This window comes from Jaculus jaculus, chromosome 19 (genome assembly GCF_020740685.1).
Source record: "Jaculus jaculus isolate mJacJac1 chromosome 19, mJacJac1.mat.Y.cur, whole genome shotgun sequence".
Lineage (NCBI taxonomy): Eukaryota > Metazoa > Chordata > Mammalia > Rodentia > Dipodidae > Jaculus > Jaculus jaculus.
The window spans coordinates 46,256,106-46,328,194 of NC_059120.1; the positions used below are offsets into that span (position 1 = coordinate 46,256,106).

The 72,089-nt window shown below is 39.8% G+C and overlaps 1 protein-coding gene across 1 annotated transcript; it reads right to left on the reverse strand.

Annotated features, from left to right (window-relative positions):
• Positions 1–23,986: 23,986 nt before the first annotated feature.
• Prmt6 (protein arginine methyltransferase 6) lies at positions 23,987–25,927 on the reverse strand. Its single transcript, XM_004659061.2, has one exon. The coding sequence runs from the start codon at positions 25,925–25,927 to the stop codon at positions 24,767–24,769; it is 1,161 nt and encodes a 386-aa protein (XP_004659118.2). The 3' UTR covers positions 23,987–24,766.
• Between the last annotated feature and the right edge of the window lie 46,162 nt (positions 25,928–72,089).

Genomic DNA, 72,089 nt, shown 5'->3' on the forward strand with positions numbered 1-72,089 from the left:
TGTCTAACGTTCAAAATATTTTGTTGTCAAATTATGTGTAATGGCCATTCTGAAAATGTAGGCTCCTTTTTGGTCAACCATGACTTGGTGCTGAGCCACATAACTATTTTCTTCATTTTATATTGATACTATAAACATTGCCACATCATGTGTCATGATTCAAATAAACAGAATTTTTTTTAATTTTCTTGCAGTGGTGAATGTTAGAAGTCCAAAATCAGTCAGAGTTTTAGTTCTAGTTTCTGTCTGTGACTCATCTTCATGTCCACTCGCTCTCATCTTATGCATAACACACATAGCAAACATATTAGGCATTGAGGTAAAATGAACAGTGCCTCAAGATGTTTGTCCTAATTTTTATAATGTGTAGACATGTAACCTTCCATTGCAATGCAGATGCCTGGCTAAACCAAAGAAATAGATCGTGAAACAGAACAGACATATCTCTCCTGAAACTCGGATTTTTGAAGGAAAGCAAAGAGTAATGAAATATTTCGTAGTAAGTGAAATGACACGAATTAAATATAACACAGTCACGGAACAACTGTTTCCTCTAATCAATCAGTTTGTGTCTGTGCACAAGTGACACTGGAGCTTAGAACGAACGAAAGCAGTCGTTGTGTCCTGAGTGAAGAGCACAGGTGGCGGTCCCAATATCTGCAAAGTGACCGGCAGGTCTCAGGCACTGCAGGAAGCCAACTGTGGGTTGGGAGTTCTAAGAAGGGTGGAGATATTGTAAGGTTGGTGGGAGAGGAAAGGAAAATGCGACAAGGCAGAAAGGACAAAGCTCTCATCCAACATAGTATGAAGGCTGGATTTTAATTTATCCTGGGATGCTATGGTGATGGACTCAGCCAGCCATTGTGGTGGTGTCTCAAGTGATGGCTCTGATGGGGAAGGCCTCAGGGGTGATTTCAAAAATCCAGTTTGGCAGTGAAAGCCCTCGGCTTTTGCCATGGATCAGCTGTGTAAGAAGAAGTGTTTGTGAGGAATTGGGACTGACATTTAGTTTCCTGGCTTGAGAAAAAGGCCCATGGGTGAGGGCCCTGTTGCCAGTTAGGAACCTTTGAGGGAAACCAGCCATGCATAAGAGAGAATGGGACAAGTGACAAAGCCGGGAAGGAAAGAAGGGAAGGAGGCTGGAAAGGGGACAGGTTTTCATACATGTACTCTACCATAAATTTTGATTTAAAAGAAAATGAGTTTTCACATCAAGAAATGAGTTTCCCAGGGATGGGAGATGGCTTAGTGGTTTAGGTGCTTGCACACAAAGCCAAAGGACCCAGGTTCAATTCCCCAAGACTCACGTAAGCCAAATGCACAAGGTGGCACAGGCGTCTGGAGTTCGTTTGCAGTGGCTGAAGGCCCTGGCGTACCCATTCCTTTCCTTTCTCTCTCACTCTCTTTGCATCTCTCATTCAAATAAATAAAATAAATTCAGAAACGTGTTTTCTAAAAATTGAGAAACACAGGAAAAGGCTTCGGCAAGTCTTCGGCTGGTTTTCTATTTGAAATAGCACATCTCTCACCCCAGTCCGTGCTGCTGAGATGACAGAGGCGGCGCCAGCAAATGCTATTACAACAGCATATTCGTTCCTCCAAAAGTTAAAGGTCTGTCAGGATTTCCATTATAAACTCCAATTTTCAGAGGTTTATAACTTGGATATTTTAAAATTACATCAGGCTAAAACTTGCAAGTCATAAAATATTTTTAAAAAATAAATTTAATGCATTTTTGTCAAGATTCAGTTAAAAATTGCCTATAATTTTTCTGGATAAAGTGACTTTTAGATAATATATTGTGATGCAAATATTTAATTAAAATTAGAAACACTTTATTTTAAGCTTTCTGCAAATAATTTCACTTGGAATAATGTCACATTTCTTGTGTATAGATTAGATGGAATGAGCCACACATGCTTTGCTGAAGAAATTTTAACACATTATACCAAAGGCTGGCAAATGTGTTGTAGTTGCAGATGAATTTTTTTCCCCATAAATCTGACTGTAAATTGGTTAAGAGATTCCTGAGAAACAATAACATGTTCAATTTCATTTTACAGATAGATATTATTTTACCAACCCAGAACTCAGGCTCAAAGTTATTTTTTTAATATTTTACTTTTATTTATTTAACAGAAAAAGAGGGAGAGAGAGAGAGAATGGGCACATTAGGGCCTCCAGCCACTGCCAACAAACTCCAGACGTGTATGCCATCTTGTGCATCTGGTTAAGGTGGGTCCTGGGGAACCGAACATGGGGACTTTCGCTTTGCAGCCAAATGCCTTAACCACTAAGCCATCCCTTCAGGTTATTTTTTTTTTTTTTCAGTTAAAAATAAACCATCTTGAACTGGGATAAAACACTTTGATTTCCTGTTAGTAACAGAACTTATAAATGTCTGGGCACCAAGTTCACCTTTTGGAATAATCAGTTAAGCCAGTGCCATGATTTGACTTTAAACTGTGCCTCAGAAGTCCATGTGATAAAGGCTTACACAGCATGGTGCTGTTGGGAAATAGGTAGTAGTGCTCTTGGGAGATGAAGCATAAGGAGAGGGGTTTAGGTCATTGTAGGCATGTTCTTCAGGGGGATACTGAGACTCCAGTTCCTCTCCCTTATTTTATTTTTTCTCATTTCTATGTCCTAGCCATGAAGTGAGCAGTTTCGCTCTGCTGCATACTGTTGTCCTGATGTACCATGGGAGCAAGTGGGCCAGCTGATCAGGGACTGAATGCTCCAGCGAGTCCAAGTCAAGCTTTCCTCTTTATAAATGGGTTATCTCAGTTATTTCTTAGACTGACCAAAGCTGACCAAAGTAGCTAGGAAATCTGATGAAAGTTATAAATAGCACTCCCACCCTTTGTGAGGAACACGGAGAAATGAAAAATGTTAGAGTGAAATCAACTTAATTCCTTCATTCAAGCCAGACAACACAATGTGGTGGTGGGGGGCGGGGGGGGGGAGGGTGGCTGCAAAGATGACCAAGAATTGCAGTCTTCCTTCAACCAACACTAAAAGAAAGTCAGGCACACTCAAGACTCAAGGCTGGAGTAGAGAAAACAGAATGTGAGACAGTGAGATGTGTCCTTTCCAGAGAGATGAAGATATCCTTTGCATGAAAGGTAGATTTAAACAAGATCTTAAATGGTGGTTTGATTCAGGTGTCCCCCATAAACTTAGGTGTTCTGAATGTTGCGTTCCCAGCTAATGGAGATTTGGGAATTAACGCCTCCTGGAGGGAGTGTATTGTTGGGGGCGGGCTTATGGGCATTATAGCCACTGTCCCCTTGCCAGTGTTTGTCACACTCTCCTGTTGTTATTGTCCACCTTATGTTGGCCAGGGAGTGATGTCCACCCTCTGCTCATGTCATTATTTCCCCTGCCATCGTGGAGCTTCCTCTTGAGCCTATAAGACAAAGTAAACTTCTTTTTCCCACCAAAAAAAAAAAAAAAAAAAAAAAAGATCTTGGGCTGGAGAAATGGCTTAGCGGGTAAGGCACTTGTCTGCAAAGGCAAAGGACCCAGGTTCAATTCCCCAGGATGCACGTAAGTCAGATGAACAAGGTAGTGCATGCATCTGGAGTTTGTTTGCAGCAGCTGGAAGCCCATTCTTTCTATCTGCCCCTCTCTCTTTCCCTCTCTCAAATAAATAAAAATGTATTTAAAAAGAAAAAAAGAAAAAAAAAAGATCTTAAATGGTTGAACATGGAGGGGAAGGAGAGCAGGCAGGCATTGCAGCTCGGCAAAGGATGGCGGCATGAACCAGGGAAAGGGGAAAGGGAAATGCATAGTGATGAGCTCATCCTATTTTTTCAGGAATTGAGTCATATTTGCTCTAGGGTAGTCAGTTTCTGAGTCTGCTTCAAGTGTTTCTTATCCATGTGTGGGGTGTGAAGCTGGAGAGTCAGTTCAGTGGTTAAAACCTCTTGCTTGCAAAGCTTGATGGCCTAGGTTCAGTTCCCCAATCCCCATGTAAAGCCAGATGCACAAAGGGGTGCATGAGTCTGGGGTTTGTTTGCAGTGGCCAGAAGCTCTGGCATCATACTCTCCCTTTCTTTGTCTCTGCCTCTTTGTTTCTCTGAAATAAATAAATAAATAATATTTTAATTAAAGAGTGTGAGTGTATTGGTGTGTGCATACATGTGCATATATATATATAATTTGTTTGTTTGTTTCTTTGTTTGAGGTAAAGTCTCACTCTAGCCCAGGCTGACCTGAAATTCACTGTGGAGTCTGAGGGTGGCCTCGAACTCATGGCAATCCTCTTACCTCTGCCTCCTGAGTGCTGGGATTAAAGACATGTACCACCACGCCCGGCTTGCATCTAGTTTTAAATAGCACTTGAAATAGAAGCTGAATGGCTTAGTGGATAAAATGCATCTTTCTGTTTAATTTGGAGGCATTGTTCTTGGTTACAATCTCATTGCAATGAATGTTACTGTATATCTATGAGCAGAAATAAAGTCTTAAAAATGCATTTATGCAGATGCCTCTACAGGGAAAATGTAAATTCAGGAATATTTTTATATTTAGTTTCTTGTGGTTAATACTGCATATTATTTGAATTATCTAAATATCTTAATTTGTCCATAGCTATATTGTTTACTTTCTTCCAGGACTATCTTCAAACTTAAGCATTTGTAAATTTAGCTGTAGGATAATATCAGTATTTGTAAAATTCATAATAAACATTTAATAAGAGATAATGAATAAAAATCTTCAGTAAGAAGAAAGATCAACCCTTTAAGAGAAGAGCAAACTTCCAATAATTTCAGAATTATTTGGTCTTCTTCATTAAGAAGACTGTTTTGGCATGTTAGGCAGAACTGATAGAGGCAACCCATTGTTTGAATCCGAAGTATTAATGATGACCAATTTTACCCAGGCTGTTGGTTTTCTTGTTAAATTTCCTCAGACATTTGGCTCCATCTCCAGCATTACCAATCTTCTGCACTCTGTGGATTCTGCCCTTGGAAGCTTTTGAGGGGACACTTCTTAGGTATGTCATAGCCAGTCTCCAATAATTATAGGCTTCTGTACACATTTTTACACTCGGGACTTTTTCTTCTCTCCCCTTTTTCTACTGAAAATGTTCCCATTGCTGTTCACCACCCACTTTGTTACAACTAGAATTCCATTTTCCTCCCATCTTACCTATTTTCAAGTCCATGTTTCTGAAATGCTGTGATATTTGTGTGAAAATGCTGATCCAACTCATACTGAATGTAAAGCTTTGTGGTAGTCATTTAGTGGGTTTTTATAGTTTCACAATGAAAACAAAAGATTCTTTATCTCACATTGTCAAACAAACAACAACATCAACAACAAAGCCAGGCAAGGAGGCACACTGACACACACTTTTAAACCCAGCACACGGGAGGCAGAGGCTATGAGTTCGAAGCCAGTCTGAGACCACAGAATGAGTTTCAGGTTAGCCTGGAGAGATCATGCCTTGAAAAGACAAAAAATAAAACAAAGAACCCCCCCAAACCCTAAAATTTTAAAAGAATTTAATATCTAAAATTAAAACTAAATTAAAAAAAAATATAAGAGAATTTGGGAGTATCTCTTTAATTGGATGAGGAAAAGTTTTCTTAATCAGAGAAGAAATTCAGGAAATAATCAATATGATATTTGTTTTAATTTAAAAGTATTAAATGTCTGAATGGGAAATGGCTTAGCAGTTAGCATTTGCCTGAGAAGCCTAAGGACCCCAGTTCGATTCCCCAGGACCCACATAAGCCAGAGGCACAAGGGGGCACATGCCTCTGGAGTTCATTTGCAGAGGCTGGAGGCCCTGGCACTCCCATTCTGTTTTCATGTCTGCCTCTTCCTCTCTCTTTCTCTTTCTCTGAAATGAATAAATATATAAAATATAAAAATAATAAAACTGAAGTTAAGTGAATATGAAATGTGAATTTAATGCATATGAAAGGCTCTTAATAAACTAAAAGTCCTATAGTAGGTGAAATCCAATAGGAACATGAACAGAGCAAGTGCTGACTTCCTAGACAAGGGGATGCAAGCAGACAGTGAATATAAGAAAAGATGCCCAATCTAGTAGGTCTGGATAATAAAAATCAAAGAAGAAGCCAGGTATGGTGACGCACGCCTTTAATCCCAGAACTTGGGAGGCAGAGATAGGAGGAGCACCATGACTTTTAGGCCATCCTGAGATTACATAGTGAATTCCAGGTCAGCCTGAGCTAGAGTGAAACCCTACCTCAAAAAACAAAAACAAAACAAAACAAAAAATCAAAGAAAAAATGTATAGTTTTTACTCACAAGATTACCAAAATGGTGATGAATGGGATCCAGGTAGTGATGTTATTGAGAGCCAAGGTCCTCACATCAGTGAGAAAATGGATTACTGTCAGCATATACTGTGAATATATGACTCAACCGCATAAATGGCACAGTTTGCAAAGTTATATGACTGGACAAGCTCATCTCGGTAGAGAAACGAAAGGCAGGTTAATTTGAGTTAGAAAAGAATTACAAACACTGTGTATCAACAGAAAATTGATTAACTGTGCATATCAATCGTCATATTGTTTTTAGCGTGAGAACATAGCTAGGAAAGCCTAGCCTGGAGATAGGAAGACATTAGTACATAAGAGTGTATCCAGCACGTATTCATTAACCTGTTAGAGCCTTGAATTCCAAAGAAGAGTCTGCTGTCTAGAAAATTCAGATTTTATTTGAAGAAAGTCGATATGAAGTAAGAAAGTGAAGTAATTCAAGGAGGTAGTAGGTGCCGGATGGCAAGGAGAACAGAGGACGGTGCGCGGGTGAGGAGTTACTGAAGACGGCGTCGCTTAGTTTGTATGAGATGACATGCTGCCTACTGTGCCAAGAGGTGACAGTATCACATCGTTTTTGGATTTTATAAAGTTCACACATGAAACAAAAATAAGCAGTCTAGAGGTCTACATGAACAAGGAAACATTTTATACATACTCAATTACATATCTGGATTTATACTTACATGCTACATAATTTATTCATTATAGATAGTTTGTATATGTCAACTTTGAAATAGATAGTATGTTAAAATTAAAATGACAAGCAACTGAATACAGAACAAAGGAGTAATGTCAAGATGACAATATGAATTCTAGACGCCAGAACATAAACTGTACAGTATTTGAAGCTATGTGAGTGGATAAGTTCATGCAGGGAGAGAAGGGCAGGTTAATTTGTGGTAGAAGAGAGTTACAAGCACTGTGTACCAATAGAAAGTTGGCTAACTATGCATATCAGCAATTGTCATATTGTTTTCAGCGAGAGTAAGTTATATTAAGTACGTGTCTTGACTAATGTTATTTAGTATATGTCTTAACCTTATGAAGCCAACATTAATAACATAAATATTATATCTAAGTAATGTTTTAACTTACGTAAATGCTTGGGTATGTATTATCTAATAGAAAGATATACTTGGAGCTGTGTAATAGGGGGTTATTAATATTTTCTTTCTAAACACTTTGTTATATTTGTATTTCAGTAATGTCACTTTTAAAAGCCTAAGGAAATCTAACAAAGCAAAGGTCACTATTTTGTGATGTGAGGGACTTTTGATAATAGGTCTGTGCTTGTACCCACATACCATCACGCTCTAATTATGCTTCTATGTCTCCTTTGGCCTTTTAATCTATCAATATCTGCCCTCTGCACTCCCTCACAGCCTCTCCAGTGCCTCCACTCTCGACCTTCCATACTTCACTGGCAATCCTCTGCTGGCGTCTCTCCCCGGGCTGTGGCACTTGCTGTGCTGCCTTCATAGACAGCCAGGAAAGGCAGGGCACTGAGGACTCTCCGGGGGCAGCAGGTAGCCACGAGTGACGGGTGTGGAAGCAGAAATATTCCCGATCCCTCGATCTGTAGTTCTGAGGTGCGATCTATGCCATCTCCAGGGCACCTCTCTGTGACTCCGCTTGCCTTGAGAAATTGCCAGGCACCACACTGCAGCCTGGTCCTTCCTTTTTAGTCCCACGTCCCAGCTGTCCTTCTGTAACGGAAATTTTAGGGTGATATCCTGCCTCCAGTAGCCCCCAGTGGCTAAGCTCACCGCCTGCTAGGGAGACAGGGAATGCTGAAAAGCAGAGAAAGGGGATATCATCAACATCTTGGAAAGAGAAATAAATAAAGGTGCCCAGTGATGCCAAATTCGCTTTTGGAATGCTGTTACCAGTATTATCTTTAAGTAGAGGTGGGCACAGGGTGAGAGGTAGACACAATGAAGGAGTCCGGCTTCATATGTGTTCCCATCTGTGCCCATCAGCGTCTCAGCTCCGCTCATGGAAGGTGGGTCCCATGATCTTTGAATCATGTCATCTCTTGGGGGCAGGTTGGTAATTTAGTTCCTACAAGATGGCCTGCTCCAGAATATGCCCTCCCCGTTCCACACAATAGTTCTCCTCTTGGGGGTGGTCTGTCCTACCTGTGAGGTCTTGCTGTTGCTAGAATCTAAGGAGACAGCGACTCTTAGGGCTTCAGGCTAAAAGTGGAAGGTGAGAAGTTGTGATCAAAGTGTTCTAGATAGACTGCTAGTGATCTGTGCATCCCAGAGCAAGAACACCAATGCGAAAGGAAGGAAAGAAGATAGCCTTTCTTAACCTCACTGACCCAAGTGAGGCCGTGAAGGACATGCTTCACGTAGGCCTTCATCTGAGAACCCTTTCTCAATAAACACTGGGTATCCTGACCCAAGACAACAAGCAGGCCATTGTAGGTATCCATAGATGTCACTTTTAATCCAGATCCCAGGGGCTATCGCTAGAGTGTATGGTTCTCCAAGGCTAGGTGCTCAGACTTTCAGAGGTGAGCCCTAGACCTTGACACTGATTCACAATGCAGCTGGGAAAATCACAAAATTCCTTCATGCTTTTCTTTTTTTTTTTTTTTGCCTTTAGAAAGTATTATATATATATATTTTTTAATTTAATTTATTAGTTTTCTTTTCAGTAAATACAGGCAGTTTGGTACCATTATTTAGGTTCATCTGTGATCTACCCCCTCCCATTAGACCCTCCTTGTTATTGAAAATGGGTCGTGCATTGTGGAGTTAGCCCCCAGTTATTAGTATGATAAATGTCTCTGAAAATCATGACCCAACATGTAACTCTGACATTCTTTCTGCCCCCTTTTCCGCAAGATTTCCCTGAGCCATGTTGGGTTCATTTTTGGTCTGCTTCAGTGCTGAGGTGTTGGGGGCCTCTGAGGCTCTGGCTCTCTGATTTGGTAGGAGTTGATTTTTCTCTGCATTGATCTCCTTCCCCTTTGTGCTGGTATCCAGTTCACAGGAAAACATCACCCTTGCTTATTTCGCCAGTTGTCCTTAGTTTCAGTTGGGCCCCTTCTGAGGTATGTTGGGGCAGCTGTCTTCTTAGGATCTGCATCTATCTGGAAAAGAGAAGCAGATTCTCCAACGGAGAGTAAGTTAGCACCCGGAAAATTGAGATAACACTTACTTTTTTGATAGACAGTTTGATAGGTGTAGGCCCTCTTATACCCCGTGATTGATGGTAGCTTGATATTGTAGAGTGGGCTTGTGTTTGGGTATGGTTCTGACTTGTTTCCCAGCTCCAGCTAAGGGTCTAGAACCACTGAGTGGATCAGTTAGCCAAATCAAGAGCAATTGATTCCTCACCATGGCTGTGTACCACTATTGCACCTGTGTGGGTATCACATCCGGTTAATTGTTGCTACTTAGGTTAAACAATGTGTTGCTTGGACAGATCTTGGTCACTTCCCCCAGTCGCCTATGTAGCGCTTTCTGGCACTAGACACGCTGACTGTCTGGGGACTGACTCTCTCCTGGCTTCCAGCCATGTCATTCCATTTTACGTGTCAGCTGCGTATGGAGTCTTCAGCAATAGGGTCTTACCACTGGCCTTTGGTGGGTCATCAATTACTCTGACAGAAGTCTGTCATTGTTTTGGGAAACCTTGTAGGTTTCTCTGATCAAAAGCTCATTGTGGATTGTAGGCCCAAGCTGGAAGTGGGGGTTACAGGTCAGTGTCCACTAAGAAATTGAGGAAAAAGATAACTAATATACAAGAGTTTGAGAGGAGAGAGATAGAGGGGAGAGGGGGAGAGGGAGGGAAGGAAGATGTAGGAGATTTAGGTCAGTCTTGATCCTACCCTCTCCAGTGTCTTGTGGTTCAGGTGTTTCCTGTAAGGGACTAGTGAAGGTTCAGTCATTTGTTCTGTCTTTTAGGAAGTGGGATTTTATGGTACCATTGCCGTTTGGGTCCAGATTACTGTTTTCCACCCTTTGATTCCCTCCCCGCCCTCCCATCCATCTTATTGTCTAGTCCATGAGGTACTTGCTGGGTATGTAAGGCATCTTGGGCAAATTCAGGTTAGGTGTTGCAGATGAGTGAGACTATGTGTCGATTTTTTTTCTGTGATTGGGTAAGTTTGCTGAGAATGATCTGTTCCAGGTTCAACCATTTTTCCTCAAATTTCTTTATGTCGTTTTTTCTTACTGCTGTATAGAATTCCATTGTGTAGATATACCACATCTTTGTTATCCATTCTTCTAATGATGGACATCTGGGTTGATTCCAGCTTTTAGCTATTACGAATTGAGCTGCTACAAACATGGTTGAGCAAATCTCTCTGGCTTTTGGTTTGAAGGTTTTAGGGTAGATGCCCAGTAATGGTATAACTGGGTCTGTTGGTATTTCTATAGTCAGCTTTTTCAGGAGTCTCCATATTGCTTTCCAAAGTGGTTGTACCATCCTACATTCCCACCAGCAGTGAATGAGTGTCCCTGCTTCTCCACATCCTCGCCAGCATTTATTTTCATTTGACCTTTTGATGTTGGCTATCCTTATTGGGGTAAGGTGGAATCTCATAGTTGTTTTAATTTGCATTTCTCTGATGATTAGGGATGATGAACATTTTCTCAGGTGTGTGTTTGCCATTTGTATCTCTTCCTCTGTGAATTGCCTGTTTAACTCTGTGCCCCATTTTGTGAGTGGGGTATTTGTCTTCTTATTGTTTAGACTTTTGAGTTCTTTGTAAATTCTAGAGATAAGGCCTCTATCAGTTGGACAACCTGCAAATATTTTCTCCCACTCTGTGGGTATTCTATTGGCTTTGTTTATTATATGCTTATCTGTAAAGAAACTCTTCAGCTTCATATGATCCCAATGGTTGCGTGACTGTTTTCTTTTTCCATCTTCAAAATAGGATTGAGAAGCCGGGCATGGTGGCACACACCTTGAATCCCCGTACTCAAGAGGCAGAGGTCACCCTGAGACTACATAGTGAATTCCAGATCAGCCTGGGCTAGAGCAAGACCTTACCTTGAAGCACAAAACAAACAAACAAACAAAAAATAGGATTGAGAGTAGAATTACTTAACAGAGCTATAAGAAGGAATGAACAAATTAAAGTGCATGTAACATGCTAGCCACTCAATAATGATCTTAAAGCTAACAAAGATGCTTTCAATCATGTGTCTTGACAGCTATCTCTCTAAACAGGTTGCAGCATGTCTGAGAAAATGAGGTTTTTCCTTAATTCTTATAAATGTTGAATTTTCCTTAAGATGAAAGCCACTCATTAGGATTTTACTATGTATAACCAATATGGAGTAATCTAAGTTAACACATCATTGATGTGATTGCAGCTGCCCAGTTTGATTAATGAGCCATTACTGAATCAAAGCATTGTTCATGGTAACTACTAGTGGGTGCATTAGAATACTGTTTGGTGTAAAGTTTCAATTTATGCTGTTTTCATAATACATCCCTATGATGCATTATCATTTTGTATCAAATGCATAAGGTATAATAGATGAAAATGAAAAATTATATCCCATTAATAACTATAACACATATCATTGAATGTATCATTTTAATGTCTTTAAAGTGCTGTTTACATGATTGTACAATGATCACATCCTTTATGAGGCTAATTTTATGTTGTTTAGAGAAACTTAGCTATTTTGTCTTCTATCTGCACAAACACCATTCTGAAGCATTAGCAATAATTTTTAAAATTTTTGTTTATTTATTTGAGAGAAAGAAGCAGACACAGAGAGAAAGAATGGGCTTACCAGGGCCTCTAGCCACTGCAAATGAACTCCAGACACAAGCACTACCTTGAGCATCTGGCTTACACGGGTACCGGGGAATCGAACCTGGGTCCTTAGGCTTCGCAGGCATGTGCCTTAACCACTAAGCCATCTCCTCAGCCCACAATATTATTTTCATTATTTATTTGTGTTTATGTGTTTGGGTGTATGCATGCCATGGCATACATGTGGAACCCTGTATGCTCTTCTTCCATTTTCTTTGAGATAGGATCTCTTGCCCCTGCAAATGACCTCTGGATTAGTAGGTAATGGATTCTTCTGCCTCCAACTCCCATGGTCTTGGGCAGGTTGGGATCACAGGCACCAGTCCGCATCCAGCTTTACATGGCTGCTGGAGAATCTACCGCTGGTGGGCAGACTTTGCATGCAAGCACCTTTAATGGTTGAGCTCTGCCCAGCCCCTACCTTCACATTTTTCTTCGAGCCAAGATATTTGTGCACATATTTTGTAAGAATGTGTGGACTCTATCACATAACTTTGCTGATGTTCAGACAAATGTAACTGGTATTTAATTCTACTATAAACAGCACATTTCCTGATGGTTTATAGTTTCATTTTATATTAATATCCCTTTGTTGTAATTAATGTCATTCTTACCTTTTTTTCCTTTAATTCTTTTGATTATAGGAAAATCTCAATTATACAGGAACTGTATATTTAATGTTGAGATTTTCCAAATCCTCTCATTGATTTACTGTACATTTATAACCATTTAAATGTTTCCTATTTTTAAAAACATTTTAGTTTTATTCGAGAGAGAAGAAAAGAGAGAGAAAGAGCCAGATAGAAAATAAGCACATCAGGGCCTCCAGCCACTGTAAACAAACCCTAGACACATGCTCCCCCTTGTGTATTTGGCTTATGTGGGTCCTGGGAGGTGAAAATGAGACCTTTGGCTGTACAGGCAAATACTTTAGTCACTAAGCTGTCTCTCCAGCCTGAAACATTTGCTATTTTTGACTTGATGATAAAAAATGGTAAACACAGGTTATCAGGATGGATCAAAAAACTGGAGCCTTCTATCTGCTGTCTTCAAGAAACCCACCTCCCCACTAAAGATAGACACATCCTCAGGGTGAAAGGTTGGAAAATGATCTTCCAAGCAAATGGAAATAAAAAACAAGTGGGTGTTGCTATATTAATATCTGATAAAATGGACTTTAAACCAAAAGTAATCAAACGGGACTCAGCAAGCCACTTCCTACCCATCAAGGGAATGATCCAACATGAGCATATCACAATCACAAATACATATGTGACAAACACAGAGGCACCACAGTTTATAAAACAAAATCTACTCAATAATAAACCTGAAGTAAACACCAACACCATCATAGTCAGAGATTTCAATACTCCACTATCACCAATAGACAGATCATCCAAGCAGAAAATAAACAGGGAAATAATAGAGCTCAACAACATCATAGATCAACAAGACCTAATGGATATCTACAGAACTTTCCACCACAAGTGTACAGAATACACATTTTTCTCAGTAGCCCATGGAACCTTCTCCAAAATTGAAGATATATTGGTTTATAAACCATGCCTTCATAAAGTGAGGAAAATTGAAGTAACTTTCTGCACCATGCCAGGATCACAATGCTTAAAAGCTAGAAATTAACAACAAGAGACACATCAAGAACTCAATTAGCTCCTGGAGACTAAACAACACACTTTAGAAAAATATTTATTTATTTATTTATTTGACAGAGAAAGAGAGAAAGAGAGAGAGAGGGAGAGAGAGAGAGGGAGAGAATGTGCGCCCTTGGGTCTCCAGCCACTGCAAATGAACTCCAGATGTGTATGTCCCCTTGTGTATCTGGCTAACATGGGTCCTGGGGGTTTGAATCTGGGTCCTTTGGCTTTGCAGGCAAATGCCTTAACCACTAAGCCAGCCATCTAGCCCTAAACAACACACTTTTAATCAATGAATGTGTCATGGAAGAAATTAAAAAAAAAGAAAAGAAATTGTAATCTTTCTCAAATTAAATGACAATGAAAACACAACCTATCAAAACTTATGGACACAATGAAGGCAGTCATAAGGAGAAAATTTATAGCCCTGAATGTCTTCGTTACAAAGACAGAGAGATCACAAATAAATAACCTGACTGTCCACCTAAAAATGCTGAAAAAACAGGAATCCAACCTAAAGAGCTCCAGATGGAAAGAAATAAATAAGATTAGAGCAGAAATTAATGAATTGGTAACTAAGAAAACAATTTCAAAAAAATATCAATGAAACAAAGATCTGGTTCTTTGAAAAAATAAGCAAGATTGACAAACCCCTGACCAAATCGATCAAGCAAAAAAAAAAAAAAAAAAAAGAGAAGAGAAGTCTCAAATTAACAAAATCAGAAATGAAAAAAGGAGAGATCACAACAGACATCAATGAAATTGGAAGAATGATCAGGGCATAATTCCAAAATCTCTACCTGCCAAAACTAAACTCAAAGCAGATTAATCTCCTAAAGAAACCTATTATATTCATGGAGATTGAAAAGGTAATCAAACCCTCCCCACAAAAGAAACGTCCAAGACCAGAAGTCTTCTCAGCTGAATTTTATCAAACCTTCATAGAAGAACTGAAATCAATTTTTATCAAACTCTTCTGCATAATTGGAGACCAGGGAATCCTCCCTGACTCCTTTTATAAAGCTAGCATCAGCCTAATACCAAAACCAGACAGAAATGCAGCAAGGAAAGAAAATTACAGGCCTATATCCCTAATGCAAAGATCCTGAACAAAATCCCTGCAAACCAAATTTAACAACACATAAAAAGTATTATCCACCTTGGTCAAGTAGGCTACATCCCAGGGATGGTTTAACATAGGGAAGTCAGTCAACTTAGTACACCAAGAACTACATGATCATCTCAATTGATGCAGAGAAGTTCTTTGACAAAATACAACACCCCTTCATGATCAAAACACTGGAAAGAATGGGCATGGAGGGTTTATAGCTCAACACCATAAAGACCAAATATAAAGCTCCTGAAGCCCAAATATTCAGTGCAGAAATACTCAATGAGTTCCCACTGAGATTGGGAACAAGACAGGGGTGTCCACTCTCATCGCTGCTCTTCAACATAGCACTAGAAGTCCTCGCCTGAGCAATAAGACAGGAGAAGGAAATAAAAGGGATTCCAATAAGACAGGAAGAAATCAAGATAGCTCTATTTGCAGATGATACAATCATATATATAAGTGACCTGAAAATTTCCATCTCAAAACTTCTAAAGGTTATAAATTCCTTCAGCAAGGTGGCAGGATACAAAATCAATGCACAAAAACCAGGAGCTTTTCTATATGCAGTGGACAAATATACAGAGAATGAAATCAGTGATGCTGTCTCATTTTCAATAGCAACAACAAAAAACATTAAATACTTTGGAATAACACTAGCCAAGGATGTGAAAGACATATATAATGAAAGCATAAAAACACTCAAGAAAGAAATAGAGGAGGACTTGAGAAGGAAAGACCTCCCATGCTCCTGGATAGGTAGAATTAATATTGTGAAAATGGCAATATACAGATTTTATGCAATACCAATAAAAATACCAGCATCATTTTTCACAGAGATTGAAAAAAATTATCTCAAAATTCATATGGAATGTCAGAGGCCTCAGATAACACAACATATCCTCGGGGTTGTGGGGGGACACCTCTAGTGGTATCACCATACCTGCCCTAAAGCTATGTTACAAAGCCATAGTGACAAAAACAGCATGGTACTAGAATAAAAACAGAAACATAGACCAATGGAGCATAATTGAAGACCCACACCTTATGGCAAGCAACTATAGCTGCTTGATCTTTGAGAAAAGTGCCAATAATGTAGAGTGGAGAAAAAACAGCATCTTCCACAAATAATGTTGAACAAATTGGATGACCATATGTAGCATTTCACCATAAACAAATAGCAAGTCCAAATGGACTAAAGACCTCAATATAAGACCTAAAACTCTTTAACTACTGGAAGAAAAAAGTAGGAGGCACTTTCCATGATATAGGACTGGGAAAGATTTCTTGAACAAAAACCCCAGTTTTCCCAGAAATTAAACAAGCACTCAACCAATGGGATCTCATGAAGCGAAAAAGCTTTTGCACAGACAAAGATATCATAAATAGAGCCAATAGATTACCCACTGTATGGGAGAATATCTTGGCCAGCTATACCACTGACAGAAGCCTAATATCTCAAATCTACAAAGATTAAAAAAAAAAATTAACAATAAAAAAATCAAACAGCCCACTGCAAAAGTGGGGCAGGGAACTAAACAGAGAGTTCTCAGAGGGAGAATTACAAATGGCTAACACACACTTAAGAAAATGTTCAACGTCCCTAACTATTAGGGAAATGCAAATTAAAACAACAACTATGAGATTCCATCTCACCCCAGTAAGAAAAGCGAACATTAAAAAATCAAATGAAAACAAATGTTGGCAAGGCTGTGGAGAAATAGGAACACTCATTCACTGATGTTGGGAATGTAAGCTGGTACCACACCGTGGGAGTCAATATGAAGACTCCTGAAAAGAATGAATATAAGCCGGGCGTGGTGGAGCATGCCTTTAATCCCAGCACTTGGGAGGCAGAGGTAGGAGGATCACCGTGAGTTTGAGGCCACCCTGAGACTACATAGTGAATTCCAGGTCAGCCTGGGCTAGAGTGAGACCCTACCTCGAAAAACCAAAAAAAAAAAAAAAAAAAAAAAGAATGAATATAGACTTACCAACAGACCCTGTTAATTCCCTTACTGGGCATTTACCCTAAAAGCTCCACATCTCAGTTCAGAGATATTTGATCAACTATGTTTATAGCTGCTCAATTCATAATAGCTAAAAACTGGAACCAACCCAGGTGCCATCACTGGATGAATGGAGAACCAAGATGTGTATGGCTATGTGATGGAATTCTACTCAGCAGTAAGAAAAAAAAGACACATTAAAATATTAAATGGTTGAACTTGGAACAGGTCATTCTAGATGAACTCACACAATCACAGAAAGACAATCATTGCATGATCTCACTCATCTGCAGTTCCTAACCTGGATCAACCCAAGTTGCTGACATAACTAAATAGCATCTTAAGGCTTGGACAATAGGCAGGGTAGGGCTTGGGGGAAGGGAAAGGGTGTGGAGGACACAAAACTGAACCCACAGAATCCTGGAAGTCAGAATGAAAGGTGGAACCCTCAAGAGACCCTTAGGGTGAGCGCCTGAATCAAAAGGCCCTGGAGAGGGTGAGAGGAAACCAAACCTCAAATTTCTCCTGTTTCTCTTTCTTCTCTGTCTTTTTCTTTTCCCTTGGCGCAGGCCTGACCCAGGTTCAACTCCCCGGCACCCACATAAGCCAGATGCGCAACGGGTCACATGCATCTGGTGTTCGTTTGCAGTGGCTGGGGATCTTGGTGCACACATTCTCTCTCTCTATCCCCTTCTATCTGCCTCTCTCTTTCTCTCTATATCTGCCTCTTTCTCTCAAATAAATTAATAAAATTTAAAGAAATTAACCATTTATGAACCTTAATAATTCTCTGTCAAAACACATAACCTAAATTCAAACTCTATACTTTGTTCATGCAATGCTTTTATAATTGATATAATATATCTAATTTAATGTAATGAATAAATGATACATTTATATAAATAATATATATATAAATCAAAATCCATAACATATAACAGGTTCTGGCATTTTTTTGTTTTCGTTTTTCAAGGTAGGGTGTTGCTAGAGCCCAGGCTGGCCTCGAACTCAAACTCACAGCAATCCTCCTACCTCTGCCTCTCAAATGCTGGCATTAAAGGTGTGCACCACCATGCCCAGCTGTGGTGGTTTTTAAAAAGTCCTAATAGTGACGCTACTCTACACTCCTTGTTGGGGTTTGATTCTGGTGTTCCCCATAAACTTAGGTGTTATAACTGTTAGTTCCCCAGCTGATGGAAGTTTGGGCATTGACGCTTCCTGGAGGCAGTGTACTGTGCGGGGTGGGCTTATGGGTATCGTAGCCAGTTTCCCCTTGCTAGTGTTTGGCACACTCTCCTGTTGCTTTTGTCCACCCAGTGTTGGTAAGGAGCTGATGTCCACCCTCTGCTCATGCTGTAGTTTTTCCCTGCCACCTTGGAGCTTCCCCTTGAGTCTGTAAGCCAAAATAAACCTTTCAATTTTTCCCTCCCACAATCTGCTCTTGGTCAGGTTATTTCTGTCAACACTGTGAACCTGACTGCAACACCCGTGTAACTGTAGAGCTGAGAGAGACAGAGAGGGTATGGGCACCCCAGGGCCTCTCATCACCACAGATGAATTCCAGATGCATGTGCCACTTCATTCATCTAGCTTCACGTGGATTCTGGGTAATTGACCCTGAGCAGGCAGATTTTGCAAGCAAGCACCTTTAGTAATTGAGCCATCTCTACAACCCCCCTAAGTATAGGTATTTTATAATAAATACAATTTGATAAAAAATTTACCCTATGTTAATCCGTATATAGGAGGATGTATGCTATGGGGATACCCCCAGGTTTCTATGACTGAAATATTTTTTTTTTTTTTTATCATCTTGTTACTGTGGGAGAACAGCTATTGTCAACACCTTCGGTTATCCAACCACTCCTGAACTCAATACTCTATTTGCTTTCTATAGCAGTCAGAATTGTTACTAATTCTTCCTTATTCACTTTTGTGGTGACCTAGATAATGAAGTGTACTTTATACCACCTTGATCTCTCTGCTCCACGTCCCTTCAAGAAAACGTAGGGTGAAAAGATTCATAAGCCCAGTGTAATTTAAAGTAACTTTAATTTGTGGAAATTGAACAAAGGGCAGAATATTCTGCCAAAATGAATGTTTCAGTAAACTAAATGAACTCAAACTCAATTGGTGCTTAGAAATGTGTCAGTAGATAATGTGGAAGTTGACAGCTTTCTGTGTGGCCATTCCTACCACTAATTAATATTATGCCCCAGCAGGTTATATAGCCACTGGCCACAACGCACACTGAAGCCTTTGGAAAGCAGCAAGCCAGAGAGGAAAGGGCTGTAAGCCATCTGCCCCAGACTCTTCCTGTGGCTCCACACATCTTTTTAAAATTGTTCATTAGATCTTTTTCCCATCTCAGTAAACTTTGTGTGTGAAAGTCCCATTTCATTCCATCAAGCCATGTTTACTTATATTTAGTTCAGTGCTCATTACATTTATATTCTTAAACTATTTTGATTAAAGTAGTATTGCTTTGTTAGCACTGTTATCAAGCTATATAGATTTTGTTGTTTCATCCATCGCTTTGATCTTCAGTTATTTTTAGTGAACAACTTTGCATAATGTGAAGGTTTTCCATAAATGTATATCACATGATTACAGAAATGCAGTTTAGCAGTTTAGTTTCCTTCCTTATTTTGTTTTTCTTTTTTATAAAGTTCTTGCGGGGGGGGGGGGCAGTCTAGAAGGATGATTTCTTTTCCTCATAATTCTGTGTTTTGAGGGCTCTAAGTGTCTAAGGCTCTTCAACTGACTGAAAATTCAACCATCTGTCCCTAGTTATAATATGAATTCTCAAAGGATACAGAGGATCACAATTTTCAGTGTTTCTGGTCATGTCCTCATTTTTCTCAAAATCCTTAGTTTACTCATCATGTTCAAGATTTTTTATATTTTTTATATTCTTAATGTCTTTTCCATATATATATGTATGTATGTGTATATATATATATATATATATATATATATGTATATATATATATATATGTATATATATATATATATATACACACACACACACACATACACACACTTTGAAAAGCAGTCTAATTATGCCATTCCTTTCCGTATTAAGCTTTGACATATATTTGAAAAAGGTTTAAGAATCTCTAGCTACCCTTACAGTCTTGGTTAAGATTTAATCAGAGCCTATACTAGGCTTAGGAAGAGGGAGTGACAGAACATTTAAGGTTTTCCTCACATCTTAATTTTTCACCTACTTCAGAAATCTTCATTCTCTGCAATGCAAAAATTTTGCAAAGTTGCCTAAAAGAATGGGATCAAATCAGTTGCCCAGTCATGTGAAATATTTGGATAAATTAAATTTACTTGGAAACAAAAACGTTCCTGTCATGAAGCCTTTCTCCTTTCTCTACCTCTTCATCTTCAGTTCTTTAGGAACTGCAGAACGCTTGTACTATTTTGTTTATGCAACGCCAGGTATCACATCCATGGCTTCGCCTGTGCTAAACACTCTACCACGGTGCCACACCCCAGGTTTTTTGAAAGTATTTAATGTCAAAACTAGTTAGAAGAGAGCGCGACTACATAAATCCCAACATGCAATATTAATAAATTAGAAAAAAAAAACACTGGAACAGGGAGATGGAATCATATTAAAAACAAACAAAAAAACTAAGGATACAGTTGACTGTTTCCTAAGTAGCCAATTGAGGAATACCTACATAAAATGCTGTGTCTGTTATGAAACAAACCAGTTATTTGGAGATTCTTGACTATTTTTAGAACAACATACAGGAAATGTTTCTAGGAGCTCAAAATCTACCTTATGATGGAAATAGTATTTTTGTACTTGGGAAAAATTTTAAGGGTAAGAGAGCTGTCTCCTCAATGTTGATGAGCAGTGCTGGGTTGGAATAAGTCTGACGAGGCCTGAAATGTATGCAAATTATTAACATACGTGATCTTATTTTCCTTACGGCACTAGTTCTTAGAGAGAGGTGCTTGCTTACCAACCAATCATAAGGCTTAAATTTTATGTAGTTATGAAATTATTGAGCAAATGCACGTATGGAACGATGCAGTGAGAAGAGTGCGGCCTCTGTTAGTGCGTACGATTCATCAGCCCTTGGCGCCGGGTAGCGCGGCGTGAAGGTCAGAGCAGGGCTGGTGGTGAGCAGACAGGCAGGAGCTTGCTGAAGGCACCTTTCTCCTTCACCTGTTCAGCTGCTCCCGGCCGTGTTCAGTTAGATTCTTGTCTGTCTGCTCTCCAGAACCAAATCCTGTGGCCGGAATGACATGGAAGCCACCTACTGCTGCAACAGTGTTAGGGACTGTTTCCTGGGGACACAGAGAATGCAGTATTTGATTGTTAAGGGAAGGACTGAGGGGGATGTCCCACGGAGTGCCTGTTTGTCAAGTCTGCGAACTCATCACAAAGGTGGTTCTTCCAGGTACACGACAGATCTCCTGTAAGATGTTCCAGGGCTACGCTTTTCCTTTTCTTTCATTCTTCGTTAAATGGTGAACTTGTCACTATTCAGGAGGCATGCACTTTTCAGTTTATTTTTAATTTTTGCGGGGTGGGGAACAGCTGGGTTTTAAGGCAGGGTCTTGCTCTGGCCCCGGCTGACTTAGATTTCACTATGTAGGCTCAGGCTGGCCTCAGAACTCAGCAATCCTGCCTCTACCTCCCAAGTGCTGAGATTAGGTATGTGACACTATGCGTGGCTACTTTTCAGTTTTTAATTGAAATATGTAGGATTGATAATAAGGTAAGAGTTTTTGTTTGGACTTAGGAAGTGAAAGATTGCCACTCAGATTTAATGGTCAGGCCTGTAGTCTCAGCACTTTGGAGATGGAGGCAGGAAGAATGAGTTTAGATTATTAGCTACATAGTGAATTCAAGGCCAGCCTGGCCTACTTGTAGCTATCTTAAAAAAATAAAATCATACATGTCACTTTAGACTTAACCTTCAACCTTTTAAAACCTTCCAAGCTAATATGTAAAATAAAACAATTACCTATTCTTCCTAATGCTGAACTACCCCAGTTTTTGACACTTATTTGGTAGTCTATCTTATGAAAATAATCTAAAGGCACAGACTATACTTTTGGTGTGAATTCTAAATACCTGATGGTGACCGCGTTTTAAAAAAAATATTTTATTTATTTGAGAGAAAGAGAGAGAGAGAGGGAGAGAGAGAGAGGGAGAGAGAATAGGAACACCAGGGCCTCTAGACACTACAAACGCCACCTTATGCATTTGGCTTATGTGGGTACTGGGGAATTGAACCAGGGTCCTTTGGCTTTGCAGGCAATCACCTTAACTGCTAAGCCATCTCTCCAGCCCTGATGATGACTATTATATTGTACTTTTAGTAAATTGTTCATTGGTCCAACGTGTGAATGAGATTTGGAAATGTTCACAGGACTAATGTTGTGTGAGGCGCATACGTGTAACTTCCCCATGCTTGTCTCTTTTGTGTTTGGTAATCCCTGTTGATGGCTCTAATGGCCCCAAGTACAAGTCTAAAACCAAACTGGACAATGCCCGGACGCTCACACATCTGGCACGTCCATCCTCTGAAGTGCCTTCATGCAGTGTTCCCTTTTACCACCTGGAACCTAGTGGCATGCACAGGTGCTCATACCCAGCCAGGCTGAGACTGTCAAATACGACCTGTAAAAAAAAAAAAAGTTGAACATTTATTGAGTAGCACATTTTGTGATGAATCCATCTGCTCTAGGCTTGCTTGACTTTCTGTGATTACAGTATTGAAAGGTTACTGAAATCTTACATATTGGGCACTATGTGGTCACCTACATGAACGCTCTGTACCCTCACTTGTCTATGGAGATGATGCTATGAACTCCATTCTGCGTGTTTTACAGGAAAACAAATAACTGAATAAATAAGTAAATCAAAGGCTAGCTTGCCCAAGGACACCGAATGGTGCTAACCTAGACAGAAGCATAGGTTGTCTGGCTCCAGAGGCCAAACCTTTATTCCACACTAACTTTACAATGACCCGTTTCACTGGCTGCATTTTTAATATTCATGTTTCTTTTAAGAAAGTGTAACAAGAATTTGGAGATTTTGTTTGCTAAGAAACACCTGGGTGCTCCCTTTATACTTCCCAAGTTTTAACTGGGGAGTCCTCTGTATGCTTTTGTGGCACTTGGAACTCTACAGCACTTACATTTATGAAACACAGTGCGTCTACAGAAAGCTGCCGTCTACTCCAGGGCGTGCTACAGCAAGGATTACGTCTCCAAACATCTACTCCAACTGCAGCCTAAACAAAAGTTTGATTTTAAACACAGATGGTTCCAAAGCAGCAACTTTAACCTCCAGCTTAAATCAAGCACTTACCCAGGATGTTAAGTACTTTGACAACAGAATGGTGAGTTCTAACTGCAGTGCTTGCTGACTCCTTGTAAAACTGATGATGTTGCATAGGTATTTCCCCTTTCATAATAGGGATCATGTATTAAACGCTGATTTGTTAACAACTTAGTTAGAATACTTTAGCAATATGCAATACATAAAAAAGCAAACAGCAGCAGCAAGTATACAAAAATTAAATGGTAGCATACTTAAGTACAGCAATTTCTTACACTTGTTTCCTACTGACCTACAAAAGCTGAGTAGCAAAAACCATATATTTTATAATTTATATATTATAATATATAGTATATAATTGATCATATATATACACACACACACACATATATGTGTGTGTGTGTGTGTATATATAAATTCTGACAGAACTGACTTGCAGCTGTGTCCTAAAGGAGTTGTCACATTTAAGAACTGACAATATTCAAAAGGCAATAGTTCTCTAACTCCCAGACAGCACACAAAACTTAAAATTTCACTGTAAAATAGTTTTATTTGCCACAGAGATGAGGAAGGAACTATCAATGAAACAAATTTGACATGAGTCACGTGTAATTAGAGGTGACTTGCCCTAATTCACAACTTTCTCATATGCTGAGAAAAAAGGAAAAAAAAAAAAAAGAAACAAAACATCCACTAGATTTAAGGACACATCATGATCTTTCTAAATGTGAGTTTAAACAATACACCCATAGTGATGAACAAGCCCTTGGGTTAGGTTCAGAAAACTCAAGACAGCTTAAGATTTACACAAAGATTTATTATAGAACATGAAACTTCCTTGGCTCAGTCTTAAAAGTAAACCCAAAAAATTTCAAATATTCACAATTGTTTAGATTTTTCTCCTGTTACCTTTAGCATTTCCTAGGAATGTTGTACTATGACATCAAGTCCATGTTACTTGCTGGATACTGTGTGGTTCTTAGCACCCGGGGGCAAGAGTGAGAGTCATGAGAACGGGGGTTACTTAAACTAATTCCTCCTCTCTCCTAGTTCTTCACTAATGGAGAACTGTGTTTAGAAAGCAAGGAAGTGCAGACACTTTAGTGTACAGGTAGGTACCTGGGAATGGATGGAGTTCAGAGACTAAGAAAACACAGCTGTGGAGCGAAAGCCATATTGGGCATTTCTGTATCTAACTGAACTTTTACCTGTCTCCACAGATTCAGTCGAACAAGGTGTAAGGTGTTAGATTTGTGCACAGACCAGTTATAAACGGGCGTTTTCTCTGTGACTCCCCTCTCCCCCTCCCCAGTTTACAGGGGTGGGGAAATATAATGGAAATACAAGTGCTTCGTACTACATGCTTTTGCGGCTTAAAAGCCCATTTAACAAGCATACCGCCTCTGCTCTTCCTGGGGGAGGGTCTGTTTGTAAATAAACCTTGCCAGCAGAACCTCCTCAAATGCAAACCGAAGTCGCTCTCCCTACCCAGGAAGGCCTGAGGCAAAGCCACTATAGCAAGGAACACCCCGTAATGGCACTTTTCTTGGCAGACGGAGGGCAGAAAGGAGGAGGCTCAGTCCTCCATGGCGAAGTCTTTGGTCTTCTCCTCCTGGTCCCCGACTTTGTAGCGCAGCAGCACGCGCAGCCGGCGGGGGTTGTCCCTGGAGGGCAGCAGGGTGATCTCCCCGGACACGTCCGTGTCCTGCTGCACGGGCACCGGCTCGTTCAGGTAGAGCAGCGCCTGCTTCCAGTGCGTGGCGGGGTGAAAAGGCGAAGTGGACAGCACCAGGGGCTTCTCCGCGTCCCCTCCGGGGAAGGTCACCTGGAACCAGATGGCAAAGCCGTGCAGAGGCGCCGAGCCGTAGCAGCTGCAGCGGAAGCGCCCGCCCACGCCGGCTTCCAGCTCCCGCTCCAGGCCGGCCCTGGCCAGCTCGAGCTGCGCGAAGCGCTGCGGCCGGGCCAGCACGTCCTCGCCGGACAGTCCCTGGACCACGATCTCCGAGTGCGCCATGAGGCAGCGCGTGGCGAAGCTCTCCAGGCAGCTCATGTCCACGCCGTAGTGCTGCTTCACCTGGCTCCAGAAGCCCAGGCGCCACTCGAGCATCTGGTCGCTGACCGGGGCCACGAAGAGCTCGGCGGAGGCCGGCAGCATGAGGCCGCCCTCCTTCAGCCACTTGGTCCGCGCGTGCAGCACCGAGCTCAGCATGGACTCGTGCAGGAGCCCGTAGCCCATCCACTCGCTCACGATGGCGTCCACCTGCTCCGGCAGCTGCACCGTCTCCACGGGGCCCGGCAGCACGTGCACCCGGTCTTCCAGCCCGTTGAGCCGCACCACCTCCCGGGCCTGTTGCCAGATGGCGCTGGCCTCCACGGCGTAGACGCGCCGGGCGCCCGCCTGCGCGCAGAAGATGCTCAGGATGCCCGTGCCCGCGCCCACGTCCAGCACCGTCTTGCCCCGCAGCGCGGCCCAGTTGCGCAGGATGCCCAGGCGGTAGGCGTCGGTGCGGACGCGGTCGGCGATCATCTCCTCGTGCACCGACACGTCCGAGTAGCACTCGTAGTACAGCTGGTCCCGTTCGCGCTTCGTCCTCCGCGGTCGCTGCGGGGCCGCCTCCTGCTCCCCGCCATCTTCCTCGTCAGTACCCTCCCCGCCTCCTCCTCCTCCTCCTCCTCCGCCGCCGCCGCCGCCGCCGCCGCCCCCCGACTCAAGTTTTCTTTTCTTGGTCTGCGACATCTTGGCCCGCAGCGGTCGGCTCCCGGCGGGCTTTGCGCGCGGCTTTGGCGGCGGCGTGGGCTCCGTGCCCCCAGGGGCTGCTGGGACTTGTAGTTCGCGCTGGCTCTCCGGCTTCCTGTGGGCGGGGCGGGTGCGCGCCGGGTCTCCCGGAGCTACCTGGTGGTTTTGGTTCCGCCCTTCTGCAGCCCTGCCAAGGCGGTCTCGCCCCGCCGTGCTGTGGCAATTCTCTCCGTCCTTGCCCCCTCCATGTGGCCCTTCAAGTCTCCAGCTCCATTCACTCCATTCCCGAAGCAGGCACATCCACTTATAACTGAAACTCCACCTGTCTTGGCTTAAGATTTTTGTTCTCCCTCATCCCCCACTGGGCCTTTGTCACTCATCACCCTCCCTGGAGGTGGCTGGTTACCGGGGGCAAGGTGAAGCCATGACGATGCAAAATCTCAGTGCTGATTCCAAAGTGACCACTAAAGAGGCGATGGCCCCGGCCAAGCAGCAGGACTGCTCTGCCCTGGAATCTCACCCACACACCCACCAGCAACAAGGCGCTGCCTGACAGCTGTGGAGACTTGTTTCGGGGCTTGGTTTTCTGAGAGTAGTTACCTGACCTTGAACCCTGCTCTGAAAATTCTGCACCTGGGCCAAGGAAGGGGAAAATTCAAGAACAACTTTAAAAAAAAAAAAAAAATGCACTAGTGGTCTGATGCAGTCTAATCAGTCTCCAGTGTATTCTGATAATCTTACTTTTTTTTTTTTTTTTCCTCAAAGAAATGACAGAATCCTTAATCTCAACCATTTTCTTTTTGCAATTCGTCTCCCCACACCTTATCAGCCTTGTATGGACAAGACTAGTGTCCACTTCTTCCTCCTTTTTCTTTCATTCAACAACCAAATGTTAATCTTTTCTGTCATTTTTCATAATGGAAAAATATTTTAAATATGTGCTGCCTGTATGGCATTTTAAGAGAATAACTTCTTTTCCAAGTTTAAAATAAACATGTAGAAGAAAATGTTTTGGGGTGTGTCTGTGTGTTCTCAAAAACTTCTCTTTAACTGATAACCACATTAATACATGCTGGTGGTAGAATTCCTTCACTGTTCCCTATTAATGCATCATTGGTGCAATAGCTTTATTGATGAGGCTTCTAACTCAAGGATCTCAGTCTTGTGTCCATTACAATCCTCCAAGGAGCATTAAAGAAATAACCAAACTTGGGGTCCACCTCAGACCAGTTAAATGAGAATAGCTAGGGGGAATGTGAGCATCTAGTCTTTAAAAGCTTCCCAGGGAATTCTGTTGTCCTCCAGGTGATTATTGATGCTTTTCACTGAAAGTATCTTGGTTAAATCTTACATGATTATTTCCATTGGGTAAATATTTTCAATCACCTGGGCTCAACAACCTAAGACTAGAAGCCCTAAAGCAGGCCTTCCCTCTGTTTCCTATATTTATTATCTTCTGAGAAAATAGAAGCCCTGAGTCAAACATGGGATTAGAATTATAAATGTGACAATTTATTTTGCTACTTTGGGGTTTTGCTACGTGTGTGTTACTTCCAATGTTTTCTCAAAGTATCACTTTCTTTTTGGATTTGTTCACTGTTCACATGATTTTCAGTTCACATTTTTTGTGGCTTCTTTTAAGAACACCCTAAATATAAGTTCTGTTGGTTCAGAGTCCAAATCATATCTTGACTTCATCTGATTTTCTCAATTTTTATTGGTACCTCCATCATCTAATCCCCCATCTTGTCTAGAAATCAATCACCTAAGAGGTCTCCTGGATTCTACTTATATCCATATTTAATTCCTTCTCCACATGGCTGCAAACATGAATTTTTTTAAGCACACGAAATCTCATTAAAGTAAGATCACATCCTTTGCATAATTTCACATTCCAATTTCTGAAACTATTAAGTAACTTCAAGGAATTTCCCATCTCATATCATGCCAGTGTTTTTAACTCCTTTGTAGGCTCAAGATATATGGGCCTATTAAAATACTGCCATAGTACTAGACCCAAGCCTGATACCCAGGAAAGTGTGCAGTAAACGTGAGTGACAACTACTGTGGATGCACATCTAGATGTGATTCATGTGATGAGTTCGTTTGTTTTGTTAAATAAGACAGTGTGACTCTGTTAAGCTCAGATAAGTTCATGTATAGACTGTAGGATATTCCCATATAGAATAGCGTCATTTTCAAAAACTCTAGTAGTTAGAGAAATGGCAAGTTCACAAAACAAATTCAAATCATAGAAGAAAGAGCCTGTGAGACTTGCCCTTCCCATACTTTGGATTGGTATTGAGTGGTAGTTCACTGTCCATTTATTCTAACACAGCGATTGATTTCAAATGGGAAGGGGATCCAGGGCATGGACCCAAAAGCACTGCATCTTGGCAGAAACTGCTGGACCATCCCCATGGGAGAAATGTCAGAGCTCTGCAGGCAGATGTCTGTTTCAATTTCAATGGTCTGCTCATCCTATGGGCCCTGTGTTCAAATCCACTGCTTTTCAAATAGAATAGTACGTTATGACCAGTAATCTTAAAAGATGAAATTAGGAAATACCAAAAGGGTTAAATAAGTAAAGGTAAATATTTTCCACTTGTTTTCAGTTGAGCAGACTTTATGTGTGTTCTTTTGCTGCAAGTTAGAGTTAAAAACTGACATTCACAGCTCAGGGTTAAAAATACTGAATGTTGGGGCTGGAGAGATGGCTTGTCTGCAAAGCCAAAGGATCCCAGTTTGATTCTCCAGGACCCACATAAGCCAGATGCATAAGGGGGCACGTGCATATGGAGTTTGTTTGCAGTGGCTGGAGTCCCTGGCATGCCCATTCTCTCTCTTTCTGTCTCTCAAATAAATAAATAAATAAAATATTTGAAAAATGATATAGTGGAAACAGTTTAAAAAGAAAAACTGAATGTTGACATTTCCGTTTGATTTGGATACCAGTGCTCTTTTGTCCTCACCATGTTCTGTTTAGATAATATCCAAACATCATTGATTTGTAGATTTTTCAATTCACTTGTAGTCCTAGAATACTTTTATATAACACATTTTTTTTTCACTTTTCCCTTTGTATGAGAGCTTGATACATGTTTGGCTTCCTTATGTCATAAGCTGAGCACTTAAGCACCAAGATTTTTACTTTTATATTGAGAATCTGGTTCACGGTGCTAGAATCTGATCAATTTCTGTATTTCACATGGATGGAATCTGAAATTACAGGATCATAGATATATTTCATATAAAGTAGAAGAATCACAGTCATATTTCTTTATCATAAACATTAATTGATTTCATCAATCATTCTTTTTTTTTTTTTTTTTTTGAGGTAGGGTCTCACTCTGGCTCAGGCTGATCTGGAATTCACTATGTAGTCTCAGGGTGGCCTCGAACGCTCGGTGATCCTCCTACCTCTGCCTCCTGAGTGCTGAGATTAAAAGCGTGCACCACCACGCCCGGCTCATTCATTTATTTAACAAACATTTTGAATGTCTACTCTGCACTAAATATTATTATAATATAAAACCAGGGAACATACCAGTGAAAAAAAATGACCAAAATTCTTACCCCTGCTCAAAGAGATTACTTTGTATTGTTAAATGTTATTAGACTTTCTTACCATTAAATTTACATATTAAGTCTCTTTCCTGTACTATTGGATTAACTGATATGGTTTACTTTCACACACCCTTATATCTGATTTCTCTTGACTTCGAAGATCTGAAGATTAAAAATGTATTTAGTCTCCTTTAGGAATCATAAATATTTCCTCCAGGATTTCAATATTTCATTGTAATTCTGAAAGTGTGTGCTGAAAAGGGACAAGAGAGCAAAAACATAAAAAATATAATGATGATTTTGATATGAATATTCATTAAGTGATGCAATTCTTGACATCTGCAGTTACTCCAAAGCTTCCAGGAGAGAAACAGTCACTTGTGTCAAGGAAAAGAAAATCTTTAGTGGAAATAATGACAAAAGGTGCTGCTTTTTGTATTTAAACAAATTAGAACACAAAACCCCTAGGCTTACACTATTCTCTTGATGTATATAATGTCATTTAGTCCATATTGTATTTGTGGAGGTGTTAAACTCAACCCTAAAACAGATGACTAACAACTCCATAACTCCCAGATAATGTTGTTAGGGGTGGAGGTAATTCATTCCTTAAAAATGTTGTTTTTTGAAATATTTTATTTTATTTTATTTTATGTATTTGAGAGAGAAAGAGGGAGGGAGGGAGGGAGGGAGGGAGGGAGGGAGGGAGGGAGAGAGAGAGAGAGAGAGAGAGAGAGAGAGAGAGAGAGAGAGAGAAAGTGGCTGTTAGAGAGAAGGAGAGAATGGGTATGCCAGGGCCTCCAGCCACTGCAAATGAAATCCAGATGCATGTGCCCCTGGCTTATGTGGGTTCTGGGGAATTGAACCGGGGTCTTTAGGTTTTATAGGCAAATGCCTTAACTGCTCAGCCATTTCCCCAGCCCTTAAAAATGTTTTATTGAATTTTATTTAGGTAGCAAAAACTGGGATATTCTGAAGTTAATCCATATTTATCAATTCAGTTCCTATTTATGGGCCTCTTAGTGTATAGAATAGAGCATTTTAGCAACCCCAAGTATAAATATTGGCTATGATATTCTAACAATTTCTAAGTCAGGTCACCATAATGATAATATATAAAATGGGAATATAAATTGTAATATGGGAAAAAGTAGCATGAATCCAAAGAAATAAGTGCTTGCTCAATAGCCCCAGGAATAATAAGAATCAGGTGGTTTAATGAAACCCAGGCATTAAGAATAATAGACATAATTTAATGACATATCTCTGTTTTTCTTTTGTTAAAGTTTTTAGTATAAAAGAAGACAGGCATTAGCACTCACCAGATGTTTATATTGTCATTGTAGTTCATCACTAAGGGTGTTTAAAGTGCCTGAACTAATTGTTGGCTGGGATGTAGCTCAAGGGGAGAGGGCTTGCTGACCATATGCAAGGCCTTGGGTTCTAGCTAAGGCATTGGAAATAAACAAGAGCAGTTATAGCAATGATGGTTCTCAAAGTGTTCTTTCTGGACCAACAATAGCAGCATTACACACTGGATCTCATGTCACAGAAACATTGGGTGTAAGACTTTTGACATGCTTCTGATGCACACTGAAAGTTCTAGACAATCTGAAAGCTCCAGGACCAGTGAGAGACCAAGTAGAGTTTACAGAATGGAAGGAGGGTTTATAAGGTCTCTTACTGCTGCATACTGCAAATTTAGCATCTTACAACAAAAACAAACAATGCGTGTACACACACACACACACACACACACACACATACACACACCAGTCAGAAATCAGATACACTATATTATAATCCTCTGGAAGGCTGCACTTAAGGTATTGACCTTGGTATCTAGAACAAAAGGTTCGCTCTCAAGTTCATGAGATAGCTGGCTGTGTTTAGTGACTTGAACTTGTAAGTCTGAGATTCCCCTTTGGTCCTCACTGGGGAATGGGGGCAACTTCAATATCTTGTATTCTGCTGCTAGTTCCCTGCAGTATGGCCTCTCCCCACACTGTGGAACGGTGTGCTTGTTGGTTGGAAGGATTGATGGATGGAAGAGTAACATTGCCCATAGTGGGTGGGCCTTCCACTGGTACAGAGCATGTAAAGAAGCACCGGGAGAGCACAGGACCTTTTGCCTGGATGCCCTTGCATCTCATTGGTGTGTGTGTCTACCTTGTAGCTGCTGTCCTTCCTGGAAATTAGAACCCAGCTTTATCAGCTGTCCAGTGTGGACTGAAGTCCAGTGGCTGCCCATGCATCCTCCAGGCTTGTAAGTACCAAATGAAGACATCTAATGCACTCAGCTTTATGAATTAAGTATTTACCAGGTTCTCAGATTCTCTAGCCCAACAGGCAGCCATGGGTGGACGGCCCAGCTCATGCCCTGGAAGCTAATTCAATAAATTCCCTTTACAGCACATTTTCACTCTATCTATTCTGTTTCTCTAGAGACCCCTGACTCACAAACTGCTTGCTAAATTCGACAGTATGGACCCCCGTAGTGACTCCTTGTGTAGCTTGTGTCCTAGAAGAGCAGATTTCTGGAATGAAGCTAGGCTGAGTTGAACAGAAGAGGTTACAACCGGAAAAGGGGGGAGGGAGTCAGTGTCGTGATCACTGAGATGTCAGGGTTGTGTTATAGTGGAAACAAAGCTGATTAATACTCACAGAATGAGTTGTTATCAGAGAACCAAGACCAGGCCCAGCCGAAAAATCACCAGCAACAGCATCTTTGTGGTGTTCTTCCAGTAGTGACGTTTTATTCTCTTTCCCAAAGGGAGCCATCCCTATATTGCTATAATAGATTCAGTGACATAGTTTTTGAACTTTGTATATGTGGAATGATATAGTGTGTGCAGGGTGGATTCCCTGGTGTGCCATTTCTTTTCCTTACCGTTATAGCTTTGTGATGTACCTGTGTGATTATGGCAAACAAAAATTTCCTCTAAGAATACACAATTTTATTCTGCATTATGAAACTGCCATGATCTTTGTAGCAGACAGCTGCAGGTTCATTGGGATGAACTTCCAGACCAGGCACAGTTATGGAGGAAGGGATTTATTGAAGTTTACAGATCCAGGGGAAGTTCCATAATGGCAGAAGAAGCTGGCCTGGAGCCGGGTGTGGTGGCTCACACCTTTTATCCCAGCACTCAGGAGGCAAAGGCAGGAGGATTTTGGTGAGTTCAAGGCCACCCTGAGATTCCACAGTGAATTCCAGGTCAGCCTGGGCTAGAGTGAGACCCTACCTTGAAAAACCAAAAAATAAATAAATAAATAAAATAAAATAAAATAAAAATAAAAATAAATAAATAAATAAAGAAAGAAAGAAAGAAAGAAAGAAAGAAGAAGAAGCTGGCCTGCTTTCACAGCACCAAACACAGAGAGAAGCATAAGCCTAAAGCCAAAAAACTACACAGCACACTTCAGGAACTCCAGCTAGGCACACTTTGCTTATTTTTAGATTGAACTCTGAAACCCACCACCACACCTTAAGATCCATCTAGTGACATTGCCTCCAGCAAGGTGGCTGCAGATGCAAACTACAAGCTAACAAAACAATGAATATATTGGGGTCATCTATTCAAACTATCACAATTTTACTGACCACATTTTGTTGTGCAGGTCTTCATAGATGGATGAAAGCATTCCTGCCAGAAATTTATTTTTTCTTTATATATATAATTTTTGTTCTGTAGAGTTCCTTTACTATTCAATACTTTCTCTTTTGTGTAAGTAATTTCATGAACATATAATGTTAATAATGTTAATTATGTGCTTGGTATTTGCTAAACATTGCTTAAATGTCATATCTTTCATTCACTCACAAATTTCTAATGTATGGAAGTAAAAACAGTAGATTAAAAATTCCTTCTTTTTGGCCTGGAGAGATTGCTTAGTGGTTAAGGAGCTTGCTTGAGAAGCATAAGGACCCATTCAACTCTCCAGATTCCATGTAAGCCAGATACACAAGGTGATGCAAATGTACAAGGTCACACATGCCCACTAGTTGGAGCACATGTTTGGAGTTCAGTTGCAGTGGCTGAAGGCCCTGGCATGCCAATTCTCTCTTTCTCAAATGATCCTCTTTTATAGACTTTATGTTTGCACTTATCAGGGCTCTTTGCAAACGCAGTGTCCCACTTTGTGGTTGTTTAATATGATTTTTCAACTTTATGGTAGTGAAAAGTGATGCTTATTCAGCCAAAACTTTACCACAAGTTTTGGATTTTGATACTTTCCTGGGCTAGAGTGATGTAGTATGATAATTTCTCAAGAAGTTGGCAATGATACAAGCTGTAACTCCTAGTCCACCAGGTGTTCATGAAGGTGAACTGCTAATACTAGATTCTGTATTCCTACCCTATGATGTTCAGTAGATTATGTATACTAAATATTAAATATATATATATTAAATATTAAATATATATATGTAATCGAAAGCATCATGAGTCATATATATATATATATATATATATATATATTTATTTATATCAGAAAATTACACTATTCTTGGACAAGGAGCCCTTGTATGGATGGAGAAATGAGAGGTCATTTATTAGTGCAGTTTGCTCACATGATTATAGAGGCTGAGAAATCCTACAATCGTTTGTTAACAGGATGGAGTTGCAGTGACTCTGGTGCCATTAGTTCACAATCCTTAGGGCTAGAGAGACTGATAATTTTGTTCTCAATCTGAGGTCAAAGACCTGAGAACTTGTAGCACTGCTGGTGTAAGTCCTGGAGTCCTATGATCAGAGCACTGAGTTCTGATGTCCAAGGGCAAGAGGAGGAAAGTGCCCCAGCGCCAGGAAAGAGAAAATCCTTTTCTTCCTCTTGTTCTCTCCGGTCCCCAGCTGACTGGATGACACTAGCCCGTGCTGGGGGTGGATCTTTCCCACTCAGTCTATAGACTCATGGAACATTATTTTCTCTCCATGCAGAGTCGAAAATAATGCTCTGTCAAACCTATTATGAAGAATTCCTTAGACCAGCTAAGCTGACACCTAAAATTAACCATCATAAACCCACTCTTTGTCAGCTTGACCCTAATAAAGTTTCTTGAGCTGTACTGAATTTCAAAATGAAGACCAATATTAGGTCATAGTTTCACCTAACATGTTTATTAGTCCTACATGCAAACAGAAGAGGAATGAAAGCCTGTGGGTGATGTTTACTCTTCTGCTGATATCCCACAACTTACATACAATGATGGAAAGTTAATACCACTGAAATACTAATATAAATCAGTACTTTACATTTCACATGTTAAAAGAGTAATATAAACAAAGATATTTTCTTAATACGTGGATGTATACATAAATGTTGAGTCTTGTTAAAATTCAGAAGAAATACTCATGACAATTACAGTGCTCATTTCTCTAAGCAGTCATGTGATCATAACTGATATTGAGGACTCCTCTCTGAGTACCCATTCTGTACTCCTTTGGCCATTCAAAGGCAACACACTGGTTATGGTGCTTCATTGTTTTGCTTTGTGTTATGTTTCTTTTTTTTGACCTGAAGTTTTGTTCCTGAAGGATGTTGCCCATTTATAGTCCTGCCTGAACTGGATTGTTGTAATTCCCTGACTGATTTTAATCACAGAGCATAGTAATGTAAAATGTGTCTTGAGAAATATTCTGTATCCTTTTGTATAACCATAGTCCAATATGCCCTTCTTTTGATTTAAAGATATGAGGAGTACAAAGTGGTAAGATTGCAGTCCTAACTTTCAGTTAAATGCAATCATTGATTGTTTGTTTGTTTGTTTTCCCCCTGAGGTATAATCCTGCCCTTGGAATCAAGATTTTTAGGCAGAGATGAAGTAAACCCCACTCATGCCATATTTTCCATGTCATTATGAGGCTTTCTCTCAGGACTGTAAGCCAAAGCAACTTTGTTCCAATCATCTGTTTTTGGTTAGGACCTTTGTCTAGGCAATGAGAAGGTAACTACAACATACAATAAAAGCAAAATAACTGCCTTTTAATTTTTTTTCTGTAGAGGAAGGGGTCAAATGGAATCAGTTTTCCATCGTGTAGTTGGCTAATCACCTTGAAGAATGTCCTCTGCTGCTTGCAGATTGAGTACCCGGATGTAGCTATTGTCAATCTGACCTTGGTGAATAAAGGTATATCTTGCTGAGTCCATGCATAACCTCTATCTCTGCCGCTAGCACCATTTGATCCTAAGCTCATTGTGTGGATAAGATGGCCATGTGACACGAATGGGTATGGAAAGAGGCTGGCCATCATTCACAAAGCTGGTTAATAGACTATTTCGTTATTGAAATCTTCATTTGTTGACATTACTAGTTGGTGCACATTCACATGGGACACAAATATCTCTATACCTTTTTCCCACCCAGAGAGTTATACTCTCATACAGGCTGTGCCAGAGAGCAGTCATGATAGAGCTTTTCACTTGTGGTACCGTGTTGGTACCCAAAGATCTTGATTTTGAAAAATTCACATTGAAAAGTTTTGATTAAATGTGCTCAGTTACCGTCCTAAGGAAGTCACATACCAAGGGCTCACATTTATAATATAGATGTGCATGGTTTGCAAATAAAGGTGGCAGTATGTCTCACAAAACTGAGGATAATTTTTATATAAATAGCATGCTTACAGAGCCCTGGAGTTCTTATTTGCCCTGCATTTTGTAGTTGATTTGAGGAAATATTCTGTTAGCTGTCTGTTGAACATTGTTATGTTTTCTACTTATTTTTCTAATTGATATGCCTTAGGATATTATTGGATACTGTAATGGCCATAATTATGAATTCAATTAATTTTCTCTTTCATGCACACATGCCATTTGTAATATGTTATGAGATGGCAGAATAATTATAGCTGTCATTAGGGGTTTATATATCCCCAGTCTAGACAGCATGAGCAATAATCTGGATAACTTAATCTACCAGCCCCCATCCACTGAGTTGAAGACTTTCTTCAAGGACAAGAAACAAAACTTTGCACATGCTCCCAAATTTCTCTCTTTATCCTAAAACATGTTTTACAACCTAATTAAATGTTTGTCCTTACTGACCAAATATTCCTTCACCTTTTTCTCACAAAAGAAGATTGTTCTATTTTTTAAATTTTTTTTGTTTTTTATGTTTATTTGAAAGTGACAGATGGAGAAAGAGGCAGAGAGAGAGAGAGAGAGAGAGAGAGAGAGAGAGAGAGAGAGAGAGAGAGAGGGAGAAAATGGGCACATCAGGGCCTCCAGCCACTGCAAATGAACTCCAGACATGTGCATCCCCTTATGCATCTGGCTAACATGGGTCCTGGGGAATCGAGCCTTGAACTGGGGTCCTTAGGCTTCACAGACAAGCACTTAGCCACTAAGCCATCTCTTCAGTCCCTAATTCTTTTTTAAAAATGTAATACCCACTAGCTTTCTATCTTTGTAGGCTGTGGGATCAGCTTCAGGCCTTGTGTGTTGCATTACTTACACTAAAAAGTGGCAATGACTACCTTGCAGTTAACAGCTCTAGAGAGAGCAATGTGGTAACCTTCACACTCAATTACAGATATGATTCATTTTGCCAGCATAATCGTAATTCTGTTTAAATACTATATGGTGAATAAAAATAAAATGTCAGTGTAACAGAATTTTAGCCTTTAAGTCTGAGAAAACAGAGGCTAAGTGGCTAGAAGGCATGGTTAGCAGCTCAAATGCCTATGTTATAGGCCCTTATGTGTTGTTTATTCTTAGTTAAGAGTACCAGGCAAACCGGGAGTGGTGGTGCACGCCTTTAATCCCAGCACTAGGGGTGGCAGAGGTAGGAGAATTGCCGTGAGTTCGAGGCCACCCTGAGACTCCATAGTGAATTCCAGGTCAGTCTGAGTTAGAGTGAGACCCTGCCTTGAAAAAACAAGCAAACAAAGAAACAAAAAAAGAATGCCAGGCAAATGAACCTGAGCATATATCTGATTAACTGGCTCCTTAAGAAGCAAAATTAGCTTTTATAGGCTTTGAGTAGAATTTCTGGCAAAAAAAAGGATAAGAGGGTGGGCTTAATGCAGGGAATCCTTCAAGAAATTACTCCTTAGCAGTAAGAAGAATAGAGAAGCAAGACAGACTTGAGGTAAGGAAGGTAAATCCTGTTTTACATATTGTCCTCACTGATTCCAGACTTTAGATCTGGGTCAAACTGTTCTGTAGTCTTCCCTAGAAAGCTTATTCATTATGCATTTTTCTTCTCATCTCCTTTCAACCTACTAATGCTGTCTTCCTTACCTGTTAGTTGTGAATAAAGTCACTGAATGGGATGATTGTGTGAAGTCCTAGTTTGTGAATGAAGAGTTTGGATCTGAAGTGAGACTTCCTGTGTTCTGCAAATGATGACTATCAGACTCCCCTGGGTGTCAGAATCATCCATGTAGCTTGGTAGACATGCATACATGGAAGTTTCTTCCCACTGATTTTGCTTCTATAGATCTGGGAAGAACTAGGGTTACTGCATTTCTCTCTTTTAGCAACTGTATCAGAGATTACAATGCATAAACAGGGTTGAGAATGCTACATCATTATCAATTCAAAAAACATTTCATAATGAGGTGGGACCATTTAAAAATTAAGTTTAGAAATTAAATAAAAAAATAAGTGGCACACACCTTTATTCCCAGCCCTCAGGAGGCAGAGGTAAGAGGACTGCTTTGAGTTTGAGGTCAGCCTGAGCATATATAGTAAATTCAAGGTCAGCCTGGGATTAAGTGAGACCTTACCTTGAAAAACAAAACAACAGCAATAATAATTATAATTAAGTTTGTTTCAGTATTTCTTTCATTCCTATTTTTTTAAATACTTTCTGAAAATGAAATGCAATTTTATCCAAGTCATGCTTGTACACTATAGAAGCCAAAAGAAGCAAATGAGTTTTGGATATGCTCTTACTAGCTACTAATTTTTAAGGTATTTAAGAGAAACAAAATTTATTGTAATATAATATTTGCCTTTGTAGTTGGAAACAGAATTCCATAGATATTTCAAAGACTTTTTTTTTTTTGGTAAATAACACATTTTACTGTTCAAGTTAGCATTATTTGCTGAATAAGATCACATCTTTCCCTTGTTTTGTTCTACTGAAACACTTTTTTCCCTCTTTCCTGGTTCTTTCTCTCTGGGAGGGGCCTTAGCTGTGTGCAGCAAGGAGGTGCAGCCAAGCTGGTAACATATCAAGCTGGTGTGAGAGCATTTCACTACCCATTCAATTTAGTCATTTAACAAATATTTCTTGAGCGCCTATCAATATGCCTCCTAACAAGCCATGCACTAGTAATTGGCAAGCCTGCTGGCTAGACTACACACACTAATATGCAAGAAAGACAAATACACTGAAATATGGCAGACTGTATTTGTGTTATGAAAGATGTATTCATGGTGCATTGAGTGCATAGATAAGAGGCATTCAAAAATGAGTATGGTGCCAAGAAGGCTGGAGGTAAAGATATGAAATCAGGGCACCTGAGGCAGGAGATAGTTGTATGTGGACAGCCTTAAAGTAGGAAATTACAAGGCTTTCCTACTCTACCAGGTCTAAAGTGGAGGCCAGGAAATGCTTCTTTGTTCTGTAATACTTCTTTTTAAAACAGTATTTGTTTCTTTTTTCCTTGACTGCATTATCTTATATTTCCAAGGGAAATAACAGGATCTTAAAAACGCTTTTTTTCTTTGCATAGTTTCTGTGTCTCAAGAGAGAACCCTATTATCTGCTGGTTCTGTTGCTTCCTCCTTTTCAAGATAGAGGTCAGATTGCAAAATCTTCTGTGTGAGGGGAAGGGGCGTGGTCTAGGCTGAGCTTTCATGATCTTTGTCAAGTGCTTGCTGGAAGAGGGCAGGGGACTCAGTGTGGAGGAATTCAAGGATCAGCCAGGGATAAATTATGGTGAAGTGACTGGTTGTTAGAAGGACTTTTCACTCATCTTCAGGCCTTTGCTGTGTTTGCAGCCGCAGCTCCAGAGGAGGGTGGTTGCACCTTGCTCGCGGGCTGTTTCTTGTTTCCCTGGTGCCGCTCTGCGTTTCGCCTTTATGTGGCTCCTGCCACTTACGATTCCTCAGTTGCCCTTTGCTTTCTGGCTTGTCGTGTGGCTTGTTTTTCTCTACTCTTCCATCATCTTTGTCCTTGTGACTTTCTGCCTCCAAACAAAGCACACAAGACAAAAGAAAACAAACAAAAGCCAAAAGAAAGGACAGAAGAGAAATCAAAACCGAAGCAACTCAAGTAGGGTATGGTTTCAGGACGGAGAGAAAATAAACTCGTATGTTTGAATCTGAACAAGGCCTTTCCCTGACAGCATCCTTGGCAAAGAGCTTAAGTCATGATAAATCTAGGTCACGGGCCTTATTATTACTAATGCTACTTTTGCACATAGAGAACTGAATTTCAGAGACAGTGAATGGCAAGAGAGCTACCAAGTTTTGGGGAAGGTAACTTTTAAATGTGTAGATTGGATCACAGAGGGTTTGATGCCTACTTTGGGTGATATTGTTACCGAAACAAGTTCATTCTTACTTTGCATTTGTCACAGCTGATGCCAAACTTCACTCTAAACTTTGCCCCTGGTGACCAGTGAGAGGAAAAGTGAGCCTGCGATGCGGTGAGTCACCTGTGATCTGCAGAGTCCTCACTGCCAGCTTGGTCATCTGTGGGATTCTATTCTGATATGAGTTCCTGTGTTGTTTTTTTTTTTTTTTTTAAATAAGGATCTCAGAAATGTTGTTTTGATGATCTATTTTGGTGTTTTCCTAATTTTGAAATGTAAGCCACCTGCTTTCAAAGCAAGGTACTTGAATGAAGAATAATAAAGATGTAAAAACGGTGACTTTCATGGGCAAAAGCAGATTTTTTAGCAGCATATTTTTAAAAATTAAGTATTTAACAGCTGGTGTGCCAAAATAAGTGTAATGCTTCCATATTGTTAAGAAGGTGCACAGGTAATTGACTTTAAAGTAAACTTCTGAAATCATTTGACTGCATATTGCATCCCTAAAATTAATGATCAGCTAATTTATTATTCATGGGGCCAAAACTTTGGCTTACTAAAAATAGCATGAAAAGTAAGTTTAATTTAGTAGTTCCAAGTTTTGGATGTGGTTTGTGGAGTTGACCTCATGGCTTGATGCAAGAATATATATTAATATGCTCTAGGAGATGTATAGGACTAAAATGGATAATGATAAGATAATTGGAGGAGATATTAGTATTTGTAAAGCCTAGGGTGAGGTATTAATGGCAAATTGTTGTTAAACAAATTCCCTGGGGGGGTTAAAATACAAGGACAACATGAGATAATTGAAAAATCACATCTCTTCTAACAAGCATTTCATTAATATGTAAATCTACAACCCAGCAAACAGCTTAACAAGCTGCTTGTGATGAATTGAGTGCTTGTGTTCCCCAGATTTAGGTAATGAATTCCTGCCCCCCAATGTGATATGAAGAGCTATAGGAGATGGGGAGCTAATTAGACTTAGTGTTTTATCAAGAAAGTGAAGCTTTCATGATATAATTCAGGTTTTTCTTAAAAACTTTTTGTGTTGTTTTGTTTATTTTTATTTATTTTATTTGAGAGTGACAGACAGGGAAAGAAAGAGGCAGAGAGACAGAGAGGAGAGTGGGCGCGCCAGGGCCTCCAGCCACTGCAAACGAACTCCAGATGTGTGCTGTGCGCCCCCTTGTGCATCTGGCTAACATGGGTCCTGGGGAACCGAGCCTCGAACTGGGGTTCTTAGGCTTCACAGGCAAGTGCTTAACCGCTAAGCCATCTCTCCAGCTCTAATTTAGGTTTTTATAGGGAGATAGAGAGAGATTGAATCTCTGCTATGTGAGCAACCAGTGAGAAGGTGGCAGTCTATAAATCAGAGAAAAACCCTCTTAGGAGCTGGACTGTACTTGCACCCTGGTCCTAGAACACTGAGAAAATGCATCTTCATTGTGTAAGCCACTCCATCTATGGAATTGTGTTATAGTGACCCAGTTTGATGAATTTACATCTCCACAATGTACATCATCTTGCTGTCAGCTTTTCGACCACAGAGCATCTATCAGTTCCTTTCGCATGATGCTTTGCTTTTCTGCAGTATAAAATGCAGCCCATAATGCATGTGTCACTTACTCCTCTCAGAACACCATAATCCTCTCTGGCCTATTTCTTGAAGTGAAGCTGAATGTGCATGCTCTCATATGAATTTCCTTATATTTTATTTTATTTATTAGAGTGAGGGAGAAAGAGAGTGAGAATGGGTGTGCCAGGGATTATAGCCACTGCAAGTGAACTCCAGACACATGAGCCCCTTTGTGCATCTGGCTAACATGGGGTGGTGGTTTGAATAGATGGCCCCCAAAATATTCAGTTATTTATTTGTTTGTATATTACATCTGCAGTCACCTGGCTGGAGGCAGTGTCACTGGGAGGCTCTTACGGTATGGTGGTGGGTTTCAGATTTCAATCTAAAGATATGCAAGGTGTGCCTAACTGGAGTTCCTGAAGTGTGCTGTGGCTTTTGGTTTTAGGCTTGTGCTTCTCTCCCTCTGCTTGGTCCTATGAAGGCAGGCCAGCTTCTTCTGCCATTTATGGAACTTCTCCTGGATCTGTAAGCTTCAATAAATATCCCTTCCTCCATAACTGTGCCTGGTCTGGAAGTGAACCTGAAGCTGTCTGCTACACATGGGTCTTGGGGAATTGAACCTGGGTCTTTTGGCTTTGCAGGCAAGTGCCTTAACAGCTAAGACATCCTTCCAGCACTGTATTGCCTTATATATGATGTCTCATACTAAAATGTAACACATTTCTATGTTGATGTAAGAGACCAGTTTTCAACCTTTATTTTAATTTGTAAGTCACATCTCCTAAACTCCTCAATAGCAGAGCTTGTGTTTGGTTTTCAGTGTCTGATTCCCAAAGCCAGGGTTTATTTTTAGTCAATAGTTCCTGTTGATGCTGATGTTAACTCTAGGTGCTCTTTCCTCACCACTCTCATTTTTAGGTAAAATATTTCCAAATTCCATTTACTCTTATTTTCTTTGATTGCACTTTCAGTATATTTGGCTACCCTCCTTTGATCCCTGGTTCTGGTTAAGACTCTTGTTAGAACCCACAGGGTACGTAATCTGCTGATTGCTATTCACCACGTTTTCCCCCCTCACAGAACCAACTTTTAAAAAATATTTATTTAAGTTGGGCGTGGTGGTGCAAGCCTTTAATCCCAGCACTTGGGAGGCAGAGGCAGGAGGATCGCCATGAGTTCAAGGCCACCCAGAGACTCCATAGTGAATTCCAGGTCAGCCTGGGCAAGAGTGAGACCCTACCTCAAAAAACCAAAAATAACAAATTATTTACATGAGAGAGAATGAAAGAAGCAGATAAAGAGAGAGAACAATGGAGAGAGAGAGAGAGAGAGAGAGAGAGAGAGAGAGAGAGAGAGAATGGACACACCAGGCCTTTAACCACTGCAAAGGAACTACACAGACATGCACCACTTTGTGCATTTGACTTTACGTGGGTACTGGGGAATCGAACTTAGTTCCGTAGGCTTTGCAGGCAAGTGCCTTAACCACTGTGCTATCTCTCCTTCTCTAGCTTTCTTTTTAAATTTGAATTTTTAAAAAAGCTTCAATCCTTGGAGATGGTTCAGAAAGGAAGAGCACTTGCTGTACAAATATGAGGACCTAAGTTTGATTCTTAATATTTGCAGGGAAAGCTAAAGATGCCTATTACCCAAGCACTGAGGGTTCTAGAGGCAGGAGAATAAAAAACCCTGGTTAGCACTGGTACTGTATATACGTAAGTAGAAGAATATATTACTGGGAATGGAAAGGCGTAAGTGAGGTCAAGGAAAAAGACTGCATAAAGGAAGGGTTGGTTGAGGGTTAAACAAAATCTATGAGGATATGAATAAGTCATATGGATACCTCCTTTTTTTTTTTTTTGACAGTGGAACATCCAGAAGCCATAGATTGTTATAGAAAAATTTCAGTGCCAGAGATGGGATACCTTCCAGTGAGTTGTTGGCCAGAAGGTCCCTGATGCTCCCAAAACATTATAGGCCATTGCAGAGACTCTTGGTTTCCCAGCAGGAATGGAAGGTAAGACCCTATTGGTGAAGAGTTCACTTGCTTGGGCTGCAAGGTCACTGAGAAATCATGCTGGAGCTGAGCTGAAAACCTTCTCTCTGTAGATCAGCTGACAGAAAACTGGGAAAAGCTATGCTGTATGCAGCTCCATGGAAGAGAGAGAAGTCATCAGTGGAGACAAACAACAGTGGATACTGCAAGCCTTAACTTTGGCCAGCCAGGGCAAATGAGCTAATACATGCCAATAATGGCATATCTTTAATGGGGAAACCCAACTGCTCTCTAATTGGACTGGAGTCCCGCTCCATGGGAGAGAATACATGCCTGATACTGAAATCCTATGATGGCGGAGGGAAGTCATGAAGCCTAGGGGTGTAACGTCTGCTGGTGTCTGGCTAAATGCATATGCTATGCTCACCAAAGTGTCCACTAAGCACTTCTCTTAATGTTCATAGCCATATATTAATGCCACTATCACTTTTGGTTAGAGAAGCTTATCTTTTCAGATGACAGTGAATGCTAGGATGATTCAAAAGGCACCATAGTTCTGAGAAGATGTGACAGAGGAGTGCTCAGCACTGAAACATCTCTATCACACCTTTCAAGGCTCAAGGTTCATTGCAGAAGAGATGGCGGAAAGAATGTAAGAGTCAAAGGAAGGGTAGGACTCCTTACAATGTGCTCCTCCAGACACAAAATGGCTTGGGTATACATGCCCTCATAGTTCTTGGCACTACCTTCACAAGACCATCATAATAGGAGGAAGAGATCATGACATCAAAATAAAAGAAAGACTGATTGAGAGGTGGAGGGGATATGACGGAGAATGGAGTTGCAGAGAGGAAAGTGAGGAGGGAGGGAATTATGGTTTATTGTCAATAATGATAGAAGTTGTCAATAATAAAACAGTGAGCTTCAGATTGAGGGAGTGACTCTGTCTCACAAAGAAAGCCAGAAGAGTGATAAAAGAGGACACCTGATGTCTTCTGGTCTCTGTCCCCGAACATAGGAAATGCACAGCTTCCCCTCCGCCCCCATACACATCCACACACTACATGCATATACACATGCACTTATGAAAAACTCACTGAAAAACTCTGTATCTACTTCAAACAAGGCTGAACGAACTGATTGCCCTTGACCATGAGGAGATGGAATGTTATCAGATCATAGCCAACTTGCCTTGAGCTCTCCTTAGCCCCTCAGTGGTCACTTATCACCCACATCTGTGGCTGACCTAACATCCTTGGGACAATCAGTTGATCTGGTGAGACTTTTTGCGGGGATATACTAACAGACGATGTGTGTATGCTCACTCATATTTAGCTCCAGAATAATAAACCATCTCGTTCTCTTTGAAATGAGAACTGTGTGATTTGTGTTAACACATGCCACACACACACACACACACGCGCGCGCGCGTGCACACACACTAAAACAAAAAACAAAACCAAATCCCCACAAGCTTCCTGTTTTTATGTGGCTCTCTGACCATGCTTGTGTCTTCAATGCGTCATGGGCACAGGTGACTCGTGGACCCACTCAGAGCCCATTGGCATGCTTCTTCATTCTAGTCAACCCCATGAGGAATTTAGGTCTCACGGGATGAACCATTCCAAGTTTTCCTGGACATACTCCACACGCAGATACCAGCGTTTGTATAAATGGGAGACGATTTTACTCCCAGGGGCTCACACAGCCTGGTTTTGTCAGAGGCCGCATTGTAGGAATTCTGCGACAGTACCTCACACGCTGGACCATTCCGAGTACCCCTAAACCTAGATGCCTCTCTTTAGCAGTGGGAGTGTCCGAGGTGTTGGCCTTGAACAGTTTCTGGAAAGGAAATGGCAGATGCTAAAAATAAGGAGGGCTCTTCACTGCGTCGGTTTTCCTTATTTGCCTTACCCACCTAGCTTGATTGTTAGTTCAAAAGCAGTGCCGTTTTGCCACACTGTGGTCCAGTTTCTCTTGGTCTCAGCAGGAGGGCTTCCTTCTCTTGTATCTATTTGCTTCTATTATTAGGAAGTTATGCCTAAAGTGGCTATACACCTGTTTTTTCCATTCTGCATTGCTCACTGTCAGTGGTTGTTTTTGATGCTAATAGCACTGCTTGCCTTGTTTTATTTGGGTTCCTGACATGTCTGCAGGCCTTCAGTATCTCATAAGGAGCAATAACGAATGCCTTACCGGATCCTGTTCCTCTTGTTCCACAATCTTCCTTGAGCCAGAATGCAAAAATAAAAATAAAATAAAATAAAAAACACCTTTCCCTTTCATTTCATATTTGGCATCAACTGTTCATTGCAAGTATTTACAAAGTAAAGTTAATTGTATTTTGATAACATACTACTGTCGTATGAGCTATTTGTTTCTGTAAGTATATTTGGTCTTTTAATTTTCAGTATAGGTGATACCTTTTTATGATTTAGACATGTTATACAGATGCAAATTAATATGAAATGAACTGCCTCATTTGCCGTACTTCCTCTTCATTTCTTAGTTCTGATGGTTCAACTCCATAGTTAACTAATTTTGTTTATATATTTCCAACATTTGCTTATGCATATGTGGTGTGGTCTGAAATATTTGCATCTCTGCAAAGTAAAAATCAATTATACAAGATGGCTAGTGTTAAGAGACAGGGTGTTTTTATAGAAAATGCCCCAGCACTGAAATATCCCTGCCTGGTGGGACAAAGGAGGCGTTCTGGGAGAGCTGAGACTTAAGGTCACACAAGCACTCACAGCGAGTGGTAAACAACTGTTGGGGGACAGACTTTGACGAGTGTTGGATAGCAATTGAAATATTCCTGCCTGGCACGAGGAAGGAAGCTCAGGACACTCAGGAGGTCAACCAGTCTGGGAAAAGGCTGCAAGACACCCTCCTCAGGTTATATGAAGCGAAAACTGCTGCCTGGGAAGAGACCCTCTAACCTGCAGAGAGGCCAACAAGTCATGTAGCGTGTTGGCTAGCCCACCAGTTAAGCTGCCTGCAGGTTGCACTGTGAACTCCGGAGAAGCAGCACGAGTGCTCCCCCAGGCTGGGTTGGGCTATTGGGTGATGCAGCTGTCTCTGAGTCATCCGTTGCTCCTGTAGGTAATGTCTTGCTCAGCTCTGTTAAGTAACCCCACTACCTTAATGGCTCACTACAACTGGTTTGTGTGCAATCAGGGTCTTAGTAGAGGTGAATAGATGTGTGTTCATGTGTCCCCAAGGAAAAAGTTTCCTGTAACACAGGGCCTTTCCAATGTGATTAGGCCATGTTTATAGAACTTTATCAACAGGATTAATACCTTATACCAGAGGCTGGTGAGAGAGTTCTTGCCTTTTCCATTGTGTGTGACTCCATTGAACAATGCCAGCTAAGAACCTGAAATAGAATTTTTACATGGTACTTAATTTGCTGGTCTCTTGATCTTGTTTCCCAGCCTCTAGAACTGTAAAATAATAAATGTATCACTGAGTTTATGGAATTCTGTTATAGAAATTCAAATGCACTAAAGCATTACTGATGCAACTGCAAGCATTTATAATGACTTCACAACTTTCAGTCTCCAGAAGGCAAATGAGAGCTTTAACTAAGAGGTACTTGAGATAAGGCTGAAACTAAGCTGTTTGGGTTACTGTGGACTGTAGGAAGTGAATGTACTAGGGGCAGGAAGTGTGTTGCCAGCATAAAGGGACCTCTTGAGGCTCCTGGTCATGGTTTAAAGTGAGACTAGGTAGCGATGAAGTGACAAAATGGTGGGAGCTGGATTTAACTTGGGTTGGTCTTTTTCAAATATTTCAGTCAATGTTATAAGAGATATAAGGATAAAATAATTTAAGTACAGGCTATCAAGGCCACGGGAAAAGTCATGAGATACATATTTGTGGAGTCGAGGAGTTATCACTGTAATTTTAGTAGAAATATTCTATAAAGAGGAATGTTCAGAATAGAAAAAAATAAATGGCAAATGGGGAGGATCTTAAGTGACAAAATTTATGATGTGATTTTGCAAATGAATGGCTGAGTTAAGGTTAATGATATGTTATAAGATATATCTATTTTAAAATATATACGTTTGATGGAAAGATAATTAAAAGGATAGTCAAAGAAAAGACTGAATGTAAGATGAATCATTTTTATATGTCATACATTGTGTCTCCTGAAAATTTACATGTCAAAATCTAAATACAGTACTTCAGAGTGTGACTCTATAGAACACAGGACTTTTACAATAATCAAATTAAATGGAGGGCATAACAATAAGCCCTAAAGCAATCTGACTTTTGTTCTTATGAGAAGGAGAGTGTAGGACATACTGAAAGAGACAACATTGATGTAACAGAAGTAAAATGACACTAGATATCTGCAAGCCAAGGAGAGAGGCCTTAGTGGAAACCAAACGTGGGAAAATAATTTTTTTTTTTTTTTTTTGAGGTATGGTCTCACTCTAGTCCAGTCTGGCCTGAATTTCTCTATGTAGTTTTTTGTTGGCCTCCGACCTCTGTCTCCCAAGTGCCTAGATTAAAAGCATGCACCACCACACCCAGCTAAATTTCTGTTTTGTTTTTTTTTTTTTAATTGAGAGAGAAAGAAAGAGAGAGAATGGGTGCACCGGGACCTCCAGCTGCTGCAAATGAACTCCAGGTGCATGCATCACATTGTGCATCTGGCTTACATGGGTCCAGAGGAATTGAACCTGGGTCCTTCAGCTTTGTAAGCAAGCACCTTAATCACTAAGCCATTTCTCCAACCCAAGTTCTGGTTTTTAAGACACTGTTTATTTGCTTACTTTACTTTCTCTTTCTTCCTTTTGTCTCTTTATCTTTCTTTCCATTTTTTGAAGTTTAAGGTTATAATTTTGGGGGATTAATAAAATTCAGTTTTTATTTAATTACTATATTTCATTGTATTTTGTGGGTTTTTCCTAGTCCATAGTTTAGCAAATTTTTAAGTAAATGCAAGAAATGAACACTAGGCATGGTTGTTTTACTTGAGTCACCTCCTTCATCTGTGGTTACACTTTGTTTGGTTTCAGTTACTTGTGGTCAACCAGTCTGAAATATAGTACAGCACTGTAAGGTATTTTGAGATCATCTTCACACAACTTTTTTTGTTCATTTTTATTTATTTGAGAGTGACAGAGAGAGAGAGAGAGAGAGATACAGAGAGAGAGGGAGGGAGAGAGAGAGAGAGAATGGGTGCACCAGGGCTTCCAGCCACTGCAAATGAACTGCAGTGTGCCCCCTTATGCATCTGGCTAACATGGGTCCTGGGAAATCAAGCCTTGAACTGGGTCGTTAGGCTTCACAGGCAAGGGCTTAACTGCCAAGCCATCTGTTCAGCCCACACACAGCTTTTATTAAATTGTTATATTGATAGATACACATTTTTTAAAAGTACTATGGAGATCAAAAGAAGGAAAGGAGGCAGAGTTCTTATAAAAAAGAAGGAGTCCCCACTAGGTAATCCTCTCTCTCTCTCTTTTTAATATAAATTTTTTTTATTGATTTATTTGACAGAGAAAGAGGGAGAGAGTGAGAGAATGGGCACACCAGGGCCTCCAGCCACTACAAACGAACTCCAGACACGTTTGCCCCCTTGTGTAACTGGCTAATGTGAGTTCTGGGGAATTGAACATGGGTCTTTTGGCCTCGCAGGCAAAAGTATTAACTGCTAAACCATCCATCCAGCCCACTCTTTCTTTTTTTTTTTTTTTTTTAAAGTAAGACAAATTCTTTCCATAGAGCCCAGGCTGACCTAAGACACATCATCTCCTACATGTGCCTTCTAAGTACTGTTATATTATCTTACTACACTCCACACTTCTGGGCTGAACGTCCAAACCAGGGACAGTTTATGGGAAGAATGGGGTTCATCTGAAGCTCACATATCCAGGGGGAAGTTCCATGATGATGGGAGAAGCTGGTTCCCTTTACAGAACTACACAGGGAGAAAAGCAACCACCACTGGCACCACCAAAAGCCAGCACACTCCAGGAACCCAGGCACACTCTGACTTCTTTCTGTAGAACTCAGATGCACCCCCAAACACACCTTAGGACTGGATGCTAGGATCTGCCCACAGTGATACCTCCTCCAGCCAGGTGACTGGAAATCAAAGTCACAAGCTTGAGTAAAATTCCTGAATCTAATGGGAGACCTCCATTCAAGCTAACACAGATGTCATGTGAAACTTTTCTCTGGGAATGTCTATTCACCCCAGCTAGGGCACAGATGACAGGACAAAGCACAATGTCACCAATAAACTTATTGGGGTTGCTTGAAGTATGGGGTGAGGGATTGTCTACAGGAGCACGGGTTACTCAAAGTTAGGTGCATCATGGAATTGCTCACCCCAGAATGGTTGATAACTCACTGAAGCTACATCTCTGAAGTTTTGTGAAGGACTTTCAGGCCAGTGAAGAGTCTCCCCACAGACCCTTGCTTACCCTTTATATAACCTTAGCTAGTAGTCTTACAACATTTTTTCCCAGACTTGTTGACCTCCTGAGTCTCCTGAATTTCGCTTCTTGCCCCAGGATGCAATGTTTCAATTCAGAGAACACTGCTACACAACCCTTGACAGAGTCTACCTACCCCTCAACAGTTGTTTTGCCTTCTATAATCTTAGGGGAATGGTCCTGTGACCTTTTAAGTTTCAGATCTCCCAAACTTAATTTCTGGAGTCCCCTGAGCCTGACTCTTCCTTTCAAGAGGGAACATTACAATTGGTTATAACTTGCTATATGACATGGGGTTACAGGTGTGAACTCCCACAGCATTAACTTGGGACAGAAGAATAGAGACACAGCTTTCCTGGGGAAGCAGTTTTCCTTGAGTGTTTCAGAGCTCTGAGACTTTAGAGGCTGGAAGAAGAGGTTGATTTGTGCTTGGTTTGAGTCAGATATCCTCCACAAACTCATGTATTTTGAAAGCTTGTTTCCCAGTTGGTGCCACTTTGGGAGGTGGAGTCTGGCTAAAGGAAATTTTTCCAGGGATGAGGTGAGAGGTGTTAGAGCCAACTTCTCATTGCCGGAACTGAGCTCACTTTCCTAATGTTGTTTTGTACTTGATGTAGCAGAAGTGATGTCTTGCCCCTACTCATGTCAGGATTTGCCCTTCCATCATGAATTACCCCTGAAGACTGTAAGCTAAACTGGAAACTGTCCTCCTACCTGCTGCTTTTGGCCAGGTGCTTTGTATAGCAAAGAGAAGGTAACTGCAAAATTGGTACCAGTGGAGTGATGTTGTTCATGCCAGATACCTGACTGTGGCTTGTGATCTTTTGAACTGATTTGCAGGAGAAATGTGAAACCTTGACCTAACATACAATTTCCAGTGCTCCAAGCAGAGTCTGATGGGCCATTCTGGTCAGAGCTAAAAGACCCAAATTCAGGGAAGAACCATGATGTGTGCGGCTTGGCTTATGAAGGGAAGAAAACTGGGCTAGAGGCAGTTTGGGGTAGAGGCTGGCTATGCCCTTTCTGTGTGCTGAGAACTGAAGCAAAGATAAATTTAAAAAAAAAATTGTTATTATCTTTATTTATTTATTTGAGAGTGACAGAGAGAGGAAGAGGGAGAGAGAGAGAGAGAGAGAGAGAGAGAGAGAGAGAGAGAGAGAGAGAGAATGGGTGCCTTGAGGCCTCCAGCCACTGCAAAAGAACTCCAGATGCATGTGCCCCTTGTGCATCTGGCTAATGTGGGTTCTGGGGTATCGAGCCTCAAACCATGGTCCTTAGGCTTCACAGGCAAGCACTTAACCACTAAAACATCTCTCCAGCCTGCAAAGATAAATTTAAGTCCCTTTCCAAGGTTTAGAATTTATTCAAGGGTGTTGTGGGGAATGGGTATTGAGCTTCTGAGATTTTATATACATAAAATCTCCCAGCAAGCATAGTTTTAGACTCTTGACATTGACTGGACTGATCATAATCTTACTCAATATGTTCTGTGTTTTGACTCCATGCTGACAGCCTCAGGAATTTCTGGAGAAGTAGCATCTTACACTAGAGCACTGTTTGCTTCACTTATGTTATATGTAAATCTGTCTTCGTTGACTGTATGTAGCGAAACCATCTTGTTTTGTTTTGGCCATTACCTACTCGGCTTAGAACCTCTTTCTAGATAGTATACTTTTTTCCTCACAGACTTATGATTTTATCTTTAATACTTATAATATTTATATAGCTGTCCTGTATTTTGTCTCTATATGAATTATTTCAAGGAAATATTGAGTAATGAAATAAGTTTTCATTAAGAAATATGCAGCTGGGACTTCCAGGGACGATGACTGCATAGGAAACTTGCCAAACCAGCATAGGGAGGGATCTAAGTGAAACCACAGCAAAATACACTTCTCCTCTGAAAAGTGAAGGTACATAGGTTTTTACTGGCCACAGTGGAGAAGCAGGAGGGACCAAGATCTACCAGAAACAGAGAAAAAGGCCAAAATCCTGCCAAGGTGCTTGTGGCCCCCATTCATGCAGAGCCCTGTACCTGCCCAGCCCAGTGCTGAGCTGCAGGAGCAGAGACCAAGTGAAGGGATTTTCCAACTGCATCAGCCTCCTTGCAAAGTCACAAAACTTGAAAGTGAGAAAGCACAGACCAGCTGAAGGGGATGCAGGTTGGACCAGCTGAGCAGTTTCAGTACAACTCCAGGTTTCCTGCACTCTCCCTTTCCCAAGCCTACAGAGAGCACATTCAGCCCTCACCAGCAGGGTATCCAGCATAACTGATCAGAGCACCAAATCTAAAGCATAACACGGAGGGATGGAGGTGGACACTCAGCACTGGTGAGATTGGAAGCCACCCCAAAAGGTAACGAGAGCAACTGACAAAAAAGCAGGTACATAGGATTGCACTGTAATCTCTCTTTCCATGTCAGGGCAGGTTATGGGTTACATTTTCATGGTTGGCTTTACCATTCTCAATTAAGCTGTATTTGGGGGTTGACTATTGTTGCCTTTGATGCTTTCAGCCTTATAGGGCTTTTGTCTTTTTCTTCTGTCATTATTGGGCCAGTGTCTGATTCAGACCCAGGCTCATCACCTGGAAACCATTTTAGAACAGAAATCTTGGGCTGGAGAGATGGCTTAGTGGTTAAGTGCTTGCCTGTGAAGCCTAAGAACCCCAGTTCGAGGCTCCATTCCCCAGGACCCACGTTAGCCAGATGCACAAGAGGGCACATGCATCTGGAGTTCGTTTGCAGTGGCTGGAATCCCTGGCGTGCCCATTGGTCTCTCTTGCTCTCTGCCTCTTTCTATCTCTCTGTTGCTCTCAAATAAGTAAATAAAAATAAAAACAACAAAAAAATTTAGACAGAAATCTTAACCTCCCAGCTGACATGATTAAGGGTATAGAACAACACACACACTTAGTCATTTTGGCTTTATAATGTTATCTGTTTGTTTCAGTCCCCACACTTGCATACTCTGTGCTGGGTTTTATTATATAAATATATATATATTGCTCAGTTGAATTTTAGGACTTTCCAGTAAATTGCTCCACCCAGCCCATTAGAATACTTGAATAGCAGGCAAAGTCAACAGTTAGGATGACTTCTGTGGTTGGACTGGCGTACAAGAGCTGTACTTGGCACCTTAACCTCTTACTCTGAAGGTACATAAAGTTGGATTTCGAAGTCTAGGAGCATTGCAGGTAATTAGAAAACCCAAACAGCAAATCAACTCAGGATGTAAGTCATTACATTAGGATACAAGAACCACAAAGAATCAAGACAATACAATCCCACCCAAAATTATCAATCCATTAGAAATGATCCCCGGTGATACTCTTTTAGATAAAATGCCTGAGAAAGATAAAAACAATGATTTTATCTACACTCAAAGAAATGAAAAGAAGAAATCAAATGAATCAAAGAAGGAAACAAAGAAATTAAAGAAGAAAACTAACTCCTGAAGGAATTCCAAGAGAACACAGGAAACCAGCTTAATGAAATAAGGAGGTCATTACAAGATATGAGTAAGGAAATGTAAATACTGAAGAAAAACCAGGCGGAAATTCTAGCACTGTAATCCACAGTAAGTCAAATTAAAAACCCTGTAGAAAATCTCAACATTAGAATGGATGAAGGACATAACAGAATATCTAAACAGGGAAGACCAGGTGGCCGATCTAATGCAGTCTAACAAAGGGCAAAACAAGCTAGTAGCAAGGTCTGCATGGGAATTTCAAGATATTTGGGACACTATGAAAAGATCAAACATACGAATTCATGGCATAGCAGAAGGAGAAGAATTTCAATCCAATGGCATACTAGTCAGCAAAATCATAGAAGAAAATGTTCCCCAAACTAAGAAACAAAAGCCAATGCAGATACAAACTTTTAGAACACCAAGCAGACAAAACCTGGAGAGAATCTCTCCTTGCCATTTTATAATTAAACTATTAAACCTACAAAACAAAGAAAATATATTGAAAGCAGCAGTTAGAGAGAAAAAGGAAGTTATCTAAAAGGCAATTCCATCAGGATAACAGCAGATTGATCAACACAAACTTTAAGAGCTGGAAGGGCTCAGAATGATGTATTCCAAGTTCTGAAAGATAACAACTGTCAACTAAGATTACTTTGTCCTGCAAAACTATCTATCCAAATTGAAGGAGAAATAGGACATTCCACAACAAAAATAGGCTAAAAGAATTTATGATAACTAAACCAGTTCTGCAGAAAATACTTGAGGGACTCCTTCATGCTGAAGAGAAAGCAAAGCACACACATGAGAAAACAGGAAAAAGCAAACAATACTCAATTAACAATTAAAACCAGAGAGTAAAGGAAAACAGGAAGCACTACAAAACAAGAAGAATGAAGAGAATAAACCCATACCTATAAATAATAACTTAATATTGGTGGCCTCAATGCACCAACCAAAAGACACAGGCTTGCAGACTGGATTAAAAGGCAGGATCCTGCTTCTTATTGCCTCCAGGAAACTCATCTCTCAATAAAAGATAGGCCCTGTCTTAGGGTGAAAGGATGGCTGATAGTATTTCAAGCAAATGGGCCTAGGAAACAAGCAGGGGTTGCTACCTTATATCTGACAGGGCAGACTTCAAACCAACATTAGTGAGGAAAAAAGAAGGTCATTTTTATTCTGATTAAAGGAACACTGCAACAGGAGGACATTACAATCCTAAATGTATATGTACTTAATCTAGAGGCTCCCAATTTCATCAAACAAACACTATTAGACTTAAGGTCACAGTTAACGTCAAACACAATTGTAGTGGGTAACTTCAATACCCCATTCTTATAAATTGAAAGGTCATCCTGGCAAAAAAATTAAATGGACAAATATCTGGATTAAATGATGTCATGGAATAAATGGACCTAATAGATATCTACAGAACATTCCATCTGAAAGCTGCAGAATATACATTTTTTCTCAGCAGCACATAAAACATTCTCCAAAATAGACTATATATTAGGACACAAAGCAAATGTTATCAAATATAGGAAAATTTAAATAATCCCTTGTACTCTATCGGATTACAATGGGATTAAATTACAAATCAGCAACAAGAAAAACTACAGATTATACAGAAATTCATGGACACTAAATAGTACACTATTGAGTGATGAATGGGTCATTGAAGAAATCAATAAATTTATAGAATCAAATGATGTTTAGAATACATCATATCAAAACCTTCAGGACACAATGAAGGCAGTCCTAAGAAAGAAATTTATAGCTCTAAGTGCCTATATTAAGAAATTAGACAGTTCAAAAGTAAACAATTTAATGCTTCACCTTAAAGCCTTGGAAAAAGAAGAGCTAGACAAACCAAAAATCAGTAGACAAGAGGAATAAATAAAGATTAGGGCAGAAATTAATGAAATAGAAACCACAAAAAAATCCAAAGAAGCAATGAAGCAAAGGGTTAGTTATTTGAAAGGATAAACAAGGTTCATAAATCCTTAGCAAATCTGACCATAAATGAGAAGAGACAAAAATTAATAAAATTAGAGATGAAGAAGGCACCATTACAACAAATACCGTAGAAATTTAGAAACTCACAAGAATATATTTTAGGGACATATATGTATACCTCAATGTTTGAAAATCAGAAAGAAATGGATGATTTTTTTGATTCATATATCATAAAATTAAATCAAGATGAGATAAACCATTTAAATAGACCTATAACAAGTGCAGAGAGCCAAGTAGTTATAAAACATCTCCTAACTAAAACAAGTCCAGGCTTAGATGGATTCACTTGTGAATTTTACCAGACCTTCATGGAAGAACTGACAGCATTGCTTCTCAAATTTTTCCATAAAATATAAAAGGAAGGAATTCTACCAAACTCCTATGATATACAAACCAGACAAGGACAGAACAAAAAAAGGAAAATTACAGAATAATCTCTCTCATGAAAAATTTGGAACAAAATATTAGCAAACATAATAAAAGAATATCAGAAAGATTATTCACCCCAACCAAGTTGGCTTTATCCCAGAGATGCAGGCATGGCTTAACATACGCAATTCGATAAATGTAATACACTATATAAGTGGTCTGAAGGACAAAACTCACATGATCATCTCAATAGATGTAGTAAAAGCATTTGACAAATTCCAACATCCTTTCATGGTAAAGGTCCTACAGAATCTGGGAATAGAAGGAACATGTCTCAACATGATAAAAGCTATTTCTAACAAGCCAGCATAATACTAAATGGTGCAAACTTGAAGCTTTTCCACTAAAGTCAGGAATAAGACAATGGTGTCCACTGTCCCTGCTTTTATTTAATATAGTACTGGAAGTGTTAGTTGTAGCAATAAGGCAAGAGATCTTCACAAAAGGGATACAAATTGGAAAGGAAGAGATAAAATTATTATTATTTGCAGGTGACTTGATTCTATACATAAAGGACCCTAAACCAGCAAACTGTTAGAACTGATAAACTTTTAGACACATAGCAGGATACAAAATAAACACACAGAAATCAATAGTTTTTCTATATACCAACAACAAACAGGCAGAGGATGAAATCAGGGAAACTCTCCCATTCACCATTGCCTCAAAAAAAGAAAAAAGAAAAAGAAAAAGAAAAAGTACCTTGGAATAAACCTAACCAAGGAAGTAGAGGATCTCTAGAATGAGAACTTTAAAACACTCAAGTGAGAAATTGCAGAAGACACTAGGAAATACAAAGACACCCCATATTCTTGGATTGGAAGAATCAATATTATGAATATGTCAATCTTAAAAGCAATCTACATATTTAATGCAATTCCCATTAAAATTCCAATGACACCTTTTATGGCAATAGGAAAAAACCATCCTAAAATTCATTTGAAAATACAAAACAACCTCGAATAGCCAAAACAATCTTGAACAACAAAAATAAGGATGGTGGTCACTCTACACCTGATTTTAAGCTATATTATAAAGCCGTAGTAACAAAACCAGCATGGTGCTGTCACAAAGACAGATATGTAGATCAATGTAACAGAGCAGAGGACCCAGATGTTAACCCAGGCAGCTATATCCATCTGATTTTTGACAAAAATACCAACAATCTTCATTGAAGAAAAGATTTCTTCTTCAACAAGTGGTGCTGGGACAACTGGATCTCTGTGTGTAGAAGGATGAAAATAGATCCTTGTCTCTCTCCATGTACAAGTATCAAGTCAAAATTGATCAGGGACCTTAATATCAGACCTGAAATGCCAAAACTGCTGGAGAAAAACGTAGGGGACCCCCTCAACATATTGGCATAGGCAATGACTTTCTGAATATAACGTCAATTGCTCAGGAAATAAAACCACCAATCAGCCACTGGGATCTTATGAAATTACAAAGCTTTTGCTTTTCAAAGGTCACTGAATAGAGAAAAGAGACAACTTACAGAATAGGAGAAAATCTTTGCCAGCTATATGTCTGAAAGAGAATTAATATCCAGAATATACAAGGAACTAAAAAAAAAAAAAAACCCAAGAAATAAGTACCCCAATTAAAAAAAAAAAAGGAGCTATGGAACTAAATAGAGAGTTCTCAAAAGAAGAAACACAGATGGTATTTAAACACCTAAAAAATGTTCTATATCCTTAGCTATCAGGGAAATGCAAAGTAAAACTACTTTGAGGTACCATATCCCTTCTGTCAGAATGGCTATCATCAAGAAAACGCGACAATAAATGTATGTGAGGATGTGGAACAAGGATAATCATTCTACACTGTTGATGGGAATGTAGTCTGGCACATTGTGGATATTAGTATGGAGGTTCTTGAGACAGCTAAATATAGTTTTATCATATGATCCAGTTATAACACTCCTAGGCATATATCCTAATGACTCTTCTCACTACCTTAGAGATACTTGCACAACCATGTTTATCTGTGCTCTATTCATAATAGCTAGGAAATGGAACCAGCCTATATGCCCCTCAATAGATGAATGGAGAATCAAGATGTGGTACATTTACACAATTGAGTTCTATTTAGCAGTACAGAAAAATGAAAGTATGTAATTTACAGGTAGATGCATGGATCTGGAAAGGACTATACTAAGTGAGGTACCCCAGATCCAGAAAGCCAAATGTTACATGTTATTTCTCATTTGTGGATGCTAGCTACAAATGTTTAGACTTGTGTACGAGCTGGAGCCTAAAATTGGTAGCAGAGCCCAGTAAGCTAGAGAAAGGGAAGGACTTAAGAGGGTGTTATTGTACATCTGTAAGTAGAAGAACAGATTACAGGGCATGGAATAGCCTAAGTGAGTCTAGGGGAAGAGACTGAGTAAAAGAAGGGTAGGGTAAGGTCAATCAAAATTCAAGATATTCTGAATAAGACATATGAAAGTCTGCTTTTTTGGATAACGGCACATCCAGAAGCTATAGAATGTTACTAGAAAAATTTCAGTGCCAGGGTGGGATACCTTCCAGTGAGTTCCCTGTGGTCTCCAAAACATTACATGTTATGCCAAAGCCCTTGGTTTCCCATAAGAAGCAGATGGTAAGACCCTATTGCTGAAGACTTCACATGCCTGGGTGGCAAGGTCTCTGAGAAATCAAGCTGGGGCTGAGCTGAAAAACTCCTCTCTGTAGACCAGCTGACTGAAAGCTGGAAAATGCTGCACTGCTTAAAGCCCTATGGGAGACAGAAGTCATCAGTGGTGAAAACAGTGGACACTGGAAGCCTCAAATTTGTCCAGACAGGACAAATGACCAAATGGGTGCAATAGTGGCATGTCTGTTATGGGGGAAACCAGCTGCTCTCTAATTGAGCTAGAGGCCTGCTCTATGGGAGGGAGTACATACCTGGTACTGAAAACCTAATCAAAAGCCTATGGCAGGGAGGTCATGAGCCTTAAGGGTATAAAGCCTGCTCTTGTTTGGCTAAATGATTATGCTCACCAAAGTTCTCCATAAACACTACACTTATTGTTCATATTCATATATTAATGCTACTCTCACTTCCGGTTAGTGAAGCTTCTTTTTTCAGATGGCGATGACCACTGGAATGACCCAAAAGGCAACATAGTCCTCAGAAGAAGGGATGAAGGAGTGTCTAGCACTGAAACATCTTTATCACACTCTCCAAGGCTCAGGGTCCATTGTGGAAGAGGTGGCAGAAAGAATGTAAGAGCCAAAGCAAGGGTACCACTCCTTACAATGCAACTGTCCAGACAGAAATTGGTCTTGATATCCATGACCTCGCAGTGCCTAGCAATACCTACACAAGACCCTCATAATAGGAGCTAAAGATGATGACATAAAAATAAAAGCGAGACTAATAGAACGAGGGAGGGGATAAGATGGAGAGTGATGTTGTGAGGGGGAACGTGAGGGAGGGGTATGAATTATCATGGTTTATTTGCTGTAAATATAGAAGTTGTCAGTAAAAATAAGTAAACACAATTGTGGTTCAAAACAACAAAAAAGAAATACACAATGGGGCTGAAGAGATGGCTCAGAGGTTAAGGCACTTGCCTGCAAAGGCTAACAACTCAGGTTTGACTCCTGAATACATACATAAAACCAGATGCACAGGGTGGTTTGTGCACCTGGAATTCATTTGCAGTGGCTAGTGACACTCGTGTGCACATGCTCTCTCTCTCTCTCTCTCTCTCTCTCTCTGTCTGTCTACTTTTCTCTCTCTATCTATCTCTCTGCTTGCAAATAAATATATAAAATATTTTTAAAAATACACCATTTACAGCAGTTGCTTCTTAGGTAGAACATATAAGTATAGAAATGCTATTTGCTGGGGAAAATGATGTCAGCCACTAAAATTTCTTGATACCCTAAAAATGATGAGAACAACCACCATCATTATTTCCCTTCATTAGGATTCCGGTTGTGCAGAGAGTGGTCACTGTTTATTTAGTGCTAGCTTGGCCTTGTCCATCAAGCACACAACTACACAGCATAACTCCCAGGAGTAACACTATCACAAATTGCCATCTGCCATCAGGTAAGTTAGTAATACAAGGTGAGAAAACACTTCTATAAAATAGCCAATGCATCCTGGCAGGGTCAGGTACTGAAGTTTCATCTGGGCAGATGTTGGGCAGAGGGCAGCTTGCCACCAATAGATCAGAGTTTTACAATTTTTAATAGTGACAACAGGAATTACAGAAAACAATATTGATAATGGAAAAGTAGGTGTTAATTTGGAGACAACTTGTTAGATGCCTGGTGATGGGACTAGGATCTTGATTTCTTTGTATGCAAATACAGAGTTAAAGACAGAGAGGGAGAGGGAGAGAGACAGAGAAAGAGAGACAGACAGAGGGAGAGAGAGAGAGAGAGAGACAGAGAAAGAGAGACAGAGGGAGAGAGAGTGGACACACCAGTCTTTCTAGCTGCTGCAAACAAACACCAGATGCATGCACCACTTTGTGCCTCTGGTTTTACATGGGTAAAGGGAAATCAAACTCAGGCCATCAGGCACTGCAAGCAAGTGCTTTAACCACTTAAGTAATCTCACCAGCCCTAAATGGTTTTAAAAACAGAAAAATAGAGAGGCATGCTTTAATCTTATGAAATCCACAATTATGGAAATCTCATAAAACCTACAGAAAGCTTCCTTATTAGATGTGAGAAGTGGAGATTGGGGGTCTTAGAGGCAAGCTGGCTCACTAAACTGGCGGGGTCTCAGAGCTCTGGGTTATAAGTGAAAGATCCTACCATATCGAATATAGATGGGAACAAATGAAGAAGACACCTGGCCTTAACCTCTGGCCTCCACACACACATATGGCTGTGCATGTTCACACACACAAGTGAGCCCACACACATGCACACATGCATACACATATGAATACCACCCCCACCCACCCCCACACAAACCTAAAGTTCAATTTCATCAGATCCTGATGTCTATATTCTAATTTTCCACAGACTGAGAGGATTTTAAAAATTTGTTTTCCTTAAAAAATTGAATATGAGTTACATTTTTGTTTTACAGAAAAATAAAACTATACCCCAAGACATCTGAAAACAACTAGTTTATTTTTTTTTCCATTATAAATTCCTCTGCTGTATTTCCTCCTTTTACAAACATGGTCCATTCTGATCACATAATTACATTCCATTCAAGTTTTTAAAATCTTTTTTCATTGTATTGAGAAATCGTGTAAACCCAGGATGTAGAAATCTAACATCATTGTCACAAGATGCTTCATAAAAGATGAATTGTCTGTTGTGTTCTAGAACATGGTTGAGCACCTTTGCACCATTTCCTTGTGCTAGAATGCATTGGTTTCAGATGTGGACACTCATGTGACTCTGCTTTCATTTCATTTCATTTCTTTCTACAATACACTTTTAAATATTTTTATTAGTAATTTATTTATGAGGAGAGAATCATAGGGAGGTAAGGGAGAGAAAAGAAGAAAAGAGGGAGGAAGAGAATAGAGGGAGGGAGGGAGGAAAAGGAAAACAGACAGAAAGAGGGAGAAATAGGTATGCCAGGGCCTATAGCCACTAAAAACTAGCTGCATCTGGTTTTTTTTTTTTTAATTTTTATTTATTTATTTGAGAGCGATAGACACAGAGAGAAAGACAGATAGAGTGAGAGAGAGAGAATGGGCACGCCAGGGCTTCCAGCCTCTGCAAACGAACTCCAGACGTGTGTGCCCCCTTGTGCATCTGGCTAACGTGGGACCTGGGGAACCGAGCCTCGAACCGGGGTCCTTAGGCTTCACAGGCAAGCGCTTAACCACTAAGCCATCTCTCCAGCCCTGCATCTGGTTTTATGTGAATACTAGGAAGTTGAGCCTGGGCCATGAAACTTTTAAGCAGGACTATAACCACCGAACCATCTTTCCAGCCCATAAATATTCTTTCAGTTGTTGCTTTCTTGGGTTTTTCCTAACTGGCTTCCCTAAAAGAGTACCTTCTTCACTCTGCAACCCCATAGCCAGTTTTTTTTCTATCTCTATAATTGTAATATACATATTATGATTAAGATATATTAACATATATAATGTATATATACATGTAAAATCTTAATTGCACAGAATAAAGGGCTTATGACATTTTTGTACATGTAAGGAATTTATATTATAGTCTAACATTAGTCATGTGTCAGACAAGAAGGATTATTCTATTTATTTAGTTGTTTGTTAATTTATTGTAATTCTGAGAATCATAGCTTGGCAATCTACCACTGAGTTGCTATTTATGCAGTCCTTTCCACAGCCTGGTTTTCTTCATGAAACTAGGACCACCGCACCTCTTATTTTGCATGCATGTTTTCATTACAGAATATAAATTGAGTTACAATAAATATTATTTTGTGCAGTCATGTGTCTTCAGGACCAATGGGAGTGTCTAGCATCTAATTAGCCTCACAACAAAATATGTGGCAGGGGCTGGAAAGATGGCTCAGTAATTAAGGCGTTTGCCTGCAAAGCCTAATGACCTGGGTTTGATTCCCTAGTGTCCACACAAAGAAAGATGCACAGTGGTGCACGCATCTGAAGTTCATTTGCAGTGGCTGGAGGCCCTGGTGCAACCATTCATTCTTCCTTGCTCTCTCTCTTCGATATCACTCTGACTGCAAATAAATAACTAACTAAACAGCAATGTGTTGAGATTGTAGTGTGTTAGTATTTGTGTTCTCTCTTCTTTTATTTACTCTGTTCCAAAAGTATATGATCTGTAGAAAACAGTTTATAAAAAGCAAGGTGATTGTGTAATATGCCTTTCCTAGATGGTATGGTTCCCATCTTACTGAATCTCTTTCATGATTTTGGTCAATATTCATGTATAACAACATATGTAATAAAATGATGTCTTTTCAATAAATTGATGGAATTCTCATCAGCCTTTGTACTCTAATTGGTAAAATAATATAAAAACACTCATTAAAAGATATAACAAGATATATGCACATGGGAATCTTGAGATCAGTTGTTGTCTATGATTTATTGAAATACTTTAGATGAGTTAGTATGAAAAGTTAAGAAAACATTTTTAAACTTTAAAAAATATTTTATTTATTTACTTGAGAGAGAAAGAAAGAAAGAAGGAAAGACAGAAGGAAAGAAAGAAAGAGGCACAGAGAGAATGAATGGGCATACCAAAGCCTCTAGCCAGTGTAAACAAACTCCAAACACATGTGCCACCTTGTGTATCTGGCTTTATGTGGATACTGGGGAATTGCACCCACATCTTTAGACTTTTCTGATAAGTACCTTAACTGTTGAGCCATATCTCTAGCACAAAATATTTTCATTTACTTATTTTCAAGCATCAGAGAGAGAAAAGGAGAGAGAATGGGCACATAAGGGCCTCTAGCCACTGTGAACAAACTCTTTGTGTATCAGGCTTCACATGAGTACTGGGGAAACAAATTCAGGTCTTTAGATTTTGCAGTTAAGTGCATTAATGGCTGAGCTCTCTCTCTAGTCCAAGAAAACATTTTGAAGCACTTTCATGTGGAAGATTATTTCACTTAGTTTTATAAGTACCGTTATTTAGAAAAATGTTTCTGAAATTAGTATTAGACATTTGATTTTTATTGTTTTACCAAAGCACACTTACTTACTTTTTGAAAATTTGCTCCTAAATATTTAAATTAAAATCATTAAAATGGGTGTTCTGGTCTGGAGAGATGGCTTAGTGGTTATGCACTTGCCTGTGAACCCTGAGGACCCTGGTTCGAGGCTCAATTCCCCAGGACCCACGTTAGTCAGTTGCACAAGGGGGCGCACATATTTGGAGTTCGTTTGCAGTGGCTGGAGGCCCTGGTGTGCCCATTCTCTCTCTCTCCCTGTGCCTCTTTCTCTCTTTGTCTGTCACTCTCAAATAAATGAATGAAAATAAACAAAAAAAAAATTAAAAAATGGGTGGTCTCATGACAGTGTGAAGTTAACTGTTAATATAGCATACTTACTTGCAGTTGACAGAGTCTCATCACTACATGTTTAGACTTAAATTCATGGGGAAAGTGTTTTTATTGATATGCAGCTGGCCTCTACAGGATACATCTTGGAAAGTCATTTAGACCATTGAACAAGGGAGCAAACCCATTAAAAAAATGCAAGCTCTTGGAAAACAAAATCCAGGATGCTAATTAAACCTATTAAGGCAATTACAGAGCACTATAAATGATGTGAAAGTTATGTTGGGCTGCTCCTGGCACCAATGGCAAGAAGCTATGGTGTTCCTATTTTTCAAATGGAGATAAACAGTAGAGGTGATTAATTTCCACACCGCTGAATTAATTTGCTATGAGTTAGGAGCAGGAAACACTTCCATGGGCACAGAGAATGAAGGTTGAATATGGTTGTTTTTTACCACCCTGTCACAATACAACTTACTTGTGATAGAATGTTTTAATAAGCAAGGGAAAACTACAGCCACCTGTTGGTAAAAACGTAGAAAGAGGGTGGAGAGATGGCATAGTAGTTAAGGCACTTGCCTACAAAGCCAAAGGACCCAGGTTTGATTCACCAGTATCCAAATAAAGCCAGATGCATAAAGAAGCACACGTGTTTGGAGTTCATTTGCAGTGGCTAGAGACCCTGGCCTGCCCATTATCTCCATTTTTAACTGCTTGCCCTCCACTTTAACTAAAAAAAAAACAAAAACAAAAACAAACAAACAAACAAAAAACAAACAAACAAACAAACAAAAAACTTCAAAAAGAAAGTGAAAGATAAAAAGTTTTGTGAGCTGATTTCTGGGCCTTAAACTGTATTCAATCTCTAAGGCTTCCCGGAGCAAAGCAATCCCATTAGAGAAGATTCTTAACTGCTGTCTTAATATCTTCAGATGAATGATCAAAACATTATGACTCATGTTTCTGTGGAGAACCTTAGGCTTTTGTGTTGATAATAGAATGCCAAACCTGTTTCCTGGAAAATGCTGATTCTCATGTGGTAGTGTCAAAAAAGTTCTTATTTTTAATTATGACAAATAAGGCTGAGGTCAATATATCCTTCAAGAAAACATTGTACATCAGGACTAGTCAGGGAATTTTTGTATGCTTAAAAAGAGCCCTCTTATGCAATATTTATAATCATTCTGTGAAGTGCAAACATAAAGCTATTCCCCACTGTTTCTGTGAAGAGATTGAGGCAGAGAGTGAGGCTCCACCAAGACCACTCGGCCAAGGAGGAACAGAAGTGTTAGTTCGGGATTCACGCTCCCAGAGCCACAGTTTGACTCACGATGACTGCCACAGGTGATTCATGACAGGGTGTCATTGTTTCCCCAGTCCTGGCTGCCTAATGAAGGTTTACTTGTGTGGGCTCCGAAGTGCTACACGCTGGAGTACGTGTGCTTGTTATGATTCACATGACAGCAGATGTGCCAAGTCAGCCAGGGCAGCGTAAGCGTGAAGGAAGGCAGCTCCAGCTTATGTGCACATGTGGCGTCCATTAGACTCGCCCTCAGTGGTTTGGCCAGGCATGGGAAGCCAACAGCAGAACTGCTCGGGGCTGCAGAATTTCATGCACGGCTCACTTCCAGAGCAACCACTGCGCAGAGACACGTTTGCTTTGATATTGCATGAGTGATTATCATCCTAACCTAATGTGTTTATAAAAATGCACACACTTCAATTATTACGTGTCCCATGGCAGAATGAAGTGGTGTGAGAAGATGAACAATAGCCAAACATAATTAATGGCCCAATTTAGTCTCGAAAGATCCAGGATTCAGGAATCCCATTTGCAAAGATGCAGCTAATGAAATTGCTTTTACCACTTGTTGCTACACATTTCTTGAGGGTGGGAATTTCTCAATTGAGGCTTTTTAAAAACTAGCAGCCATTTCTTCTGGCAATGGCTAGATTGGGAATAGTGTGGAACAAACTCATCCAGGATTCAATAGTTTGCAAACTGAGCATTTCGATTCTTGGTCTGTTTTCTGATTGATTGAACCACTGAGTCCATGATTTCAACACTCAATGACCATGTAAGTCTGTTTGTTGAGTTTCCACTTCAGGTTAAGAAACCATTGAGTGATAAAACTTTGTCTTCCATCTTTTTACTGCTCCTGTATAAGCACTGAAGAACTAGCAATTTACACCTCATCAACAATCAAAATATTGACTGAGAGAATTACCTATGTGCAATCCTGTAATGGTTAAGGAGGAACACAGAGACTCAGGGAAAAGGTTAGTGAACACGACTCTGAATTTCCTAGATAAAAATAAACAACTAAAACTTCTGGAAAAGACCCTAAGAATATGCCGGTGGCTGTGGTGTTGATTTCCTCTTTCTCCATATAAGGTATATGTTATAGAAGACAGAGGAGAATATAATCTGCTAAGAACTTTGGTGTTAGATGAATCCACCATTTTCCTAATAATGTATACTAAACTTTGGGGGAAAATATATGAATAAGATGAAGGAAATTCATTTCCTTCAGATAAAAGGAGACCACAGATTTTTTTTTTAAACAAATACATCAGTTACCCTAATCTGACCTGGAAATGGCAAGAGTAATGACACAACTGAACAATAGGCTATGTTGCAAATAAACAAAACAATTAAAATGTGAGAAGACGGGGGAGTGAAGTCTTCATGAATGCGTGTAGCGGAGAACTTCAAATCCAAAGTACTGAAACTGATCTCAAAGCTGGCGTCCCATGATGGCACTGAGGAGCCAACAACCCTCAGAGCATCTGCTGTTCCCGTAGACCTCAATGTAGTACGCAGAATAAACTCTTGATATTTGTTCCAGGAAAAGTGTTTTGTTTTCTATCTTCCTCCTTCCCCTACCCTTTTTGCTACTCTCCTTTACTATTTTTTTTACTTTTCTTTTTCCTTTCATTCAACTAAGTTTTCAACTGCTTATTCATATGCTATTTTTTCCCTACTAATTTTGACCCTCACCCCGAGTACACATTTGACCAGATTTGGGAGATAATTTAATTGTTATATGTTGGGATGAGTGGATTACTGAATGTAGTAAATAGAGGCTACCATATTGTTAAATATTCGGTATGTTATTGGCCCATGACCTATCATCAACATCTATCTAACCCAAAATATTAATAGTGCTGGTGACAAGAATACTGTAGAGGAGAAGAGAGATAATTTCTTAGGTATGATTTTGATCAAAAAAGTAAATTTAGAAGCTGAAATAACCTTTAAAGAAAGCAGTAATGTGACTTCAACAGTATACTAAACAGTACACCATATCCTAAAATTGGAACGAGATCAGTAATGAAGAACGATAGTGTGGTAACATGACAGTTAACACTGTCATATTTACAATTTCAATGTCACCTTGAGGAACATTCTACATATTTCAATCCCCCTACCCCTGGAAACTCACAATCTTTGTTTTATGAATGAGGAAACAGACTCTTACCTATTATTTGAAGTGAAATAGTGGAGGGGCTAGCGTGCTATAGTACTGAGGCAAAGGAATAACTAACTTCCTAAAGTGATTGTCCTGGTCGCTAGTGAGGTGACCTTCACAACTGGAAGGAAACGGCTATCTTCTGGCTTTGAATTCTTCTGTAAACATAGTCTAGCAGTCACCTGTGGAATGATCTCATCAGAGATTTATCAATAGGCATATTTAACATTTCAGCATGTGGGAGCAGTTGCTGTCTATGTCCACCTGTCAGAGATTTCTTGGGTTTGTAGACCTGATCACAGGGCTTCCCATTGTAAATTCCTACAACTCTTTCCTTGGGAATTTTTTGGGTGAAGGTAGAGTAAGAGGTAGCTTAGTCCTGACTGTAATTCATTTATTTTTTAAATACTTTTTATATTTTATTTATGAGAGAGGGAGAGAGAGAGAGAGAGAGAGAGAGAGACAGACAGACAGACAGACAGACAGACAGACAGATGTGGGGCCTGGAGAATCGAACCTGGGTCCATAGGTCTGACAGTCACGTACTTTAACCTCTAAGCCACCTCTCCAGCTCTTCAGTTCATTTCTTTAGAGAAATAATTCAACTGATGCTTGACAAGGGTAAAGCATTACAGCTGTCTTGCAACCCCGAAGTGGGCTCTTTGCAGTCTCCCTATCTCTTCCACAGAACTGATCTTCTGTTGCTCATTGTGGTTTCTGGATTTTAAACATGTTTTGTGTCAGCTGTGGGTATTTTCTATGGTTATCTGCTCATAGCCTTGGATCCAGGTCTACCAGTAGAAATGGATCAAGATAGGTGTTCTCAAATTGGGTCAGATTTTGAAAGTATGTGGCCAAATATCAAATAAGGGACAGCTCAAGTATAAACATAAGCAAAATAAAAATCTCAAACCTAGAGTCAAGCAGGGCTTCTGAAAATTATAAGTGAAAACCTCAATGGCTATCTTAGGGAGCAAAAGTAAAATGAAACGATGAAAAAATGTGTTAGCTAACGGAGCAACAAACAAATCCAAAAGCTACATTGTACATCTTTTTCTGTTAAAAATATTATCTTCAACTTTAATGGAAATAATTGTTTTCAGTGAAAGAAAATTAAAATTGACATTTCTTGAAGAAATTGGGTCTTTCCTGTCAATAAGTGGCAGGCCGGATATGTTTGCTACTTAATTTCTTTGGATTAAATCTTCAACTAATGGTTGACAAAAGTCTCTGCATAATGACTGTGCTTCCTTGTCCCACCTGAGATGTGCTCTGTGAAATCCTTGGGGTCTTTAGGATTTAAAATCTCTTGATTGAAGCAAATTATATTACAGTAATCATATTACAGTAAATAGGACATTTGATGGTATTACTGAACTCAGAAACACATAAGGATAAATACAATTTATATTTTCAGTGAATATAAAATGTTTTGTTCCTCAAATAGTTTTTTTCATGCATCTAAACAAAAGTCTAAAACCAATAATGAAATAATGTTTGAAGAATATTAGAAAAAAATAAATTATAGCCAGTTAAAGTTTATATGGGATCTTGGGTTTTTCTCAGTATACGTGGATTTCTAAGGAGTTAAAAATAACCCAAAATTCTACCATTCAGTTTCAAACAAGGTAGTCACACCTAAAATGTCTCTTACTTATAGTGCTATAGTATAGAAATGATAATTATAAATATACATATTTTGAATTGTTACAAACCTGATTCTTAATAATTACACAGCAAAATTGTACATTGCTTATTACTTGGATGGACAAAACAATCATGACTTATATAAAATTTACAGGTGTTGAGGACTTACAGGCAGATGGTATGTATAGCATTCCCAAGGACTTATTTTAAATATGCATCATAATATACCCAACAAAAAAGAAATAAAAATGAACCCTCAAAAATTATAAAATTGAGAAATAATTTTTATTTCATTAAATTTCATTTCATTTTCTCCCCTGTTGACTGCATATAATTTGCTGTGGCATAAAAGTCCAAAGTAAATGAATCTAACAGGAAAAGAATTATGTATATTATAAATTAACTATTTTATATTATTTCCCTTTTATTTAATGCACTAACAAAACACACAATCTTGAGATTTCTGTTTTATTTATTTATTTGAGAGTGACAGACAGAGAGAGAAAGATGCAGATGGGGAGAGAAAATCTCTAGCCCCTGCAAATGAACTCCAGATGTATGCATCACCTTGTGCATCTGGTTTACATGGATACTGGGGAATGGAGCCTTGAACTGGAGTCCTTAGGCTTCACAGGCAAGTGCTTAGCCACAAATCCATTATTCCAGCCTGCAATCTTGAGATTTTTTTTTATAGCCCTGCAATTGTAGGATTATAATTAATATATTTTTCAGTATGTTAATGATTAGAAGGTCTGATATCAGAAATGATAGATAAAAATTTTCTATTCTTACTTTTGCATTGTATTTATTACTAACTCATATAATATATTCAATCCCACATTTTATGGTAACTATGTAAAAGTATGTTCAAATTTATAATCTAGATTTTAGATGCTCATAAGCCTTTTCTAAATATTAAAATATCAGTCAATATAAAAAAATAGCACAGTTCTTATATTGCCTCAGACATATTCCAAAGCAACAGATCTAGTGAGTAAAGATAACTATGACATTCATGACTGCCTTCTGTTTTCTTTAGGAATTATATCAGTTTACTCTTCTCTGAATGCCCATGTTCTTTCCATTTTATTATGATGGTGGTAGTAGTTGGGATTGAAAGTCAGGCCCTGTTGTGCGTGGACTGGGTTAGATCTGTTGCTGTGATGTTGCTTACTAAATCAACTGGACAGAGTGAGCTAATGCTCCAAGTCAGGAGGGACTCACCCATCCCACATCTCCTCAGTAGAGACGTATGTCAAGGGCTCTGTTCATCAGTCCTGTCTTTCCCATTAAGCCTCCAGTGGCTGAAAATTCTCATCTCATGAAAGCCTACCAGCACATTAAAGCACCACATTACTCGAGAAGTGCCCCCTCCCCATCACCCCGAGACAGCATGTGTGTATCTTAGAACCTGAATGTAAGCAATCCAGCTACTTTACTATCTCAGCCACAGCTTTGTAGGACATTCCTCTGATGTAAAATTGTGGAGCCATTAGGAAGGTCTTGCTTTGTCAACACATTTCTGCTAATTAAATGTCTGTGTGCCAAGCAGACATATTAAACACTATGTGGGTCAGGTGTTCTCTGTTTTCCTTTCATAAGTTTTGTAAAGGCTTCTCAGATTTGCCTTGCAGCACACAGAGAACTGCTGGCTCCTCAGAAGTGTGAGGAAATGGGGGTTCTATACTGAAGAGGCATCTAGGTAAAAGAATTATTAATATGGATACCAGTTTGCAATTACACAAAATATTGACAGAGCAACAACTTTATCAACGTATAGACATGACAAATTTTAATAATCAAGTAAATTAATAATCTTAAGAAACAAATAAATTAAATGTAAATGAATTTTGGTTATTTCTTTTTTAAATTTTGTTTGTTTATTTTTATTTATTTATTTGAGAGCAACAGACAGAGAGAAAGAGGCAGATAGAGAGAGAGAGAATGGGCGCACCAGGGCCTCCAGCCACTGCAAACGAACTCCAGACGCATGCAACCCCTTGTGCATCTGGCTAATGTGGGACCTGGGGAATCAAGCCTCGAACCAGGATTCTTAGGCTTCAAAGGCAAGCACCTGACCACTAAGCCATCTCTCCAGCCCAAATTTTGGTCATTTCTTAAATAAATTAACAGCTTAGAATAAATAGACTGATATTTTAGTATTTAGAAAAGGGTTATGAGCCTCTACAATCAAAATTGTAAATAATCATTCTTTTCCTTCCAGGTCTGTGTGTGTGTGTGTGTGTGTGTGTGTGTGTGTGTGTGTGTGTGTGTGTGTGTAGTATGTGTGCTGTGATATATTATGCGTGATGCATGTATGTGTGTGCAGCTACATGGTAAGGGTCTCTCCCTCAACCCCAATCCATGAGTATGACCATGCCCATGCCCATGCCCAGGTATTTTTTTTTTTTTTTGCTTATTTTTATTCATTTATTTGAGAGCAACAGACAGTCAGAGAAAGAGACAGAGAGAAAGAGACAGAGAGAGAGAGAGAGAGAAAGAGAATGGGCATGCCAGGGCCTCCAACCACTGCAAATGAACTCCAGATGCATGTGCCACCTTGTGCAACTGGCTTACGTGGGTCCTGGGAAATTGAGCCTCGAACCAGGGTTCTTAGGCTTCACAGGCAAGTGCTTAACTGCTAAGCCATCTCTCCAGCCTATGCCCAGGTATTTAACGTGGTCTAACTCAGGTGGTCTCAAGTCTTCCTAGGCCCTTAGGCTTAAGTAGCAAGCATTCATAACTGTGGAGCCAACTCCCCAGTCCCATTTTTTATTCAATTAGCACATATTTTTATTTAACATTTATTTAAAAATTATTATTTGATATTTTTATTTAACTGTACATGATACTAGGTTTTCTAAGGTACTTTCAGACAAGTATATAGTGTACTTTGATTCCTTTTCATTATTTCACTCTTTTTTTCCTTCTCAGAAAAATCAATATTTTAACTTTTAATTATCTGACTATCATCATCATCTATCTACCTATTGTCTGCATATTAATCTTTCTTTCTGTCTGAATGTGTTGCACATTTGGATGTAGTACATATGTTTCTGAGCTGTATATTATTTTTATATTTAACT

Excerpts from the sequence above, each read along its gene's own strand:
- Prmt6 (XM_004659061.2), bottom strand. The coding sequence starts at position 25,927 with ATGTCGCAGACCAAGAAAAGAAAACTTGAGTCGGGGGGCGGCGGCGGC.